Source organism: Arachis stenosperma, chromosome 3, assembly GCF_014773155.1.
Source record: "Arachis stenosperma cultivar V10309 chromosome 3, arast.V10309.gnm1.PFL2, whole genome shotgun sequence".
Lineage (NCBI taxonomy): Eukaryota > Viridiplantae > Streptophyta > Magnoliopsida > Fabales > Fabaceae > Arachis > Arachis stenosperma.
This window is the reverse complement of record NC_080379.1, coordinates 6069947-6124631: the sequence shown is the minus strand read 5'-3', so window position 1 is coordinate 6124631 and position 54685 is coordinate 6069947. Positions and strand designations below refer to the sequence as shown.

General features: G+C 35.4%; 4 protein-coding genes across 4 annotated transcripts; 3 read left to right on the top strand and 1 right to left on the bottom strand.

Moving 5' to 3' along the window:
* Window positions 1-2410: 2410 nt before the first annotated feature.
* On the bottom strand, window positions 2411-5339 carry LOC130968685 (protein NUCLEAR FUSION DEFECTIVE 4). The gene is made up of 3 exons (XM_057894083.1): window positions 4716-5339; window positions 3761-4617; window positions 2411-3269 (listed from the first exon to the last, which is right to left on the bottom strand). Exons 1-3 carry the CDS (start codon window positions 5055-5057, stop codon window positions 2792-2794), a joined length of 1677 nt encoding a protein of 558 aa, XP_057750066.1. The 5' UTR covers window positions 5058-5339; the 3' UTR covers window positions 2411-2791.
* Window positions 5340-25458: 20119 nt separating this feature from the next.
* Window positions 25459-28770, top strand: LOC130965995 (peptidyl-prolyl cis-trans isomerase CYP21-1). Its single transcript, XM_057890741.1, has 7 exons — window positions 25459-25779; window positions 27045-27126; window positions 27295-27342; window positions 27585-27608; window positions 27693-27875; window positions 28004-28079; window positions 28241-28770. Exons 1-7 carry the CDS (start codon window positions 25681-25683, stop codon window positions 28428-28430), a joined length of 702 nt encoding a protein of 233 aa, XP_057746724.1. The 5' UTR covers window positions 25459-25680; the 3' UTR covers window positions 28431-28770.
* Window positions 28771-29334: 564 nt separating this feature from the next.
* LOC130966147 (uncharacterized) lies at window positions 29335-32897 on the top strand. The gene is made up of 3 exons (XM_057890915.1): window positions 29335-30586; window positions 31358-31703; window positions 32115-32897. Exons 1-3 carry the CDS (start codon window positions 29607-29609, stop codon window positions 32376-32378), a joined length of 1590 nt encoding a protein of 529 aa, XP_057746898.1. The 5' UTR covers window positions 29335-29606; the 3' UTR covers window positions 32379-32897.
* A 17953-nt stretch (window positions 32898-50850) lies between these two features.
* On the top strand, window positions 50851-52126 carry LOC130966413 (actin-depolymerizing factor 5-like). The gene is made up of 3 exons (XM_057891212.1): window positions 50851-50964; window positions 51041-51300; window positions 51476-52126. Exons 1-3 carry the CDS (start codon window positions 50944-50946, stop codon window positions 51624-51626), a joined length of 432 nt encoding a protein of 143 aa, XP_057747195.1. The 5' UTR covers window positions 50851-50943; the 3' UTR covers window positions 51627-52126.
* Window positions 52127-54685: the final 2559 nt, after the last annotated feature.

Here is a 54685-nt window from a genome sequence, read left to right as displayed (position 1 = left end):
TACTCAAATAGAAGTTGCTGCTGAAGGGGGTCTAGGAGCTGAACAAGAACCTGCAACTAAGGTAGTAATAGTATTAAAAATATTAATCAAAATTAGAGCTTAAGTTAATAAATCTGGAGACAAACAAATCCATATAATGACACTTGTATTGTTGTTATTGATATCATAGGCTGTAAAGACTACAAAGAATACAAAGAAAGGGCATTTGAGAACTAAATGTGAGAGACGCATAGACAAACTCCCTATCAAGAGGACAACTTCATCCACTACTACTACTGCTGCGGCTGCTCCACATCCGACTGAGATTTCAAGAGAGACTATTCAGGGAGCTAGTGCAGCAACCTCTGAAAAACTGGCCTCTTTCTTGAAATTTGTTCCAACTCCAGGATTCAACCCACCAAGAAAAAATGTCTAACTAGCACAAAGTGTGGTGGCTTTTTGAGTTTATGTTGTTGTAGCTGAATGTTATGGTTAAACAATGCTGTCTTTTTGTAATGTAACCTTTGAAACTTGTATGCATGGTCTTTGAATGTTGTTATGGCCTATGATGTTTTGGGTTGTGATAGTATGTTATGCACAATGTGCTTTAGCACAAACAACACTTGTTTCATGTTCCGGAATTAGTTATGTTAAATTAATGAAATTTTTGGTTTAGTTCATGTTGTGATTTATCTCTTTCTGGTTTAGTTGAACACAATTTTAGCAGAATAAGTGTAGCATCAAGAGTTGAACTCATGTCAAATTAGTGTTTTATTTCATTTCATTCCATCTTCATCAAGACATTACATACCACTTAAGAAATTTAAAATTTCATAACATAATCATCATTTAGTTGAACTCATGTCAAATTAGTGTTTCATTTCATTTCATTCCATCTTCATCAAGATATTACATACCACTTAAGAAATTTAAAAATTTCATAACATAATCATCATTTGTTAAATATAAACCCCAACAAACTAAAACCTAAACGCACACCAATAGTAACTACAAAGCCAGCAGCACCATTGTCATCATCTTCACGGTCTTAACATCACTCTCCAAACTTGTCATCCTCCAACTTAACCCATGCAAAAATTCTAGTAGAATGGGTGCTGCAGAAACTTGTTCTTCACATCCATCAGCCCAGCGAAAAAAATTACAGTGAATTTCATATTGCAAAGTAAAAAATGCAGGTGAATCCAAACTCAAACTCAAACCATCTTAACATTTTCTTCACAGCCATAACCTTACCTCATAGTTCGGACAACCATAAAATGGTCTACCAGGATTTTTCGCCGTTGTTGAGTGCTTCATCACCGTTCGAAGCCCGCAATTACAAAAAACAGCGTTCTTACCTCCCCTATTTCGCATTCCTTTGTTGCCATAAGGTCTGCCTCCAGAGTTGTTCCTACTTGAGCTACTTTGGCTTTTTTCGCCACCACCCATCATCACTCACACAGATAAGAAATCAATTTGGGTTTTACGGCGAAGAAGAGAGGTCGAACAGAAGAGAAGGAGAGTCGGAGAAAAGAAGGAGAGTCGAAGAGCAGAAGAATGTAGCATACAGTTTGAAGAAGAGAAGAAAATTAGGATTTTATAATTAAAATGGACTAATTTGGGTAATATTAGGCAATTCCAGATACCAATTTGAAACAAATTCAACCTTGGCACACATCAGCATACAGCTGGAATATCCACATGGCAGTTAACGTTCCATATCAACAACGTTAAGACGGCAATTCTGGGAGGGATTAACGGAGGCGCACGTTTCTGAATTTTAGGGATTTATTTGGTCATTTAGAAAAATCAAGGACTAAATTGAATACCGATTTAAATTAAGGGACCATTTTGGGCATTTACTCAAAAAAAATATCTTTTATATTAGCTTTTCTGAATTCTCATGCATACTTTCTTTGTATCACTCCAAGAGAAAAAAAACAACTAAAAATCTATCACATGGGTATGAGTTACAGATTGGAGTCACACACAAGCACCTCTTATGATCGGTCATTGGGACCACGATATTAATGACTATTGCAGAGCAGTCCGGTGTGTCTCCACACTAGTAGATTAATAAATGACATTGATTCAGTTTTGGACAGACATCACACAATGGATGAAACTTGAATGTGACGTGAATCAGACAGATCCCTCATAAACCAAAACTTGAGCTCCTTACTATCTTTGCCTTCAAGCAAACTATGGTCTCGCGATGCCTTGTCTCAGATACCCTTCATTCAAGCCTCTCTGTCTATGCACTCTCTTCCTTCACATTTATCACCGCCAACATTATTTTTAATGATATTTTTCTCATTTCCTTCTAATAATAATTCTGACTGCTGCTGCCTCTTTGATTCAATTCCAAGACTGTCACAGAAATTTTGACAAAGAATAATGTATATTTCTAAGTCATCCTTTACTTTTTACCTTGTTCAGAAATTAAGAGGATAGCTAATATATCATTACTCATAAACGAACTTACAGTTACAATGATTACAAATGGCTAAGGAATATGACAACAACAACAACTGATATTACAGTATTACACCACACCAGTTCACATTTTACAGAACTAATAACAGCACAACATTTATCAACCAAACAAGCCGTACAATCTTTGAATGTTCTCTTAAAATCGAATCAAATGAATTATATCACTGATGCTATCAAGGGAATAGAATGCTTATGTGCTTCAGAATGGAGATGAACAAATAGCCCTCCTTATTTGAAACCAAAAACAATGAGTTAACTATGTGGAAATGGGATATCACAGAGAAAAATTCTCATCAATCCCCCACCACTGATATCATTAGCTACTTGATGTGACCGAGGAAGATTTCTTGGACTTTCTGCTCATGGAAATCTTCTTGTAAACATGCTTGGTTCTGAATGACATCCAAATGTCCAAGAAGAAGCCAATTACACATGCTGCAGTCATGACTACAAAGACTAGCCTGTAACAGTGGCCTCCCACACAGGTGTTGCCTCCTCCGGCAGTGGTGGTGGCTTCCATATCGTAGAGTATGCCGGCAAGCAGGCCTGAAAAGAGGAAAGATCCAAGGGGAAGGTTGAGGATGAGAATGTTGTAGATGAGACCATAGTATTTGAGCCCAAATAGCTCAGAGGCTGCTGGAACTGTAATAGCCATTCTCACTCCATAGCATATGCCAACTACAGTAGACCCAATATAGAGAGAACCAGGCATAGCCATTGCCAGAAGTATGTAACCCACAGCCATCAGAATCTGAGATGCTGCATTCCAAAGAGGTCTAGGAGTTGCAGCCTTCCTGTGAGAACCCAAAAGGAACAAAATAGTTAGTTCAGTAGAATCCATCTAACATCTTCAATCTCACTAGTGTAGTCCCTAGAATTAGGCTTGTTGCATCGTTGGTTAAAGTAGGTATTGGGATTTCAATTGTCAATTATAGCAGTTGAAAATATTTTTTCACCTAATTTTCCTACCTTCCAACAAAAGTTATGGTCTAGCCTTCTAAAACGGGATATTTAGAAACACAACAGTGGAATCCAATAAGATTTTAAACCCAAAAAGGGACGATCCCACATATCTTATCTTAGAACAATTCAATACTATAAATCAAATATACGCATCAGAAAGTGACTGAAAACAAAGTAATTAACTGTATATGATGGTTACTTATGATCAAAGTATCATCATAGATTTCCTGATATTTAAATAACGTAATGTGAGCATTGTTTAATGGAATTTGGAATTGACAAAACTGACCACGCAGATACATAGAATATTACGGGAAGATACCTGATGAAGTGCTCCGAAACCGAACCCGAAACGATTCTTCCAAAGAAGCCCCAAATGCTGGTCAAAGACACAAAGATAGAAACGTCGGTGTACCCGAGGGCCAAACCGATTTGACCCATATTATTCTGAACCGCCATTCCTGTTCCAACCCCACACAGAAACGACACAAACAGTATCCAAAAATCAACGCTCCTCAGCACCTCCGATATAGTGTGCTCCTCCCCGATAGCCGCCCTTCCCTTCTCTAGAATCACCACAGCCGTCTCCTCCTCTGCCGCCGCAGCCGCCACCGCCGCCGCTTCCTCCTCCCTGTTGCCGTTCTGAAGCAGAGGCTCGTTCACCCGCTGGCCGTTCTGACCCTCGATGTCCAGAACCGGTTTCAATAGCCTCTCTGAGAAGTAAGCGTGAATGGGAATGGCCAACGGCGCCGCCAGCAAAACGAGCAAAACTCCGGTGAACACGCGAGAGAACAAGGTACTAGGGTTGGGGATGAACCCGTAGGCCAAGAGGTAAACTGCGACGACGACCGCAACGGCGTTGAATATGCCGAAGTACTTGGACTCTTCTGTATCGGCGGCGGCGGTCGACTTCTCCGGCGGAACCTCACGGAGGAAGAAGATTCCGGAGACGCAAACTGCGAGGGGGATGAGAGCGAGCATGAGGAGGAAGGCAGCAGGGTCGTCGGAGAAGAGAGCGGAGCAAAGACTGGTGAAGATGGCGGTGCTGAGCCCTACAAAGCCCTTGAGAATGCCGGAGACGGGACCACGGTTTCTCCGGAAGTTGCGTATGCACGTGACGAGCACCGCAGTGTTCATCCACGTGGTGCTGTTCCCTCCCATGCAGAGAAAAACACACATCTACAGTAATGATTCAGTGAAAGTGTAAGATTAAATTACTACTTACTAGTTTGTTAGAGCGGTTACAACTTACAAATTCTGTTGTAACAAACTCGTACCTGCCAGTAAGGGAGGGGTTGGATTTTCTGGCTGACGACGAGCCACTGGACGCCGTATGCGATGAGGCCTTCGAGGGAGCCTATGAGGAGGATGGACCACGTGGGGAGGCGGTCGGAGGCCAGGCCGGCGACGAGGCCGAATGCCTTTCCGATGTCTTTGGCGACGGAGAGGGAGTTGAGCTCCACCTGAGTGAGGTGCATGAGGGACTTGAGTGCGTCGGAGTAGTTGGAGAAGGTGTAGTTGTTGCCGGAGATACACTGGATCCACACGGCAGCCACAAAGCCCAGCCACTTGCTGGCAGTGGAGACACGGGATCCCGCCGAGAAGGAGGAGCTTCCCATTCTATTCTAAAAAAATTGAAGCTTTCTGGTAAGATTTGCTTTCTTTCTTTTGGGGTTTGGGTTTGGGACGCATTCGTAGCGGCCACCGGTTATCTTATAGGTGGATATTAACAAATAAGAACACGTTTTGAGAGCTTGAGGTAGAAGATTCGGGGCAGCACTCAGTAAATAACGTTGACGGCAAGGGTGGATTAAAGAAGTGGTAAGTTGCGCAACTTGGGGGAGTATGACCTGGAGTAGACAGAGGATTTATGGTGGGGCCTGCCTTTGGAGGCCGTGGTACCATTTGGAAACACTTCAATTTCGATATTTTATTGTATTTGACCGTACATAACGGAAGCAGCTGCAGTCGGCGACCTCGTAGGGCCTAAAACCATTCTCCTCCACTCGATTCATACTCATACAGTATCGTATCTATGTGCAATTAAGGCTTGGATAATGCCACTATGATAATGACATTTTCTTTTAATTACAATATTAAAACGAAATCATCAAACAAATTACTCAAATCCAGTAATAAGTAACAGCACTTCCTCTTTCCTCCGCAAACTAAACTTAATAAAAAAAAGTAACAATTTCTAAAAAAAAAATTGAACAATAAAATACTATCATCATCCTATATATAAGCATTTTGAAGTGATGAGCCTGAAGTTATTATGTCTGTATTTTAAAAAAAATAAATTATAAATATGACAAAAAAATATTAGAAAAACAATAACTTTGATTTTGATCATTTTCAAATTTTTGAATAATTAATATTCCATACATTTAAGTAAAAAAAAAAACGATTAATGGTGGTTTAAAAGAAGATAAAAAAAAGGTAACTACACGCGTCCATCCATGGTACGTGGCCATAGATATATAGAGTGCGTTTCCATGTTTCCACAGAAAATTATTTCTGCTTGTGGTTATTAATTACGATAGACTTGTTATGTTCAAATCTCTTTCAAGCTCCAATTATTTGCACTTGCATTGTACTTGTACATCTCCATATCGGTCCATACGCACTTTAATTTCTACGTACTGTCCCGCATTTATTTATACACGTAAGAAGCCGTTGATCGTGAATAAATTAGCTTAGCTTGGGTATATTCTAAAATGAAACTTCAATCACTGTATACATATTCACTGAATCACTGTATTTTAATTTATTTATACATTAGCTTAGCTTCGGTATATTCTAAATTAGCTTGCATATATATCTTCAGTTTATACATATACAGGGAAATAATATTCTAAAATGAAACTACAGTAACTGTATACGCCAATACACGATCGGTAATGCTTGTTTGTAATAACGGGTTATCATGTATTTATGTGTGTACAAACTTCGAAACCATTTTTTGGATATAATTCAGTTCATATCCTCCTTTTTGGGGGGGATTTCTTTTTTCTTTTTAAAATGATGACAAACTAGGCAGATCTTTATCATCTTTGAAACGATCTTAGCTACTAGAACTTGATAGGACAGATGCCTTATGAATGTGAAATATGTATGAATTTTATTCATAATCAATGTCTATACACATTTGAATTACATTCTCATCATGGTCCTCAATTATAGTTTTCTTCTGCTTATACATTACTGTTGAAAATAAAGCTAAATTATGTTTTTGATAAAACAATTAGTTAACATACTCAGAGAGATATAATTTAATTCGTATATTTTGTGATTCAGAGCTACCAAACATGAATATTATGTTGAGCTATTATATTTGCGTGTGTTAATAAATATTTAAAATAAAAAATATTTTTTAATATATTTAAACATACTTAAATATTATTTTGTGTTAATGTGTCTAGCTTTATTATTTACATATATTATTCTTGAAAAGATTTATATGGTTAAAAAAGACATTAAAAATATTTATTAGTATTTATTTATTTATTTTACCTACTTATTATTATGCTATACATTTCACATTTCATAGATACATTTCAAAGAAAAACAATAGAAAAGGTTCCCCTTTCTCAAGTGACAAGTAGTCAAGTAGTGTGTATATCTATGATGTACACTGACACGGATATGGAACAGAATACACTGATATGCAAATTTTAGAATTTTATATGACATGTGGACATGTATATATATAAAATATAAAGTATTTTTTAAATAAATTATAATAATATTTTAATATTTTATTAATATTAAAATATAAATTAAAATTTGTAATTATTTTTAATATTTTATTTTAATTATATCAAGTATTTAAAATATTTTTTGTTTTAATAAATAATTATATATACTATATCTAAATTTATTTTAAGAATATATGTTAAGAATAAGATTGGACACGCTGACATATGATGGTATTTAGGTGTGTTCAGGCGTGTCCGGAGAAAATTTTTTTATTTTTTATTAAGACACGGTTGGAAACAACAGACACGTGTATCGGATGAATGTCGTGTTTGAAATGTGTCCGATATACGGGCACGGCAACTTAACTAAGGCTGAAGTGTCCGTGCTTCATAGGTGTCTATAGTCCAAGTAGTTAAAACTTAAAATTAAGTTTAAAGCTTTTTTTTTTACCAAAATGATGTGAAATATTTGAAATTTTAAACTACAAATTAGAGTTTAATTTGATGTATTAATTGTGTAAAACGTTCTACATAATCATAAAATTACATTCATTTTTTTGGATGACTATATATTCACGCATTTAATATAAAAAGTAATTACTTTTTACTAATATAGTATTTTACGTAATTAGATTAGCGTATAAAACTATTTTTTGTTATGCATCAAAATTAAATTCCTATAAATTATTAAAACACGGATGAGTTACAGCATGACAGAAATTGATAGTAGGTGGAGCAAAGTTCATGGTAAGTGAACTGGCAGATCATCATAGACATTAGAGAACAGAGGGTGAAATAAAAATAAAATAATAAAAAAATAAAAAGAAAGCTTAGCATGAATAGAGATGAGTTCCAATGTACAACAATGAGTCAGCACAATGTTGGCTACTCGGCTTCATTCGCTTTCAACAGTAACTATAGCTGGGAATGAGGCATCGTCTCCACCACAAGTACATCCTTCTAATAATAATGACATTAAATCATATTGACTTTAGAACTTAAAATTTTGATTGATGAAAAAATGACAAACACTTCTCTTGTTTCAGAGAAATGTTTAAATAATATTTATATAAATTAGTGATAATAATTTAGTTGATTCAAACAATAATATAAACTATATTTATTATTGCATTAAATTTTATTTATTTTTAATATTTTATTATATAATATAAAATATTATTAAAAATATTACAATAATAAATATTTATTATAATTTATAACAACAATAATAAAATTTTACAATAATAAATGCATGTTATTTTAATTTAAGATGGTGTATTATATATATGAGAGAAGAAAAGTGTTAAATGTTGTTGATTAATTAATGATGATAGAGGAGATCTTAAATTCAGTAGGATTACAAGTAACGTAAAGTGTTGCTGAAAAGTGTAGACAATAGAGTTTCGCTTTTCATGGCGAAAAGATTAAAAGGACAAAATTATGGGACCATATTACAAATTTTCATTTAGCAAGAGACGTGTGCAAATTTTTTGTTGTTGTGGTTGATATCTCTTAATTAACAATTTAGCATGCCTTGAGTTGATGGCTGTTCTTCCCTGAAAACACGAAAAAAAAATAACTACAAATTTTTTTAAAAAAAATATCAAACAATTTTTTTTTTTAAAGATATCATATTTTTTTTTAAAATAAACATAAATAAATTAATTTAAATTATATTTTTTAATTTTAATTTAAAAATAATATATCATATTTATTATTTTAAAAAAATTTATTAATTTTTTAAATTTTAAAATGTAAATTTTAAAAAATTTATTTATTATTTTATTCTAAAATAAATTGAGTCCCACCAAAACGAGTGCACGTTTCTCGGGAAAAAGATCCTCTTCAGTTTTTTTAACAATTGATAGAATCAAGTGTGATCTTATCACCTTTGATTCTATGAGTGGGATCAGAAATAAATAAGAAAGAGAACGCAATGAATGGTTAGATTGAACACTGAATACCATCTAATTTTTTTCTCACTGGAGAGGATCACTCCCCGTTTCTCGTCTGCTATCGTGAACGCCAAATAAAGGCCCCACCTGCATTGTCTTGCTCTATGCCTTATATATTCTTGTTGAATCACGTGTCGTCCTTTTCCAAATTTTAAATTTCATATAATTCAGGTATGATTTAGATGAATAGACATTTTAGTTTTTTTTAACGGGATGAAGTATGTTTTCTGTTTTTGGTATTTTTGGATTTTTTTAAAAATATTTTTAAAGTTTAATTTAATTTTATTTTATTTTTAACGTTTTTAATAAATATTAATTTTATCTACGTCATTAATCTTTTAACAGTTAACCGTCAATTCAACTTTTTTTTAATTTTATTCCTAATTCTTATCATCATTTTTCTCTTTTCATCGTTGTTATTATTATTATTATCTTTTTTTATAGTCCAAATTTTGAACTTTTTTTTTAATATTGTATTACTAGAAGAGAAATTCTTCATCATGAACTAAACTGTGTGTTAAACACAACTATGGTTATTTACTGTATTTTTTCAATTAAAATAATAATTTTTTAACAAAACGTCAGTGACGTTTTGTATTTTAATAATTAAAATAATATTTTTTATTACAAAATGTCAGTAACGTTTTGTTCTTTTATGATTAAAAATTTTTTTTATTACAAAACGTCAATGACATTTTATGTTACTACCACAACGGTGTAGAACACTAAAATAATCAAATATTTTTGTATTTCACATTAAAATTATTCATATATAAAAATTTTAGCCCCAAATTTCATCTAAATTCTTACAAAATAACTTACAAATATCATACAAATATTATATATCATTACAATCACGACTCCTATCCATTTTACATAATATAAGAATAAAGACGAGAAAAAAATTATAACTATATAAATAACTAGATGTGCATAAAAAAATTTTATAGACTACTTCATCCATCCTAAAAAGAAAAGTCTGTAAAGGTGAGAAAATAACCACACGATCTTATCAAAATAGTTTAGAATTGTTATAAGAAGATATATAAAAAAAAGTTGTTTTCATCCGTACTACCGTAGTAATCATTGCTCGTCTTATGAATTTTTTTGAAAACAGTTAATTATCCAAAATTTTAACTCATATTTTTCTTATAAAAATCTTAAAAGTTATCTAAAATGTATAAATGACCAACATTTTTCAAACATAGGTTCATTAAATTTATGCTAAACCAATTTAATTTTTCATATTTTACTAAATCTCAAACACAAATCAATCACGAATACTTCAAGTAAGCGTCCTTGTCTGAATGTCATACATATCCAGGAGGAACCAAGAAAGGGATTCTAATCTTCTATCGTCTCTCTGGAGGCGATCTTACATTTTCAGGAGGAATAAAAAAAGGAGATCATCTCCTTCCACTATATCACTAGAGTCACATATTCATTCAATATTAAAATATATTTAGTTTACATCTGGCCAAAAATCACTTTTATATCTCATTCAATAAAAAATTTTACCGTCGAGTGTGTAAACCATTTAAAAACTCATTTCATAGAATTTATCCACGCTCATTTCAAAGCTTACAAACCAGTTTTCAAACATCATATAAGTTTACAGGGGATTACAAATTTGTTGGGAAGGCAAACACTCAAAAACATAGTTCTTTCAAAAGAGCAGGACGTGTGTGCATGCAAAGATCAGAACCAATTCTCGACAGGTGCGTATGCACTACCCTGTGCATACGCATAACCTCCAACACACTCCTGTCTAATGCGCACGCACGCCTCTATGTGTGTGCATACCAACAAAATTCTAAAGTTCAGTTTTAAAGCCTAGTCTTCAATCGTTTCACAGTTTTAGTCAGAAATCATTTTTTACCCAAAAACTTAGCACTTTTAAATAGACTTCTTTTCAAATTCATCATTTTAAAAACAAATTAAATCCTCATTTCATCCTTTAAAACTTCACTTTTCGTACCTCACACCATTCAACACTTTTCCTTAAATCTTTTTTCTTTAAAACTAATATCACTTTTGTAATATTTTTCGAAAACTCCAAAACAACTTCACTTAAAACCATTTATCTTTTCTTAAAACTAATTTTCTCTTAACCAAAATTTTTGAACTAACTTCAAAACTATTTCAAGTTTAAACCTCTTTTAAAAGACTAAAAAATTATTTATTCTTAAATCAATCACTTAATTAAATCCAAACTTATAGAAATTTCGGCAACACTTCCCCTAAAACTCATACTTTACCACCCTTCAAGGGTTCTATCCAAACCACATTTCTCAACAATTTCAAAACCAAACCATTTTTCAATATAACATATAAATCATATTTTCAATACAAAATCATTTTTCTCAGTATAGATATACAAATTCTATTTTCAACATAAAATCACTTTTCAATATATACATCCAAATCAACTTTTATTAACTACCACATGCCAACTCAATCAATTAATAATTCAATCAAATAAACAGTCATATTCATTTAAAATAAACCAGTCAATCCATAAGACTCACATAATCATCAAATATATATTTTTCACATCAATGTCAACTTATGACAATTCCGTAATATAAAAAAAAAGTTTTAAGAAAAAATCCTTAACTTGAATAGTCGAAATCCATAAGTCATAAAACGCATCAAAATCCTTATTCTTTTGCCCCGCAACAGCAGCAATTACAACCATAGCTCCATATTATTCTCGCAGCAACAACAGCAATTTTAATCGCGACATGCAATAACTGGAACTCAACCTTACATTACTAAATTCTCATCATCTTTAACCAACTTATAACAGAACACTCTTACACTAGTGATGAGAGTTTTCAAGGCAAAAACGACTTACTGCGGCTAAAGAGAAATAAGACAACAGAGCGGTAGTAGCTCTAGTTATATTTTCTAGCAACCAAAACAGCGACGAGGAACTCCGACAGCGATAAAATAGCAACAACAACGGCATACCAACTCCTCCCACAGCTCTTTCACACATGCAGCAGTGACGGCTTCCTCCAATGACAATCCAAACAGTGACAACGGCGACGGAGACAACGGTAGCGGCAGCATCATTGTGACCACCCACCACCGTCGCATTTCCTCCATCTTTGCGGGATGTCTTCCTCTCTGCGCGTCACAATGGTGATGAAGGCACATCATGGGCTTCGGCAACGACGGCTTGGCGGCGAGACATCCCTCCAGCGACAGCGGCCCAGCTCCAGCGACGATGACGGTTCTCCATGGATGGCAGCAACAAGCACAACAGTGAGGGGCTCGTCCTTTGCAGCGTGGTTCTCTCTCTCAGCACCTCCTTCCGTCGATCTCTCTCTCTCTCTTTGCGGTTATGTTTTCCGACGGTGACACAACAATAACGGCGAGTCCAGTGTTGTCGGCGCGTCTCCTTCTCCCTCCTCTTTCTCTTCTTCTTTTTTCCTTCCTTATCTTCTTTATCTGTGTGGGTGTGTTTGTGTGTGTGGTGTGACCGTTGGTGAGAGGGTGAGCGGAGTGAGGGTGGTGGCTGTAAGTGAAGGAACTAGAATTAGTGTGTGTGATGAAGTTAGGATTAGAATTTGTGTATGAAATTGAAAATTTTGAGGTTTGGTAGAGCAAAAATTTTAATAAAAAATAAAAAGGTACAGTAATAATTTAAAATTAAATTAAATACAAAATAATTATCTTTAAAATACCATTTAATTATCAACGTGTAAATTATTTTCAAATAAATACTAATTCAATATAAAAATTGGAGATAATCAAATTAATTCTCTTTTATTCATAAAATAAGGTTTAAAGTTTAAATATTCAAAATAAAGCATATAAAATTTTTATTATTTTTTAATTACTAAAATTTTAAATTATAAATAAAAAATATCCAATTACTATAAAAATTATGCGTGCTAATTAATTTAAAGCTCAAAATCTCATGCTTAACTTTAATTACCTTTTTTTATAAATTTTTAAAAATATAAATCGTAAATAAATATCAATAAATTTCAATTAATTCATAATTTAATTTCTAAAATTCAGAATTTTATTGTACAAATAAAATTTCTTATCGACATCTTTACATATAATAAATATGTTTCTATAATTTCAGTTTTCATGTTTTAATGTTATTAATTAAATGAGTCTTTAATATATCAAGATATCAAGTTGAGAGATACTGTGAACAACTAAAAAAAATTATATATATGATTTATTATTTATTTATTAGTATATTCTCTAAAAGTAGTCAACTTATTAGGTATGTAATATTATTGATCTACTGCACAAGTTGCATGCAGAAAAGCATGGCTCATTAGGTGTAGGTTACTTTCAAAAGTGTCTTATGTGATTTAATTAGCATCCGAAAGTGGAAAATTTTAATTAGACAGGGAAAGTGATTTGAGTTTGACACTTTGATTCATTCATATCAACTAGTTAGAAAAAGGTAGTTAAATTTCATCATCAATAACGGTACATATATACAGTACATACATATACTCATTGACATAATTATATACTATACTATATATACTACTATACTATACTATATAATTATATATACTATACTATATACACTACATATACTCATTGACATAATTATATACTATACTATATGGCATATGCTTATATACCCTGTTTTCCTATTAAAAAAGGAAGTTAATCAGTCCAATAGTTCTATATATAAATAATAAAGCGGCGTATTTATGGACAAATTTCCCACTAGCACGTTCGTTATTTATGAATAAATAAATTTTGATCCGTCACTTTATAATTTAATTTTATTATTATTATTCTAAATTTATAATAGACCATTTTAATAACTATTATTTAATTTAATGATCAATAATCATAACATTAATTCTATATTTATAAAAAATACCTATTTTTATATTTTAAGAAGAGAGAACATGATAAATTTTATAACATTTTATATTCATAAAATTCATATATTTTTTAAGTATTTATTGACTTGAATATCAAAATATTTTTTGTAAGTATTTATCCATTATATTTTTTAGCATCCAAATTATACACTCTATAAAAAAAAGGCGACATATTACAACAGCACAAGAATATTTCAAAAGTTCATTCAAACAAAAACAAAATAAAAAATATTTAAAAAAAGGGAAAAACAGCTGCATGTGGTGGGATGAGTGGTGTAGTAGAAGACAAGAATGATGAGTTGGTGTGTACGGCATGTGATAATAAGAAGCATTGATATTGACCGGATTAGATTCCATTTGATAGCAGCCCTTATTAATTGCTTGTTTTTCTTATCGATAAGATGCTGCGCCTATTGATCAGTCCTCCCGCGCCATTTGATTTTTATACATCACTTTCATTATTCACTAATTAATTAACTAATCACTAATTGGAGTTGATGTGATGTGAGAGCCTTCCAAGTAGCTCTTGAGTTCAATAGCCACCATTCATTCACTGAAACTTGCATTGCAGAATTTTCTTGTGTTGGCCTGCTGGCCCTATTACAAGAATTTTCTCATGGATTAATCAACAAGGACTTTAACGATGAGAAAATTTGTGCCTGTCAGTGTTTATGAAAATTCTATGCACTTGTGTTAAAATTTTGAATTTTGTTTGCCATGATGAGTGTCGCATTCGTTGAGAAATTAACTAAAATTTAAAAGTATATGGTTTTTGTGTTAAAACAAATTAAAATTAAATAAACAGAATTTTTTGAATTTGTTTTAAACTTTATCTTGATTAAAATATTTAAACAATATTAACAAACAGTGTTTCATTAGTTAAACTTATTAAAATAATAAAGGTAAAATGGTATGGTGCAATTCTGGTGATATTATTACAAGTACATAGTATATATGTACCTAGATGCATTTAAGAACTATGTTCGGAATTCGGATGTGGCTAGTGAGTTGCGACAAAAATTGATAACTTATTATAGATCATGCAAGTTGCAACTCTTGGAGGGTTTAGTCTTAAGTGTGCTTTGATCAGTTAAAAGGTAAAACTCGAATAAAATGATTAGCAGACAAATTATGATAAATAATACTATATATTCAATTTTCTTTATAAATTAAATTTAATTAAGTTGATTTAATATAATAAAAATTATTTATAAATATTATTATTTTAAGTTTTATTATTTAATTTAGTTAGACTTGATTTATAAAAAAATTTGGATGGATCGGAATTACGATGATTTATATATGATTACTACTAAGTACTAACACATGTTTCTGGATGACCTGATGAATGAAATCCAATTAAACAAGAAAGTTAGCAAAGTAATTACGCCAACAACACCGCTAATATAAGAGGGAAAAAAAAAAGAATCTAAAGAGCCTTTTTACAGAATATTCTCTCTACCTATTTGGACACTGCACCCGAAAAGCAATAAAGCTTTTGCTAACTGAATATGCAGAATTATGAGTGTTCTTGAGTAAAGCAGTTTTATTTTGATCGGATGTATGAATGCATGAGAATCTAATTATAATTAGAATATGCATCTATAAAACTCAAATTTTTATAATCTGATGCATTGTCAACTAGGTAATAAATAGAGGATAGTGCATCTTTTGAGCATGTTTTGTTGAGATCGGTAAAGTCAATACACATGCGCTATTTATTATTTTGTTTTTTTACCATTATCACGTTTGCCAGCCAAGTGGTGAACTTAATTTTCCTGATGAAACCGGCATGAAGTAGCTTTCTGGTTTCCTCCAAAGAAGCTTGCCTTTTTTCGTCTCTCAAATTCCTTTTTTTTCTGAGCTATAGGCTTTATTGATGGGTCTAGCGCCAGCTTATGTGAGATAACTGAGGGATCAATCCTCAACATATTAGCAGATGCCCAAGCAAACAGGTTGGCATCTTGGGACAAAAATTTTTGGAGCGTGCTCTTCTCTTCGAGGCTGAAAGTTGTACCTACATAAGTAAATTTTTGTGAGTCAGTGTCAAAATATATTTTCTGTAAATCTTCTGTAGGTGTTGGCTTTTCAAGGAACCCGGCTCTAGGATCGAGATCGGATAAGGCTGGTGATTCGCCGATATTGCGGATGTTGTTCACTTGTGTTGCTGTAGGTCAGTTGGTATGCTTGAGGCTGATATTATAACATTGGCGAGCTTCTCTATAGTCGCTGTGAATGGTGGCGACAACGTCATCCTGCACGTGAAACTTTACACAGAGATGAATTGTAGATATTATGGCGCCGAATTTGTTCAAGAAAGAACGGCCAAGTATCAGATTATATGGGCTAAAACAGTCAACCATTAAATATTGTACATCATAGGTTTAAGATAAGGGATGCTCACCCAGTGTGGTTTTTAACCACACAGACCCTAGCACAGGGACGCGTTCACATGAAAAACCGACCAGATCTCCAGTAGAAGGTTGGAGGATCCTGTCGCTGAGCTTCATCTTTTGGAAGGTGGAATAGAAGAGGACGTTCGCACTACTTTTCAGATCCAATAGTATTTTGCGTACCAGAAGATCGCCTAACTGAATAGCAATTATCACCGGGTCGTCCAAGTTTGGAGTGTTCGTACTAAGATCGGATGCCTGGAACGTCATCTGCGGAAGATGTGGTGGTGCTAGATCTTAGGCAGAACCACCTTCAATTGAGAACATGGCTCGGTATGAGCGCTTACGTGCCGAACTTGTGGGTCATCCACCTGCAAAACCACCGAAAATACTGTTAATTACCCCTCGCGGTTGGTCGGGGTGACTTGAGGTTGCTTTGTCTTTGTCTCGGGAGTGTTGTCCCGCCGAGATGTTGTCAGCTGAATAAGGGGGACGTCTCTGTATATGGTCACCGATGTATTTGTCCAGGTGGCCATGTCGAGCTAAACGCTCTAGCAGATCCTTAGTAATGATACATTCATCGTTGGTATGTCCGTGCTTTTGATGGAAGCTACAATATTTTGATTTGTAATCTACATTTTTTGCGTCTTGATAAGTTTCGGCCTTTCGAGGTGGTTTGATCAGTTTGGAGTTAAGGATTTTCTTGATGATGTCGTCCCTCTTTGTATTAAACTGGGTATAGCTCTCATAGCGTGGGGTTAATTTGAAGTTTTTCTTATTTTCCCGAAGCTTATCAATCTCCTTGTACTGGGTCTTGTCTGATTTCCAAGCTTGCCGTAACTCTTCAATGTCAATCTGCCCTTTCACTTTCTCCCGAAACTCAGTCAGTGTTTTTGGTTTGGCGACATCAATAGATTCCTAGAACTTGCCTGGCCGAAGACCACTCTTAATGGCATGCAAATGTACTTCGGAATGAAGACCTAGTATAGTCACGACCACCTTTGTGAAGCGGGTCATGTAGTCTTTGAAGCTTTCGTTCGATCCCTGTTTTATGGTGTTCAAATAATCAGAGTCATGCAAATAAATAGCAGAGCCATCGAAATGATCCTCGAATAGTGTTGCTAATTCCTGAAAATGAGAAATTGAATCTGCAGGCAAAGAACAAAACCAATCAAGTGCAGAACCATCTAAATAAGAAGGAAAGCAACGACATAAAACTTTATCAGAAGCACCGTTTACGATCGTTATGGATCTGAATTTTTTTATGTATGTCTTTGGATCTCCCAACCCATCATAGGGTGTTAGGGTTGTTGGCAGAGTGAACCTCCTAGGCAGCTCAAAGTTCATTACGTTGGCTGTGAAGGGTCCAACAGAGTTGTCAGGCTTGTCATTTTCGTTTCTGGCTGGGCTTCCTTATTGTGCCGAGTTTCGTCATTCGGCCGAGTTCCATCGATTCATGGTTGCCCATTTTCATCGTTTTGAGGGATTTCGGAGATGTGTGTTGGATCGGACTGGTGTTTTTCATCCTCCAGGTGTTCACGGTGATTATTATTATTATTCTCAACCGGAGCATTAACTAGCTCGACAATTTGGTTAGCCATTCTTTGATTTTTCTCAGTCATACATTGATTGGCCTCCGCCATACGTTGGTTTGCTTGCTGAAGTTCCGTTATCATCTGAAGAAGTTCGGATGGGGTAGGAGGTGGTGCGTCGGCCATGGATTAATGCGTGAAATTTTGAAACCGATGAGTAGGAAGGGTTTTTCATACTCGGCTCCACGATGGGCGCCAAGTAAGTATCTAGACTTGACCTCGGTTCTTAGAAGTCGCCGCCAAGCAAATATCTCCAACGCTGAGTTATAAAGTTGAAAGATCCGAATTTTTCGTCCAAAGGTATTCCACGTTGCAAACAATATGAGCACATAAGAGTGTATCTGCAAAAGACACTTCGATACTTAAATTAGTATTGTGTATTTCTTATGTATCTTGAAGATATAATATTTTACCTTTTATAACCGAACATCAACTGTTATACGTTTTATCGTTGTTTTCATTAAGTGATATTATTTGAATAAACAGCCAATTTGTAATGTTCGGAACGATTTATAACGGTTCAACCGAATTATAGCTCATAAAGCCAATTTATACTTATGGTAACCGCCGTATCAATGAGCAAGCTGGTAATGCGGTAATGCCTCTATACTTATCTATAAAATTTTGCAATGATATTTACCGAAGATGAAAAATAGAAAATGCTGTCTTTCACTTTTTTTCTTTTTTAATTTTTAAGAGTGCTTTGTATATATTTGGAGCTTATGACGCCATAAATAATTACGCTTTTTTTTTTTCCAAACAAAAGGGGAGTGTATTTGGAGTATATTCTCGTGTACAAAAGATACATAAATAAATAAAGATATTACAATCATTATTGCCTAAATAATTGTTAATTAAATGAAATGATCTATATAGCATTTCTAATTTCTTTTTTCTTTTCTTTTTTTTTTCTTATGGTTTGTTTCGGCTTATGTAAATATAGTAGCAGCTTCTTTCATCTTGCCAATGGGCAGCCCATTTATAAAGCGGATTTTCTAATGCTAATCATTTGGATGCCTATAGATGCTATGGTCAGATTTATCATAATACTCTCTGAGTTGAGGTATTTATTAAAATAGTAGTGCTAACTGCTAACCAAACAATAATTCATCCATTAAAATATATATATATATATATATATATATATTTTAAATAATACTCTCATTTAAAGGAATGCGTTATCACATTCTAAAATAACCTAATATATTTTTTATTATAATAATTGATTCAATTAATTACACTATATATTAAATTCTAGATTTTATGGATTACATTCAAAATTTAGAGAATTTAAATTCAGTAATATATTTTTTTGGTAAATGTTATGATGTCTAAAAAGTAATGTCTTACTTATCAAAAGAAATTAAAAATTAATATTTAATTTAAAAGATATAAAAATAAATAAATTTTAAATCAAAATTTGCTACAAAAAATAAATTAGACAAAATTTAAACACCAACTCATAAGTACTATAAAATTAACCTTTTTTTTATCATATCAATAATTATCCAATTTTTTAAAATAAAAATCACAATTTTCAAACCACAACTCATAAAAAAAATCCCAAATTTCTAAATCAAACATTACGAAATTTGAGAGTATGCACTCAGTGTAAATTTATCTACATTAAGTAAAAAATGAGATTGATTACGTTCCCAAAAACTATGATAGTATCAATAATATAGATGACTCTCGGTAAAAAAAATTATAGCATAGAATAGAGAGGCTGAATGAATTAGGTGCTATACGGTGCAGGTCAAACAATTGAAAACGAACAATAAAATAGGTCAAACGAACCATATTAATTTAGAAGAAGGAAGACATGCATGAATGATAATGAGGATGAGGGTTGACGGAAAACAAAAGAAAAGAGAAGGAAAAAAAAATTTGAATTTGTTCTTTTAATTTCATTGTATTTTATTATTAATTTAAATTTTGATGTGCATAAAATAAATAACATATAATTCTTCATTGTTTTTATTTGGATTTTGATGAATTATACCTTTTTCCATGTTTTTATACGTTTCTTTTTATCTATAACTCTTATAAATTCAATTATGAAAATGTTTTATTTTAGTTTAATTTATGTATGATATTGTATTATTTGATTATTAAAATGGACGTTGTATGTATAAAATTATAGATTAAATATATATGAAATTATGGATATTATAGATGTTATATACATAAAATTAGAGATATTATATATACTTAAATACATGTGTAATTATTATAGATGTTATATAAATTAAATTATATATATATATATATATATATATATATATATATATTTTAAATACATGTGTGATTATAGATGTTATATATACTTAAATTGGGTGATGGACAACTTATGTAAGTTCAGAAGTTGTTAAAATCTTTCATTGAAAAAGTGAATGAGTAGTTCTCTTCAAAGATACATTAAAATTCAATTATTTTTGCTAAAAAGAACACTTAATATATACATATAAATTATTACTAATTAAATTTCTCATTAAAACAGTCAAATTATTTTTCTAAGATAACATTAAATATATAACCAATATTATCATTAATTTGTGAATAAAAAATCGAGAAAGTATAGAAAAACGTTTTTTTTAACAACGTAAATAATAAATTAAAAAAAAAAGTTAATTTTAATTTTAAAATTTAAATTTTGAATTAATTAAATATCATTTATATTTTAAATTTGACTTTCAATAACCACAAATTTTTCTCCCATACTTGCACCACGTCCCACCCTTGCTTCCCACAACCCCCCGCCATCTCTCGGGAACTACCGCGTTTTGGCTTCGTCTTGCGTCCGCAACTGCCACACGCATCCGCGCTTCGTCGCGTCTCTTCAACCGCCACACGCAGTCCAGCCTCGTCGCTGCAGGCAGTCTAACCTCGTCGCGCCTCCATCGCGCTGCTGCAAATAGCCCAGCTTTGTGGTGAAGTGCCTTTTCTTCCGAGAACGCCGTTTTTTCCGCATCCCGTGCAGTCGCAACCATGCGTTTTTTACGAACCCGTGTTCCCGTTGTCACTATGATTCACAATGAAAGTTATATACGCATGCGAATGTTTATTTTTCTTGTAAATGGAAAGTTTATTTTTAATGCAAATGAGATGTTTGTTCTTCATGTAAATGAGATGTTTGTTCTTCATAAGAAATAGCTCACTTGCATTTGGGGTTGGTGACGGCGTGAGACAGTAGCGCTGGGGAGCTTCCTCACTGGCGAGGAGGCTGCACGCTGGGGTGCGATGAAAATAGGATGTGGGTTTGAAGAGGGTGTAATTAGGATAAAGTAAAATTAGATAAAAGTAGTGAATTCAGAATGAAAACGAAATTAGATAGTTAGTGGACTTGAAACGCGTGCAATCTGTTATTCACATTGTTACAACTTTTTATTATGAGTGAAGTACCAACTCGGCCCCTGTCCATTTTCAAGAATGACAACGCGACCCTCAAAATAAAATCGATCCACTTCGGTCCCTGTCCCCTGATTCCATCATACAACGCGGCCCCTGTGCGTATTTTTCCGTCGAGTTATTCATTAAATTTTCTTGATTCATAAATGAAATATCTTCACTTTATTTCATAGAGAATAATAAATTTAGATAAACTATATTTACATATCTTACACCAAATTATACTTTTGTAAATCTATATTAGTCATGTTCATCTCATAAAAAATATCAAAAATAAATTATTATATTGTTTGGCACATGTTCAAATTATTTTACATATGATCTGATCTAAAAATACTTTGGATAACAATATTTATTAAAAATATTATTAGGTAATATAAAATTATAAATTTTTTTAAAATATTTTAAATTTTGATAATAACATATTTTTAATATATTTGTTTTATTTAATATATATTTATAATTATGTTTTAAAAATTTTCTATAATTAATTTGATATCTTATGTCTGTATATGTAGAAAAAATTTTGTTTCTGCACCATACCAATAATGCCGTAAAGTTATATATTCATGATATTATATAGTTTTCTATTGATAATAAAAATATAAGAGCACAAAATGAATAACAAAAATTGATTAAAAAAGAAAGAAAGAAAATAATAGAAAACAAAAAATAAAAAAAAATCACGAATAAGGCAATTCTTATTACAGGAAGTATAAACATAGATATAAAAGTATAGGTAATAATACAAAATTAACTATAGAAAAGCCTATTTTATTATTTGGATGATGTTGATTTGGGTTGTCTTGGTGATGTGCCTTTTTTTTTTTTCTAAATGAGGAAGTTTGCAATGATCTTACGACACCAGTTACTATGGAAGAAGTCAGAACAACTTTTTTTTCACATGAACTCTTTTAAAGTTTTGGATCCTGATAAATTTTAAGCTTTTTTCTTCGAAGAATATTGAGAGATCATTGGTCTTGATGTTTAAAAGATGATTAAGTAGACTTTTTCTGGTATTGCTCTTGATTCGAGAATGATGGAGACTTTACTGGTTTTTATTCCAAAAGTTGAATCACTGATATTGATGAAAGATTTCAGGCCAATTAATCTCTGCAATGTGGTTTACAAGATCATCACGAAGGTCCTTGTTAATAGGTTTCGTTCTCATCTTGCAAAGATTGTTGGCCCACTTTAAGGAGGATTTATTCTGGGACGAGGATCTCCTGACAACATCATTATTGCTCAAGAGGTCTTCTACTTTATGAAGAAGACTAAATCAAAGAAATGCACATTGGCCTTTAAGATTGATCTGGAGAAAGTTTATGACAGAGTTGATTGGAGGTTTTTAGCCCATTCCCTTAAGAGCTTTGGTTTTTTCAGTCCTACAATTAATTTGATTATGAATTATGTCACTGTTTTCTCCTTATCTATTATTTGGAATGGAAATCATCTGAATGGCTTTACTCATAGCCGGGGTCTTAAACAAGGATACCCTATATCACCCTATCTTTTTGTGTTGTGTATGGAGAGATTGTCATGCTTTATTAGTCATCAGGTTGATTTAGGCTTGTGGGAGTCAGTTGCTGTTTCTAGAGTGAGACCAAGAATATCCTACTTAATATTTTGTGGATGACTTGCTTTTATTCTGTAAAGCTACAAATAAACAAGTGCAAAATATGATGTTAGTTTTAGAGACTTTTTACAAAGCATATGGGATGAAGATTAATGTGGAGATGTCTAAAGCACTTTACTCCAAGAATGTCTCTGCAACAATGAAAGAGATTTTCACTGGAGTGTCTTCTATCAGATTTGTCAAGGACTTGGGCAAGTATCGATCTTGAGGTTACCCTTAGCCATTCTAGGGACCCATTCAACTTTTAATGATGTCCTGGATAAGATTCATAGTAGACTATCAAGTTAGAAATGGAGTTTACTCAATCGGGCTGGTTGACTCTACTTGGTTAATTCTGTTACAACCGCTATTCCCACGTACCAGATGCAGGTCTCTATTTTTCTCAAAGGAATCATTAGTAAATTGGAGTTTATGATGAGAATTTTTTTTTGGAAAGGACAAGTTGAAGGAAGAGGATTGAATTTTGTTAGTAGGAAGGTACTAGTTACTCCAAAAAAATATGGAGGTTTGGGGATTAGATATCCTCATTGTGTGAATATTGCTCTTCTTGAAAAGTTAGTTTTGACTTTTTTCCAACAGTCAAACAAGTTATAGGTCCAATTGTTGGATGCCAAATACCGATAATCTTGATATGACTGTTTTTGGTTGTCCTAAGAATAAGGGTTTTTCCATTTGGAGGAGTATTTGCAAAGCTTGAGAAGTGTTGAATGATGGGTTTGCTTGGTATATTGTGAATTTAAACCAGAATTTTTAGTTTTCTAGTTGGAAAAGAGAATGGCAGTTATCTAATGAGATGAATTATGTTCACATTTCTTATTCAAATCTTCGGATACAGGATATCTGGTTAGTTGGTAGGTGATATTTGGATACTCTTTCTTCTCCTTTATCTCAAAATCTGAAAGGTATTATTCTTTCTTACAATCCAGATGTGCAAGTAGGTCCGGAAGTAGGTTGGTATTGATTTGGGTCTACTATCAAAGTCTATGACTCACGCAATAGTTATTTGTGGTTGAGTAAGCAACTATTTGGTTGGGAGGAGTAGGAGAATTGTCTTTGGCTTTGATGCCAGCTTATTCTGAAAAAGCACAAATTTTTGGTTTGGCTGTGTCTTAAGGAGGCTCTTCCTACTGCGAGTTTTCGCTTCATAAGAGGGATGTCATCATCGGATAGGTGCCCAAGATGTCTTTCTAGGCAAGAATCGATTTTACATTGTGTTTGGGATTGTCCAAAAACTCAGTTTGTATGGCATAGGTTGAATATTTCTTATCTTCCTTTGGATTTGAAGAACTGGTTCTTGTATCCTAGAAGAGAGCATCCGTTCAGATTTTTTCTGGGACTTTGGTGGATATAGCAAGTACGGAATAATGACATCTTTAATCCTTACGAGACCTCCATAAAAAGTGATTTATCTGGTATTAACTTCAGAAATGGAGCTTAGGAATATTTTTGAATTACAACGTATGTCTCTTCCCTCTATTCTAAATAGTTTTTGGAATCTCACATCCATTAATATTTTTAAGATTAATTGGAATGTTAGTTATCCTGGTTCGTTAGTTTTACTTGCGATTAGAGATTGTAATGGAAGATGGCAAAATGGGTGTTTAGAAATGATTGGAGTTCAAGGGGAATTGTTTGCTCTTTGGAGATGATATCTCTTAATCTAAGATGTGGGTCAATGAGATGTTATTTGTGAGACAGATTGTATGAAAGCATTTAATCTTATTACTAATCACCAAGATAGTTTTGGGTTTATTGATCCGTTGGTGCTTAAAATAAAGGATATCATGCCTTAGAATTAGCGTGTTGACTTTCGTTTGATTATGAGAAATGCAAACACGATAACATATAAAGATGACAATGAGGTTACAACTTCATCATGTGGAGCTTCCTTCTTCTTAGGAGGAGTTTAAGAGTAGTTTTAAACGGAACTGTTCCTATATTTAAGCAGTTCGTTTGTCTTTCTTATTTTTTTCTTTTGTTTAGTTTATTTACGTCACAAAAAATACAAAATTAACTATAACTCAAAATTTAAAAACTAAAAAGTATGTTTTAATTTTGACTTTTATTTAAAAAATAATTTTTTAATTTATTAAATTTATTAAAGAGTTAATGTATTTAATGGAAACAAAGGAAGAGTATAACCTAAATTATTTGAGTTCTACTTTTTATAACAATCAATTTAATAGTAAACTATATATTTAACAAATACTAATGCAATCTAGATAGAGTAAGAAATAGATAAATTTCTCATAAAAATAATTTATTATTCGATGTAATAAATAAAATGACATATTTTGTTATTTAAATAGTTGTAGTCCATTTACTTACTTTAAAAAACACAGTTAATCTGCTTAGTAAATTATTATTTTGAATACAATTATTCATATCAATTATAATAAAATAATGAATTAATATTTGTCTTGTTAATAAGTACCAATTAAAATTAAAAAATGAATCTTGATATACAGGTTGCGTTCCCCTCTGCCCTCTCTTCTGGAAAATTGAACCCCCTTGAACCACCTTGAACCTTCGGCTTCAGCAATTTTGCACAGAAAAATTTCCCCAATTTTTGGGGATTCAGCGATCCGGATATTGCATCATTAAGCTATATGCCATGGACGGTCGCAAAGTTTCAATTTTTCTTTAATTGGATGTGTCTGAGCGAAGAGGGGCATCGAAGGAAGCAATGGGCAGAGTAATCTCTTTCCTCGTTCAGCCGCGATTCGTCCTTTTATACCTTGTTCTTTCAATCTTCATCATTTTCGCGCTCTATGGCTCTAAACAAGTATGCCCTTTAACCCCCTTTTTTTACTTTATGCCATATTTGCATTGTGGATCTGATTTGGGTAGTGGACCGGTTTTGCCGCAAGATGTTTGCTTTGTGATTGTTTATGTTGCTATCATTTTGATGGGGTTGGTTTTGAATCTTGTCTTAACTCTCTGACAGAATGGAACATGATTTGAGCATTCTGTTTCTTTTGTTCTTGCTTACATTGTCTTGATCAATGTGCTTCCTAATTCCATCATGGATGAACTCTTCCTATAGCTAGATTTTGTGTTGTATTAGAATGACCCTGCAATGTCTTCCCTTTTCTTTATTGTTGAGTTGTGCTTGGGAGGAGTGCATGTATTTTATTTCTTGAATTATGAATCCAGATAGGTTGGACAGTTCAATAAGGGATAGGTTAACTCTGCACAACTAATCTTTTTGACTCAGTTTAAGAGAGAAAAAGAAGATAATGATATCTTCAAAAGGAGGGTAGATACACATAATGTATTAGCTTTGTGATCCCTTTCTTACTTTGCGATGGTATATCTTTGGGATCCAGATTGAGGTATCATTTGGTGCTTATAGGAGGCTATGCATTCAGTAAAAATATGGTGTAAGTGATGAAGATAATGTTACTAGGTCTGGAGGGTGTGTGGACTACTTGATGTACATAAAATAGCAAGACAGTGATATAATGTGAAGACAAGTTGATATGGAAAAAATTTCAGCCTCAGGGCAATAATTTCAGCTAGAGTTTTCTGTAACCTTTTATTCATGTTTTGAGTCTAAGTTTTTGGTCGAAGTCAACATGTCATTGTTATATTACATATACCATTGAAACCTTCTTTTTCCCCAGCTTATTGTGGGCATTCCCTGTTTCCAGTGTTTGTAGATGCTAGATTTTAGAATAAGGTGTTCAGTATATGTATACTCTAAATCCTTTCTAGTTGGCTCATTGGTTAAGTACACCGTTGAAAAGACAAATTAGGTTTTTCCCCCACTATATTATGTGTTCCATTGTATTAAGAGCATTATGTGTAACTCTTTTAAGTTTTTGCACAAACTATTCTGCATCATATGATTGAAAATTGATGAGTAGATCTATTTGTAAGCTTTTTTTCCACGCATGTTTTCATCTCTATTGTCTTTAGACATAGTTTATGATGGAACTTTTAGTCCAGGTACCTGACTCGGAAAAGGCTATATTTTGTTTTATTTTATTTTCATCTGTATTGCTTATTGGTTCATTCAGTGATAAAGTTATGCCTTTTCTGATGTAGGACGAGGTGATGATATTAGAAGAGGATCCTGAAATTACACACAGGGTTTTTTTGGATATTGATATTGATAAACAGCGCTTAGGTAGTTAAGAAATCTTTTAGAATTTTCACTAATTGCTTTTATTCGAACCAATTTGACTTGCTTCATATTTTTGTTAGAATGTAGCAAGACAGAAATAACAAGTTATTTTCAGCTAGTATATATTCCCTTCATTGTTTACTACTAACAATTACAGAACTACTTCTGTAGGTAGGATCGTGATTGGATTATATGGCCATGTTGTACCAAAAACTGTTGGTAAGTTGTTGATCTTCTATTTGAATTATTAGTGATTAATCTGCAAAATGGAAGTCGAGGGTGAGCCTCCTTAATGGGATCATCCATATTCAGGGTATCTAAACTTAGTTTTAATTCAAACTTAAATCTTCCTGTTGAAGCTACCTTAGTTGGATTTGTATGCCTTATACATCCAGTCATTTTTATAGTCTTCATAATTCTATTCTAATTTTTTTTAATCGTTGGAAATTTCATGCTTGCAGAAAATTTCAGAGCTTTGTGCACAGGTATTTATAATATCTTCTTTCGTTGCTTATTAATTAGCCCCAATTATGTGAATTTACTGATGTGGATGGTTCCCAACTGTGTAGGGGAGAAAGGAAAGAGTTCTAGTGGCGTAAAACTTCACTACAAAGGAACACCACTTCATCGGATAATATCTGGTTTTGTGATTCAGGGTGGAGACATTGTTCATCGTGATGGCAAAGGATCTGAATCGATTTATGGTGGCACCTTTCCTGATGAGAATTTCAAGATAAAAAACTCTCATGCTGGTGTGTAACATTATTTACTTGGATGCTAGTATTTCACTTTATCAATCTTCCTGAAACAGCCGTGATGTTTTTTTGTTTCTTTAGTCTATGTTTGTTTCCGTTAAAATTTATTTATTCAATTGTTGCAGGTGTTGTTGCTATGGCAAATTCAGGACCTGATTCAAATGGCTCCCAGTTTTTTATTACCACAGTGAAGGCCTATTGGTAAGTTATATCTTGATGATGCTTGGTATGGATAATTTCATATTGTATGTCAATCTTGCATGTAGAGGAATACCGAGTTCAAATTTGTTCTTTGAAAGGTCAAATACATGTTCATTGTGCCATCACAACTAGATATGGCGATTTACATGCGAACTTTGCAGGTTGGATGGTGAGCATGTTGTCTTTGGAAAGGTTATTCAAGGCATGGATAATGTGTTTGCGATCGAAGGGGGAGCTGGAACGTATAGCGGAAAACCCAGAAAGAAGGTGGTGATTGCAGATTGTGGAGAGATACCCAAGAGCCAGTGGGATGAGGAAATTTCAACTTCCAAATCAGTGACAACAACATAAGCATATTTTTTTTTATCATACATTGCACGCCTCAAACTAATGGGATGAGTAAGGTTAAACTCTAGTATCCGTTAAGCCAAAGCCTTTAAGAAATTAGTTCTGATAAAATTTTAGTTCAATTTTTAGCATGACCATTTTAGTAGCTTGTTTGATATTTATAGTCTGTTTCAAGTCCTTTTCTGTGTATTGTATTTTTCCCAAAAGTCATTTTGTGTATTTGTATTTAACACCTTATATAAACAAAGCTGTTAGGGTTGGCTGTAGAGAAAGGGAAAGAAATTAACAGAAATATTTACTTGTTCTATGCACAAATATATTGTCATTATTTTGTTGTCTCAAAGCTATTTTGTTCGGTAGTCTTTCTTACATTGTCTGATCTAGAATTCTCAGAAAAAAGGGAGTCAAAAGTAAAAACTGGTGTAACAAAACGCCAATGATATTTTTAAATTAATAATGAAAAAATTGACTTCAATTTATTTTTTAATAATTTACATTTTACCAACTTGATCCAATAGCTCATTCATCTAAATCCTATAATGAACAGTACATTTTAAAAGAAAAAATGACAATTCCTGTATTGAAGAGATGAAAGAAGGTGATGAATGAATAAATATGTTGAAGTCGGGAGAGAATCAAATTGAAGAGAAGTTGCTCTAATAATGAAAACAAAGTGGTGGTTTATTGTGGCAATAAATAATATTAAATCTTATCCTAATTTCTTAATAATTGTCGGTTTGGATATATCCAGACTGAAACAACGTGAGGCTGAGGCATAAAGTGCAAAGCCAGATTAGCTTGAGTTTTCATAGCACATGGATTTTGCAGTTCTTAACCAAACCTTGCTATAACCTTAAATCAATATAATAATAATAATAATAGGCGAATAAGAGAATATCCTGAAAGGGCAGAACAAAAATGGAGAAAACAAAAAGGGCAGAACAATCAAGCTTCAATCAAGCCTTTAAATTCAAGTATTCTATAAAATTGAATAAAAATATGGAAAATTTTCCACAAAAAGTAAATCTACCTCAACACATGTACAAATCTTGAGACTTCCAGACATGTTTTAGATTTGTGTGTTGGGAATTGGGATTGAAAGACAAACAAAAACATGGGAAAACACAGCTGAGTGAGTCAGTTGTCTTGTGAATTGAATTGTAGAGAGTATCTTGTTCAATGGGTAGCAACAACGAGGACCCAAGCTCTTCCCCATCGCACCCTCTTCTTGAACCTCACTCACCTGACTCACAAGAATCCTTCATTCACATATCATACAACCATGGCCCTCGTTCCTTCAAGGACCTTCCTTTCTTCATCCTCTTTCTCCTCTTCTCTCTTTCCACTTTCGCCTTCGGCATCTTCTCCATCTTCCACAGAAACCCCAACTACCCTGCTTCCCTCTCTTCCTTCTCCTTCAACCCAACCACCCAAACCTGCACCACCTCCACCTCCACCACCTACTTCCTCCTCTCCCTCAATTCTACATACTATTCCTCCAATTTTGTTGAGGACTTGACATGGACTCTTGTTATCACCTTCATTCTCAGCATACCCATTTGCTGGCTACTCCTCCTTTTTCTCAAGCATTACACCAAACACCTTGTCTACGCTACTCTCCCCTTCTTCATCGTCATCCCCATCTTCCTCAACGTTTACTGGTTCGTTGTCTGCACTGTCAGCTCCACTTGTAGCGATGTTTTCCCCATGGTATACCGCATTCTCGTTCTCGTCTTCCTCTTCCTCGTGATTGGGGTAATCGTGTGGATCCTCGTTGCGAATTGGCACCGTGTTGAGCTCACAATCAGCATAATCGGTGTGGCATCAAACGCGCTTTCTTGGAACCTGGGTTTGTTCGGGGTGCTACCCTGTTTGACCATTGGCCTTCTGCTCTACTATGTTCCCATGGTGGTGTTCATGGTTTTTGCCACGTTTAACGGCAAAGTTGTGCCGAAAGGTTTGGAAGGTGATGAAATTGGATGTGTTTGGAAGCAGGATAGTTGGGTGCCGGCTTATTTTGCGCTGGCAATACTCACTATGCTGTGGTCTGCAACGGCGATGGTTGAGGCGCAGGTTTATGTGATCAGTGGGACTATTGCTCACTGGTATTTCTCAAAGGATGATCAAGTTCCAAGAAAGAGTATTACAAATTCTATAAGGTGAAAACAAACATCATTGTTGTGCTCATGTTTCTTTGCATTTGCTTGCTTACTTTACCTGCTTGTGATGTTTGATTAATAAGTTGAGGAATTTAGGCGCATTTTTGTTTATTTAGTTGGCATGATCATTGATGCTGTGTGGTGATTGATAGAAGTAAATGATCATAGTATTCTTTCATGGTAAAAGCAGATAACTTGATTCCCCTGTCCTGCCTGTAAAATGCATAAGTAGTATGTGCTGAATCTTTGATGAGAGTAGTTGATTAACCAGAATTGAGCATTTTGATTATAATATAACGAAAATTATTCTTGGTACTGAAGAAATCATATGATCAATTCGATGAACAGTGTGGCTTCAATATCTCAGTATTGTCTTTCTGTTGTTATTGGTATTGCCTATTTTGGTACTAAATAGCAAGACGTCGGATATAATAATGTTTCCCCATCAAGTTGTACATCCAATGTTAAAATGCTTAGTTTGAGAATCTTTGGTTAATTCTGTTGTCGTTTGTAAATTCTGGTTAATATCAGTTGTTTAAATGGATTGGTTGCGAAATGTAAATAATTTGTTGTCTTTTGATGTGTCCTACTACTTGCAAATTTTTTGTGATTCCCAAAGCAGCATACTCTTTGATTAGGATACAGGAAGAGAAAAAGGAAAATATGCGTTCAATTGAGTTGAACTGAATAGTTGATTTACGTTTAGAAAGGCATAGTTAGATGGTTGCTTTACAGTTAGAAAGACATTGACTATGAGAATTTGGTTGGCAGAAATGCTTTTGGTCCTTCTGTTGGCACCGTATGTTTGTCAGGATTGCTTATGTGTGTTGTCCGAATGGTTCGTTCTGCGGTTGATAGTGCTAGACAAGAGGATGCTCCGGGGATAGTTAACCTGATATTGCGATGCTGTGTGAATGCCTTCCTGGCAGCAGTGGATTTTCTTAATAAGTTTACCATCAACTTTGCCGCAATAACTGGTGAGGCTTACTGCACATCTGCAAGGATGACATATGAACTTCTAAGACGTAATCTTCTGTCTGCTGTTTTTGTGGAGACCATCTCATCTCGCATCCTGGCCGGAATTATCTTTGTCCTGTCGGCAATATACACAATTGTGGTGCGTTTTGTTGATATTTCTCTTTATATGCTTGTTTCAATTAGAGGCTTGCTACTATGCATAACTAGATATAAATTTCAACAATCCTCTTGAAGCATGAGATACTTGAAGAGCTTTCTTATGCTTGTAGCCTGTGGATGTTGATAACAACTAACAGCATATCCTTCCATTAACATTGTCCATGTTCAATTGACAGCCATAAATTATGGTCTTTCGCTTTTGCAGTTTGTTGTTCCTTTTTGTTTTTTGTTTTTTGGGGATGAGATGAACAATGTAGGATAATTTAACTTAGTGACCATCTTGTGAAACTCTTTGACTTATAATATCTTAAAAATGATATGTTGGGGTCCAACAATTACTAGTTTGTTTTCCTGCTTTCATTGTTTTCTATCTCTCTTTTTGTATAAGCAGGTATGTGTTATATTAAAGACCACAACAAGTCTTGGGTCCGATTCATATCTAGTAGCAGCGCTAGCTTGGTTGCTGCTGATCATAGTGCTGGGGTTCTTTGTGCATGTACTAGACATTGTAATCGACTCAATTTATGTCTGCTATGCCATAGATCGTGATAGCGGAGAAGTCTGCAAACAAGATGTCCATGAGGTTTATGTTCACTTGCCCATTAGCAGGAGTAGCAGACAATCTAATGTTGTAACAAGAATTCTAGGTGTGTAAATAGTTCTTCTTAGGAGTCAAATGTTTTGAGACATTTGAATTGCTACTTTGAGGGCATTCTTAAGTTAGAGCTGTGTGTGAGCCTATTGTGCATACTTCTGAGTGTTTCTTTTAGAAATGTAGTTTAATAATTTATAGTTGTAGAGAGCAAGGGAAATTAAGTTGATTTGAATGCTGACTTTAAGTTTACCATGTAACCTGAACTATGTACTATACTTCTTCTGTAAGGGTGAAGACTGAAGAGCACAAGTGAAGCTCATAAATCAAACAATTTTGTTCAACGACTAAGCATAATTTGTGCTACTTTGTAGTTTGTAGTGCTTTCGTTTATTTGCTTCTTATCCAAGACATGTCAAAGAAAAAGAATGGTTAGCTTAATTTTAGTCTAGCAATCTCATGTGGCAGCAAATATGTTGAATCATGAATGGGAAAGGATGACTCTGCTTATTTTCTTGTTTTCTCATTATTGTCAACTTGTCTTCTGCATTACTTCATTCTAAGAATGAACCAGTAACTAGATACACAATCAAGATACTGATACTGATGTACAATATAGATACTCCTTTCTTATTTTTCTTATTTCAGAAAGCTGTCAACGCTTGACAATTTCTGACTCGTTCATATATCTCCCAAGTTATATTATTCGAAACCTATGTAATCTTTTTGTAGAAAAACAATGTAATATGTTATTATAGAAGGTGAAAAAGCTCTGATACCAGAACGAAAGAAAAAGAAAATGAACAGATGAAAATGAAAATATAAAATATGAGACTCTGTATTTTATAGGTATACAAAGCATAAATCATTGTTGGGTTCAGATAGTTCCCTAACATTTTTCTCCATATATATATATATATATATATATATATATATAGTTTTCTTGGTACTACAACGCGGCTACTGTCCTAGGATAATTCCTCTACAGTCAACAGCAATAATAAGCCTCAATGTGGCAGGAAGTAAATCAATAAAAGGTTGGTTTTCCCCAATATTTGAAGATGAAAATTTTTTAGATGTTAAATTGGGACCTTTAAAATTGGTTCGGCCCACTGTAGTTCAAATATGGGCCAGTGTTGGGCCAATATGTTTTTAGATCATATTCCCACCTCAAGAAATTGTTGCACTTTAGATCCAAAAGTAGAAAGGAAAAAGAAATATGTTGCAGCCTTGCAGGTATGTGTGTGTCTATATATACATACATACACACACACTCACCCAACTAACTTTGCTAGTCCAAAAAAAAAATATAAAGGATAAAGAGAAGCTTCTGGTTGCTTGGCAGGTTTGTAAAGGTATAATGTGACCAACTGATCATACAATCATAGTTTTTGAATGCATACTATTGTTTGAATTTTGAACATCAAATTGAGAGTATAAATTGATAAACAAAGACAAGTTGAGTCCCATTAGGAACTAACAGTGAATGCATTCTGACATTTCAAGGGCCAATAGCTTTCTTAATGGGGTGGTCCATAACCATATATATCTCTTTTAATTTGCACCACTTATTGCATAAGCAACCAATGTGGTTCTCAACAAAGGTATCCGAAATTGAAGTAACTAGTCCGGTACTCATAGAGATCAATGCTCTTCAGCTCTTCTTCCTAGCTATCATATGATTTGTTGTGTCTCCTCACGTGGATCTAATCTACAACATAGATAATTCTAGAACAAGTAGCCTTAGCCTATATATAAAATTACATTTATCTCAAATAAGAATGAAATGTCATCATATAAATTTAAGATCAAAACAAGAAGAAAAAGTCAGCGTATAATTGTATCATTATCTTTAATTTTCTTATGTCAAATCCCGAGGATCAATAGGCACCACAAAAGTGAGTGAATCCATGCATATTAATATAGTAGTAGCTAGTCTCAAAGTAAGTAGGTATTGTTCATCATCATCATCATAATGCATGCACAACAATGTTGAAAATCTTCCATTTTGTAGCAAAGGGACAAATGAACGATGCCATGAACCATCACACATACATGCCTCCCAATCCACCAACATAGCCTCTCATGCTGGCTTTTAGTGTTTATTGTAACCTCCAATTCATCACCATGATCCAACATAATGCCAAGCACAAACAACTAAATTAGATTCATTATATATGAGTCATTGCATGTGATAATTTCCACCGAATTCTATATCAACTGGTTGCGGGGTTAACTCTTTGTGCTTCGTTTTATTAGACAAATTCGTCGAAATTCTATGAAATCTCGATCCAGGGAATATAATAATAATAAAAGAAACAAGCATATAATGATGAGCAGGTTGGAAAAACGATCTGATTGGTGATTGGAGAGACGTACATGAACTAATTTGTTAATCACAAAAACTTTCTTTTTTTCTTTTACCACCACTACCTTCTATGCTTTACTTTCACGCAAAGACTATTTTCAGAAACTCAAAAAAGAGAATGTGTGGTTTGTGATCCGAGATGGGACCACGGCATAGTCAATGTATAGTGCAATGTGTTATATTTAGTATTGCTTCTTAAATGTCGGTATGCTCCTAAGCTTATGGTTAATTTTAATTGAGAAAAATTATTTCAAAAGGCAATGAGGTTTTCAAGGAAAAAAAAAGTATATCTTTTCAATTTTTTATTTTATTTTTGTAAAATTGGTTAGTTTTTTTTAATATTTTTTTATATTAACAGAATAAATTTATATGACATGTTAAACGGTTAATTTATCTATTAAGAGTCGACTAAGATTGACAATTTTTTTTTTGAAATTTCATTGTTTTTTAGAAATAATTGTTAAGGCCATTTAGTTTTTTATAAATTTTTATATTATTTTTTTAAATATATTGGTTAAATTTATTATGTAAAAATATTAGTAATTTTAAATTATTTTTATTTATAAAAATTAGATAAAAAATATATTAGTGATTAACCTATTATATAAGCTTGTTTTAAAGAAAATTTATTAATGAAATGACTAATTAGTTTTATAAAATTAAATATCAAGAATTAATTTTTTTTTTGTTAAAAATTTTATGATTTTTTGACAAAACTTATTAGGACTGGATGGATATTTACCCATTTTAATTCTAGTAATTTTAGATTGATAGATTTTATTGGAAAAAGTATAGAAAAACAATACTTTTTTTGAATAAGTTAAAAAAATTAATTTAATTTTAAAATTTAAATTTTGACTTAATTAAATTTATTCATATCTAATGGGCTTAAAATATAATTTATTGTTCATATTATCCACAATGGTCTACTTAGGGAAATTGATTTTATTTACTGCTGTCTCTTTCATTGCTCTGCTTTGCTTGTGAAATTAAGCTAACCGTCGTGCAATCTAGATATTGTAGACGCACAACAACATCATCACACTTTTTATTGTATAGGAAGAATCAACTATTATACCACCACTTTAATTTGGTTAATTAATTGAGTCATGTAATATCATTAATCTCACCAGGAAATGAATGTCAGTCTCCAATGTGTGCCCCTATCTAACACTGCCAGCTGCTTTCAGCACCATAATATATATATATATAAGTTTGAGTCAAACGAACGAAATTCAATTATAAGATCTTATATTATTACAGTAGTAAATTAATATAGAGGAAAATCCAAAGTTATTTGTACAAATATAATTATGCCGTACAAATTTGTTCATTATATATAGGATTTGATTAAATTAAAAAAAAAAGATAATAGTATAGTCATTTTAAATAATATATTTGTTGATTAAAATTATAATTGGAAATTTAGGAATAATAAATTATTCATTTAAAAAATAAGAGTGACAAATTAAAAAGAACAAAAAGAGTATAATTGTGTAGAAATAATATATATTGTCATTAAAAAATTATGATATTTTCAAAAATGTAGTATTTAAAAAAATTCAAAAGAAATTAAACTTAGGACAACTTCTAAATATTATGGAACTTCATATAAAAGACTTAATATAGGACAAAGTTTTCGCAAAAAAAAAAAAATATACTAGAAGAATGTGGGTGTCCAATGTTAACACTCAAATATTTTTCAAATTCTTCGTCAACTGAATTTGAGAAATTCTCATAGCACCTCTCTTCGACTATTGGATATATTCTTAGAGCAAAGAACTTTTGACTTCTCAAGATTAATCTTTATATCCGAAACTTTATAAAAAAGATTCATAATTCTCATGGCATTCTGAACTTGAGATCTAGTCGCCTTACAAAATAGGAGCAAGTCATAAGCGAACATAAGGTGTAACAATTGCGGCCTACCTTGAGAGACAGTCACAACCTTCCAGTTTCCAAAACTGACTTGGACTTTAATGAAGATAGCTAGTTTTTTCATGCAAATAACGAAGAGATAGAACGACATAGGATCCCTTTGTTTAAGTCTCTTCCTAGGCTGAAACCAATTTCGCACAATTTCACAAGATGGATAAGTTGGATGCTTGAACGCAATTCATAATCAAATTAATAGTACACTGGGGGAAGCCAAAAATACCCAAAGGCTCTACAATAAAAGTCCAATTCACTCGATCATATGTCTTTTCCAAATCAATTTTGAAAGCAATGGCTCTTTTTTCAACTTAATCTTCTTGAGAAAATGTAGCATCTTCTGAGCACCCCTACCATGAATAAAACCCCTTGAGTAGGGTTTACTATTTTATCAAGAAAGGGTCACAACCTGTTAACCAAGACCTTCGTGATGATCTTATAGATGACATTGCAGAGGCTAATAGGTAAAAAATCCTTGAAAGTATTAGAAGTTTCGCAATTGGGAATAAGAACTATAAGAACTTCAACCAAGGACAGACTTAAAGGGCCACCAAGAAAGGCACGTTGCACATCTTATCAAACATCCCGACCAACAACCTCCCAATACTCTTTGAAAAAAAAAAAACGCTTGAAACCCATCGGAACTAAGAGCTTTCAAGGGACTCATGCTATCAACCGCTTGCTTAACTTTCAAGAAGGATACCAATTGAGTAAGAGAAACACAAGCATCTTGACTAAGTTTAGGAGACAGAACCACTTTCAAACACAAAAGATCAACTTGCTCAGTAGAACAAAAAGCTTTTTGTAGAATTTCAGAGCCTTGGATTTTAGAACATTCTAATCCGTAGCCCAAGAACCATCACCAATAAGAAGAACGTGAACTTTATTGGCCTTCCACCAAATGATAGTCTGTAAGTGAAAAAATTTAGTGTTATGATTCTCATATCGCACTCACAGCTCCTTGGACTTCTAGAACTAGAATAATTCTTCTTGAATCAAAATAGTATTCAGCATCACCTTTAAATCCTCCTCTTTCTCCCTCATTTAGCATCATCACTAAATTCCAGCTGTTTTTAACAGCCTCTAATTAAAATTCAAGATTTCTCTTGTTAGCAAAAATGTTTCCAAAGACTTTAGAATTGAACTTTGACGAAGCACTCTGAATTGAATTCAAACTCCTTTGAATACACCTTACAGCAGAAATTCTGTTCCATATTTTTTATTAATGGTTTATACTCCATATGAAATGCCCATGCCACCTGAAATCTGAAAGGTCTGACACCCCTCTTCATCGAGGCTCCGAGGCACCGAACTAAAAAAGGGCAATGATCTGAGTGAAGGTGACACAGAATCTCAGGATAAGTCTCCAAAAAAAGTAACTTTCAGTCACCATTGCTACATACTCTATTAAGCCTTTTAGCAATCTCTGTAAACCCCTTAGTTCTTTGAAACCAAGGAAACATCCATCCGAAAGTAGCTAAATAAAAAAGTTTGCAAAAATTTAGAGCATCTAACAAAGAAGTACTGCGAGAAGAATAAAAATTACCACTCATAACCTAATCCGAACATACAATCTCATTAAAATACCCTTTTGGCATCAGTATTGGTTCCAACACTGGGCCTTAAAGGAGTAGAAGAAGACTTATCCTCAAGCCCAAGTGAAGAAAGACTTGGTTTTTCTCCAGCAATGCTCCTAGTCTTAGTGCCATTTTGTAATGGCCCTGTGGAAGATTGGGACATCTTGCTATTTCCTTTTCTATTCACTTTGACCCACCCCTCATCACCTGCATGGAATCTGGTCCTTCCATAACCGGTGCCTCCTTTCCGGAAACAGAACCAAATTCGAAAGTTGGAGCTTTATCATTTTTCAATGAGGATTTGTTACCAGCGATGGTTCCGATGGCTTGCTCATTGGAGACACCCGCAATCCCTCCACCATGTTATCGACACAAGCAGATTCTGTGTGCTTCCCCTTATCACAGTCCTTGTCAATATGCCCGTAGCAGCTACATTTCGAGCATATCAGATGAAGATGCTCATATTTCACATCATAAATTTCATCGTCCACTCCAATCTTTGTAATCACAGGTTGATCCAAATTTATTTGAACACAATCCCTCGCATACTTGCTCCTTTTCGCTGACTTTGTAGCTAAGTCCACACGGATTGATGTTCTAATGGTAGCCGTTATCCGACGCATCTTCCTCATCATAATACCATATCCGAATCCACACCAATGTCGATCCGAAGAAATTCTCAAAGGGCTTGAAGAAGGTGCTCCATGGTTTGACGGTGACATAGCTATCCGTAAATCATCCATGGCCCCACTAACAGAACCTGATCAAGATCTTTTAAAAGATCAAACTTCACCAAGAAGTAGCCAGACTCAACATCTAAAATTTCATAGCCACCCTTGGTTATCCAAACACTTTTAAAGTGATGGCGATATAGCTAAACCGCTTCCCAAGAACCATAAGGTTCGGTTCACGCTGCACGAACCTCTAGCATAAATCGGACCCAAGGGATACCAGACTCCCCGTTCCTTGCTGTAATAGTCACCATCTTATTACCCACCAAAGATTTCGTGACCCTCAAAGCCCTGAAACAGTAGAACCAATAACTTTGTCCCTAAATAAGGTCTTCGAAGATATCTCACCATTCAATCCTACATTCCCCGTACCAATACCCTTACCCCCCTCCACAACACCAGAAATACCCAACCCCCACTCTCTCCTTTATTCCTTGAATAATACTAGGGAACTAATAAGGGATCAGCCAACTCCTGCCAACCCTTATTGGGTTGGACTCCAAAGCCCACCACAAAAAAAAAAAAAATCATCCCCCACCACCCCATTTACCCTAATTATATTTCATTTGCCCTAATTTACCCTAATAACATTACCACTGTTGTTCCTCACCTCTCTATCTCTGTCCCGTCGCTCAAATTCCAGCAAACTGCGGCGCATCGCAGACCTCTTCCTCACGCCGTCAATGTTGTCCTCAACAACGCCGCTACGTGTCGTCATCTTCGCCTCCTAAATAGACGACATCACCACTACATTCGAGGATGCCGTCGTGGTCAACAACGCTTCTCATCCCTTCCATTCGCTGGTTCGGACTCGGGTCAACCTCGTCGGCATGGACTCATCGTCTTTCTAAGCTTGCGACGTCGTGAACACCCACCTCCAAGTTGCACCTTCTTTGTGCCGCTACCGTGCTCCTTGCAAGCAACGCCGCCGTTCGTCTCGAACCCTCCCCTACGTCGTGCATTTTGGACATCAACAACCACGAGAAGGATCTCCGGTAGTCACTGGCGGCCTCACGCCTAACCACGCCCTCCATCAATCCTAAGTCGGGCCTTCTAACACCTCTTCTTGCCATTTCTTTTGACTTTTTGCTTGAATTTTTCAACGGCTTGAACTGGGTTTTCGGATGTTCCTTTACTGAGAAAATGGATGTTTCTTCGCATAGGATTTCACATGTTTCTTCCTATGTTAATGTTTTTCCTAGAATCGCTCATCGATGACTATCTGTTAGTTAACTGGTGTTTTCTTCTAAAATCTCCGAATGTTCTTTCGACAGAGTTTGGGATGTTTCTTTCAATATTTGTTAGATAAATTGTTTGTGACTTGTGTTAGTGAACTAAGAGCAACTTATTCAATGAAATCAATGAATAAATGGAAGAGATTAAATTGCGGAGCTATGGCTATCTTTTTTAGTTTTGACATTGGGTGCTTCAAAAAATAATTACAAAAAAACTTCTTTTTTATACTCTCAAATAACATCAATTCCGTCACAGAAACATCCAATCAATTGGAAAAAATAACATCCACTTAGTATACAAAAGAAACATTTACATAAGACTAACCAAATACAACCTACTTGAAGAAAAAAAAAACGTAATCATTAACGAGATGGAACTCTCAGAATGTAAAAGAAGATGGCACGATAACGGAACCATAAATCACGTTAATTACGTTTTTCGTGCGCGATAAATACTAAATCCTAATTTTTTAAAATAATCATTAATAACAATTATTTAAATTATAATTTACTAAAATAAATTAAAATTAATATAATTAATTTAGTTGTTTAAGTTGGCTGATTAAGAAGTTGGTTTCTATACTTTTCCTTATTCCTTCTTTCAATATCGCTAGATATCTCATTGTATCCCATCCTCAGGAAACCCCACTACCACTCCCTCCGCGCTCATCTCCCTCTTCCATATGTAAATAGTATGAATAGTGTGAACGTTTTTATCTTATAACATATTTTATTTGTTGACGAGATATTTAACAAAAATATGTTATTTATATCGATTCTGATTCGTCCGAACACTGGGAGGCCGAGTTTAAGCACTTCCGAGCAAGTCGTCAGCCGTGAGGAAGAGCTTTACGTCGGCCAAGATCAAACACCGCGGCGGAAATACCTGCAAAAGATACTCCGACGCTCAAGTTAGTAATAACCTCAGAAAAGAGAGATAGTGATTAAGTGAGTTTAGAGTAAAGGGTAAGAGACTGAGGGTGATAGAACCTGATCTCAGCCGAGACTATTAGTCCGGATTTATAGAGATTGTTTTACCGTTTTCATATGGATTAGTCCTAGTTTATAGGTTGGTTATGATATTCTGTTTAGGTGCTGTAAATCAGCTGAGCACGTTTCTTATTTTCAGCTGGGTGATGCTGCATTGGTCCTGATCATATGCCGAGCTTTTCGGACGGCTGATACGGGACCGAGCTTTATGATGCACGTGCCGAGCTTACTGTGCAACCGAGGATAAGGGTGACGTATCATAGCCCCCAAGCTTGCCTTGGTGTGGACAGGACTAAGGCGAGCTTTCGGACCAAGAATATCGCAATCCTCGGTTCTCGAGTTTTGTTTGTCGCCTATAGTCCTTGTAGCCCCCAAGCTCGGCTTAGTTCTGCTGGGAATGCAGAACGTTTGTAAATGGCTTCGAATTTTGCGCCATTGATATGATTGATGTGAAAACCGCTCCGCTTCTCTAGGCACCCCTGTCCATTGGATTTTGCAGTGGATTTAATGCCTCCCTCTTTTTTGCCACTTTGAATTAAATGTATAGGGTGAGTAACCGTTTCTTATGTTACTTGTACATTCTCTTTCTTTTCCAACTGCTGTATTGTGGGATTAAGGTCCTTTTCTTCTCCGTGTCTGAAAAATGAGCAAGCAAGGTCAGTGTTGATTCTTTTCTTCTTTTGTCTTCATCTTCTTGCCTTTTTTTCTTTCCTTGTTTCTGATGGAGAAATGTAATGTGGGTAGCTTGTATGACTGGGTTGACGTTAGAGTAAGGGAACATAAGTCCCAATTTGATGATGAAGAATCTGTGAAGCTATTGGGGTCGGATTTTTGGGTTAGGCCTGGTAGTAATATTAGGGTTGAGTTGTTACCTTGTGGTAAGGAGGATCGTGTTTGTGACCGACTAGATGATTGGTCTTATTTTTATATGTATAGTTGCCTTTTTACTGAATTGGGGGTGAAGCTTCCTTTCACTGAGTTTGAGTGTGGGGTTCTCTACTGGCTGAATTGTGCCCCGACGCAACTTCACCCTAACTCTTGGGGTTTAGTTCGGGCGTTTGAAGTATTGATGGAGCTGTTAGATCGTCCGCCATCTCTTAGGCTGTTTTTTTCTTTATTTCAGGCGAAAGGGGTGAATAGGGATTTGTGGGTGAATCTTAGTAGTTATCCTCGTCGGGCAGTGTTTGGTCTGTACAAATCCTCATTTAAGGATTTCAAATCGATGTTTGTTAAAGTTAGGAGTGTGCCTGAGGAGTTTCCTTTTTACCTGAACGAGCATTTGGTTGAAAGGTTTCCTTTGTTTTGGTGTGCCGAGCCTTACCAGGCCCTGGATGTAGATGATAGGTTACTGGAAGATGACATTGTTATGGATTTCTTGTTTATAAGTCTTTGGGTCCGAAGGGTTTGTTGTCAGTTGCCGAGATGTTGAAGTGGGATACCAATAGGCAAGCTGTTTACGATCATATAGGTAATTGTGTTTTGTTGTGTTTGCTTTTGTGTCTCTGTCTTTCTTTGTTTTATCTGAGTTGGTTGTTTGCAATGTTGCAGCTGAGAAGGCTCCTGCGATTACCACTGCCGGGTTGAAGTCTTATTTCAATCAGCGTAGGAAAAGCGAGAGAGAAGTTTCATCTAACGTGGGGAAAGGGCCTGCTGCTGTGGTGGCCCAATATGGTCCTGGGCCGAGGTCGAAGCGAAAGAGGGGACAAGGCAAAGGTAGCCTTGCTGAAGTGCTGGATGGTAAGGGAGAGTCATCACTAATACTACAAATGGTGGAGTCTGCTTATGAATCGCAGAAGAAGCTTCATGGGTATGATGAGGACGAGCATGGCAGATCTTTGTGGGCGAGGCTATATCCTTTTGGTGTCATGGCTGACGAGCTCTGCTGTTTTCCCGATGATATGAAGAGGATTGATGATGTTGGTCGAGCAGGTGTCAGTCGGTTTCTGCAGGTATAGGTTACTTTGTTGTTCTTTTTGAATTCTGGCTGGTGCTTATTTATTTACTTTCTTATTTTGTAGGTGATTGGCGCTCGCATTGTTGCTATTGGTCGATCTCAGGAACTTGCTTTAGAGCGGGAGGAAAAAGAGACTACTCGTGTTGAAGAGTTATCTGGAATTATCCAGAAAAAGGATGAAAAAATTGTTGAGCTGTCTTCCTCTATTGAGAAGAGAGAGCTTGAATTTGCTGAGGAGCGGAAACTGCACGAGGCTTCTTTGAAGAACACGAAGTCTGAGGTCGATCAGTTGTCTGCTCGGATCAAAGAGTTAGAGAGCGGGGTTTATGAGGCCTTTGCCCAAGGTTTCGATCGCGCTGTTTCTCAAGTCAAGGTGTTGTATCCCGAGGCTGATCCTTCAAAACTCGATGTTATGAAGGTTGTTGTTGATGGTGAACTTGTAGAAGATGAAGGTGCTGCTGGAAGTGAGAGTGAGGGATCCAGCATAGGCGATAAAATAGAGTAGTTTTTTAGCATTTGTCTTGTTAATGTTTGTTGGGTATTTTCGGAGCTTGTTGCTATTTTGTCTTTGAACTTTTTTCCTGAATGTTTAACAGTGATGTTCTGTGTTCTGAGTGTATAGCTCGGTTTGAAACAAATAGCTTTGATTAATGTGATATATATTTTGGTTAAACCATATTGGTGTGCCGTAATGAGAAAAACGACTGCTTTGTGTTTATTGATGGTGGTTGAAGCCATTCCTTGTTTGGTTGATCTATTGATTTAGAATAGTAGCAGCTTTAATGTATTGTTTTGATTATCCCTTAGGCTTCGCTCGAGATAACCTGTTTGTTGTATTTTGCACGTGCTTCTCCGAGTATTATTATCGGAATGTGCGCGTTGTTCTCCGAGTATTGAGCTCGGATTAAATTTAAATGTTCATTCGTTAGAATGCGTGGTAGGGACCAATGTAGAAAATGTTGGTGCGTACTTGTCCGAGTATTATGCTCGGCATGCGCATGTTGAATTCCGAGTATGAAGCTCGGATTAGTATGTTTGTTAGAAGAAATTTTGACTTGTTTTTGTGGTGGAGGTTTTCCGAGGAATGAGCTCGGATTGTGATGTTAGGGTTCCGAGGAGTATGCTCGGATTATTTGGAGTGTTTAATAACTGAAATGTATGTTAACTGTCAAAATGAGAATCGTTTTGATTGCTCATTAAGTTGTATGAGTACAATGATTCGTTGCGTCCGGCCTCGTTAAAACCCTCTCCGAGTAAAACCCATGTGTTCTGGGAGAAAACCTTCGGATGGGAAAAAGAGTACCATCATTCGCAAATTACAGATTATATCATGACTGATATTTCCTTAAGGAGGCGATGTTCCATGTTCCTGGAAGTTGATCTCTTTGAAGGGTTTCGAGCTTGTAAGCCCCCTTTCCGAGACTTTGGAGAACTCGGAAAGGCCCTTCCCAGTTTGCCACCAGCTTGCCATGTGCCGGAGGTTTCCGGGCTTCTTCTGTGCATCTGAGTACGAGGTCTCCATTGTTGAAAGTCCTGTGAACTACTTTTCTGTTGTGTCTTTGCTCTAGATATTGTTTTCTGGCTCGTTGCTTTATGGCGAAAATATCTCTTTCTTCTTCTACAAGGTCCAACTCGGCTGTCCGAGCTTGTAGGTTATTTGTTTCATCATAGAGCTCGGTCCTTAATGTTGGGACGCTGACCTCTACTGGGATAAGTGCCTCTGCGCCATATACCAGTTTGAAAGGAGTCTCTCCTGTGGTAGATTGAATGGTGGTATTGTAACTCCATAGAATTTCTGGAATGAGGTCGGCCCATTCTCCCTTAGCGTCGCCGAGCTTTTTCTTTAACCCCTGCAAGATAATTCTGTTAGCCGATTCAACTTGTCCGTTAGTTTGCGGGTGCTCTACTGAGCTGAAATGATGTTTGATGTTGAAGTTTGTTAGAAAGGTGGCGAGCTTATGATCTGTAAATTGTCTCCCGTTATCCGAGATTATCTCTCTTGGGATACCGTATCTGCATATGATATTTTTCCATAGAAAAGATCGCACTTTTTCTGCCGTTATGTGTGCTAGTGGTTGTGCCTCTATCCACTTAGAAAAATAATCTATTGAAACCAAAAGGAACTTTACCTGGCCTGGCGCTTTCGGGAAAGGTCCGAGGATATCTAATCCCCACCTGTCGAAAGGCCAGCTTACCTCTATGGTATGGAGTTCTTCGGCTGGGGTCTCCGAGAGGGTGGCATGCTTTTGACAATTATCACATGCCTTAACTTTGGAGATGCAGTCCCGTTTTATCGTCGGCCAATAATATCCTGTTCGCAAGATCTTTGCTGCTAATGCTCGGCCGCCGATATGGTTGCCGCAGACTCCTTCATGCGTTTCGGCCATAACATCCTCGGCTTCCTTATTGCTGATGCACTTGAGCAATGGTTGTGAATGTCCTCGTCTGTATAGAGTGTCTCCGAGCACTGTATAAAAGCTTGCTCTTCGTCGGAAGAGCGGCAAGTTCGGCTCGTCATTTGGTATAGTGCCTGTGTTGATGTAATTGAGAAAAGGTGTTCGCCAATCTGGGACCTGTGTAATACTCAGGATTGTATCCTGCTCAAAACTCGGTTTGTCAAGTGTTAGCTGGGACAGTGCCGATGTGTTTTCGGCTTGCCGAGTTGTGGCTAATTTAGATAACACATCGGCCCTGGTGTTTTGTTCTCGGTTTACATGAATAATATCAAATTCTTTAAATTTTGAAATTAGATCCTTTGTTATGAGCCAATATTTCTCTAACAAAGGATCTTTTACCTGGAATTCACCTTTTATTTGATGTACCACTAGTGAAGAGTCGCAGTAGGCTGTTATTCGAGGTATTTGTAGTTGTAGGGCGAGCTTTAGTCCAGCAAGTAGGGCTTCGTATTCCGCCTGATTGTTGCTTGCGTTGAAGCGGAACTGTAGTGATTGCTCGGCCACCACTTTGCTTCCCTCTTTGAGTAATATCCCAGCTTCACTGCCTTCTTTGTTGGACGCTCCATCTACATGTATGGTCCAACTGACTTCTGTATTATGTGTGTCATTGGTCATTTCTGATATAAAGTCGGCTAGCACCTGTGACTTCAGTGTTTTCCTTGATTCGTACTGAATGTCGAACTCGGAGAGCTCGACCGACCATTTTATTAGTCTGCCGGCGAGCTCGGGTCTGGTTAGTATCTGCCTTAATGGTTGGTCTGTTCGTACTATGATTGTGTGGCTCTAAAAATAGTGTCGCAATCTTCTTGCTGTTGTGATTAGTGCTAGCGCCAGTTGTTCTATCCTTGGGTACCGTGTTTCTGTTGGTTGTAGCACCCTACTGATGAAGTATACTGGGCTTTGGCTTCTTCCTGTTTCTGTTACTAAAACCGAGCTTATAGCATGGTTAGATACTGATAGGTATAAGTACAGCGGCTTACCTGTCTCTGGTCTTTGGAGGATTGGTGGTGATGTGAGGTGTTGTTTAAGTTCGGTAAAAGCGTTCTCACATTCGTCTGTCCAGTTGAACTTCTTGCCTTTAGAGAATGTCTGGAAAAAGTGATAAGATCGGTTTGCCACTGCAGGTAGGAAGCGTGACAGGGCAGCTATTCGTCCTGCAAGTTGTTGGACTTCCTTTACCGTTTTTGGGCTTGTCATGTTCAGTACGGCCTTGCATTTTTCTGGGTTGGCCTCGATGCCTCGAGATGTTAACATGAACCCAAGGAACTTCCCTCCTTGTACTCCGAACGCACATTTGTCTGGGTTGAGTCTCATGTTATATGTTCGGAGTTGCCTGAAGATTTCTACTAGGTCGTCACAATGCGACCCCTGCAAAGGTGTTTTTGCTACCATGTCATCTACATAGACCTCCATATTGCGGCCTATCTGTCGTTGGAATACCTTGTCCATTAGCCTTTGATACGTCGCACCTGCATTCTTTAGGCCAAAGGGCATTACCTTGTAACAAAAGTTTCCATGTTCTGTTATAAAAGCCGTTTTGCTTTGGTCTTCTGGGTGCATCAGAATCTGGTTATAGCCAGAGTATGCATCCATAAAACTCAAAGCTTTGAAACCAGAGGCATTATCAACTAATTTATCAATGCAAGGCAATGGGTATGCATCTTTAGAACAGGCTTTATTTAAGTTTGTAAAGTCGACGCACATGCGCCATTTACCTGAACTCTTCCTTACCATTACCACGTTGGACAACCATGTGGTGAAGCGAATCTCTCTGATAAAACCTGCATTGAGGAGCTTTTGGGTTTCTTCAAGTGCTGCTTGTCTTTTCTCCTCTCCGAGGTTCCTTTTCTTCTGTGCGACTGGTCGGATTGTTTTGTCGATTGCTAGCTTGTGGCAGATGACTTCGGGGTTTATTCCGGGCATGTCATCTGGTGTCCATGCGAAGAGGTCGGCGTTCTTACGCAGTGTTTGAATGAGTCTTGCTCGTTCTGCCCCTTCTAACGCTTCTCCAACATATGTGCATTGCTTCTCGTTTGCTGTTAGTGTTACTTGTTGAAGGTTGTCCATTGGCCGAGGTCTTTCGCCGAGGTCTTCCCTAGGGTCTAGGTCGGCTAGTGTTGTCGAGCTGGCGGACGTGTGAATTGCTTGAACTTGGGGCCGAGCTTCCTGCTTTGTTTGGACTGGTTTTAAACTAGCGTTGTAGCATTGCCGAGCTTCTCGATGATCGGCGTGTACTGTAGCGATCTTGTTTTCCTGCACTGGGAACTTGACACACAAGTGTAATGTGGACACCATTGCCCTGAATATATTCAAGGCAAGTCTCCCGAGTATAATATTGTAAGGGCTGTAACAGTTTACTATTAAGTATTGAATATCCATTGACTTTGACATAGGGATTTCTCCCATTGTGGTCTTTAGCCATATGTGTCCCATGATAGGGACTCTCTCTCCGGAGAACCCAATTAGCTCTCCAGAGGAAGGTCGTATTAATTTTTCAGATAATTTCATTTTTGTGAAGGTAGAGTAAAATAAAACATCAGCACTACTACCTGGATCTAATAATGTCTTTCTTACCAACAGTTCTCCGACTTGGATTGAAATCACCACGGGGTCGTCGAGGTTAGGGCTTGCCGATTTGAAATCTGCTTGGGTGAAGGATATTGGGGCATCTGGTTCTTTGTCCATCCTCGGTTGTATGGTTCCTTCGATTGCCAACATTGCTCTGTAGCTCCTTTTCCTGGCCGAGCTTGTTTCTCCTCCGCCTGCGAGTCCCCCTGATATATGGTTGATGACTCCTCTTGGCGGATCAGGCGTCGACTTCTTTTCTTTGTCGTCGGCCCTTGCTTGCTTATGCTCTATTCTGTCCAAATTTCCTCCTCTGCCCTTTCGGGTCTCGATATATTTGTCCAAGAGTCCTTGGCGTGCTAGCCTTTCCAGGAGATCTTTCGCGACAATGCAGTCATCCGTAGTGTGGCCGAATTTTCGGTGGAAAGCGCAATGCTTTGTCTTATCCACGAACCTTTGGTCCTGGTAGTTTCCTGCTCGGGCTGGTGGTTTTATGATTTTGGCGTTGAGGATTTCTCTGATAATGTTTTCTCTTCTGGTATTGAATCTGGTGTATGTGTTGTACTTTGAAGCAGGATTGGAGGGTTTCTTACTGTCCCTATTGACTGGCGATCTGAAAGTTCTTTCTTCGTCTCTTCGATTTGGTTGTTTGTCAGATTTTTGGGCTTCTCGAAGTTCTTCGATTTCCATTTGACCTGCCGCCCTTTCTCGGAACTCCTCCAGGGTCCTCGGCTTTGTTATGGCGATGGTCTCCCGGAATTTACCAGGTCTGAGTCCGGCTTTGAGGGCGTGCAGGTGAACAGCTGGGTCCAAGTCTTGGATCTCCATGGTGGCGTCAGCGAACCTGGTCAGGTAGTCTTTCAGGCTCTCATGCTGGCCTTGCTTGATGGTGCCGAGATAGTCCGATCCGTGCACGTAGATTCTTGACGCGGCAAAGTAATCGATGAATGATCTGGCAAGATCTTCAAAAGAGGAAATTGATCCCTCAGGGAGTTTGGAGAACCAGAGCAATGCAGCACCGTCGAGGTAGGTTGGGAATGCTCGGCAAAGGACGGGCTCGTTCTTAGGGCCGTTGAAAAACATCATTGACTGGAACTTCTTTATGTGGGCTCGGGGGTCGCCGAACCCTTTGTACGGTTCCAGTGCGGTCGGGAGAGTAAAGTTTTTCGGCATCTGATAATTTGTGATCTCCTCGGAGAAGGGGTTGTCGAGGGTGAGCTTCTCCTTTGGCGGGGCGATGTTCAAGGGATCTGTAGCACCTTGAGCCGAGTTTTTGGAGCTTTCTCCATTGTTCTGCGTAGACAACTCGGCTATTCTTCGTACTTCCGCCTGCAGCTCGGCGATTCGAGCTAGGAGGTCATCCTGTGAGAGTTGTGGGCTTTCCTTGTCAGCCATGTTCGAGGATCGGGAATCCTGCAAAATAGGGTAGAAGACTAAACAAAGAAAAAAGTGGGGTTAGATGTACTCCGGGCCCCACGGTGGGCGCCAAGTGATTCGTCCGAACACTGGGAGGCCGAGTTTAAGCACTTCCGAGCAAGTCGTCAGCCGTGAGGAAGAGCTTTACGTCGGCCAAGATCAAACACCGCGGCGGGAATACCTGCAAAAGATACTCCGACGCTCAAGTTAGTAATAATCTCAGAAAAGAGAGATAGTGATTAAGTGAGTTTAGAGTAAAGGGTAAGAGACTGAGGGTGATAGAACCTGATCTCAGCCGAGACTATTAGTCCGGATTTATAGAGATTGTTTTACCGTTTTCATATGGATTAGTCCTAGTTTATAGGTTGGTTATGATATTCTGTTTAGGTGCTGTAAATCAGCTGAGCACGTTTCTTATTTTCAGCTGGGTGATGCTGCATTGGTCCTGATCATATGCCGAGCTTTTCGGACGGCTGATACGGGACCGAGCTTTATGATGCACGTGCCGAGCTTACTGTGCAACCGAGGATAAGGGTGACGTATCAGATTCTATGTATGTATTTTTTATTTTTTTTTGCAACCAGTGTAAATAAAATAAGTAATAAAATATAAATATAAATATAAATATATATATATATATATATATATATATATATATATATATGAAATTTTAAATGATAACAATATAAAAAGCTTTAAATTTAATTTATGAATCAAGAACTAAAAGTTGAGAGTAAGAAACATGTGAGACCACCTATCCTTTTCCTAAATTAAATGCTTAATGTTACACATAATACTCTGTTTTCAAATAGGACGTTGGAATTCCGATTCCCGAGCACTGTGAAAGAAATGCCTTCCTCTTCGTACTTCTGATCAAGATTTCATATGCACTCAAATAGATTCATTTTCCCACCCTTTTAATAAACAGAAACGATCCTTTTCTCTATTTTTATTGCATGCATAACATTCTTTTAAGCATCAACAAATAAAAATGTATATAGTATATATACAAGAAAAACAAAAACTCTAGGGAAAAGTTTTTTTTTTTTTTGCATAACCAATATAGAACTAAAGGCTGAAAAGTTATTTTTACTTGAGGTATATTTTATCAAATAATTAATATGAAAAGAGAAATTTTCACTTAGCATTATTATTTGTTGTTGGTTGTACATGTTAACATTATTTAGTAGTCCTTCTCAATAAGTCCAAGCTTATAAAACAAGGGGCAGAATCGAGGATATAACTGTAAATTCAAAGAAATAACAGTGGCATTATCGACCACTTTCTCATTATATATATGCCTATATTCCACCTCACCCACTCAGACAAACTTAGAAAAAAGCAAACACTTTGATATACTTAAATTCCTTGGTCCTCCTCCTCCGATCCTCTCAACTCATCAAAATGGCGATGGCATTCAAGATGGTAACTCCTCCACTTCTTCTCTTCTCACTCATCTGCAATATTTCTTCAAGTTTTTTAATTTGTTTGGTTTATATAGGCGACAACAGGGATGTGGGTGACGGATGAGTGCAAGAACTCATTCATGGAGATGAAGTGGAAGAAGGTTCACAGATACATAGTGTTCAAGATCGATGAAGGCTCAAGGCTTGTCAAAGTCGACAAGGTCGGTGCTCCCGGCGAGGGCTATGCCGATCTTGCCGCTTCCTTGCCTAAAGACGACTGCAGATATGCCGTCTTCGACTTCGATTTTGTCACGGTTGATAACTGCCGCAAAAGCAAGATATTCTTCATTGCATGGTATGTGTTTATCAGAATGACGAATTTTAGAAGACCATCAAAATTTATTATTTTTAGTCATATTTAACTGATGGTTAAAAATAATAAATTGTGACAGTCTTCTAACATTTTTCTATCAAAAATTTGAATAATTATTAGACTCAATCTGATCTGACCTCACTTGAAATTCGTGCAGGTCGCCAACGGCATCAAGGATAAGAGCTAAGATTCTATATGCAACATCGAAGGATGGTCTGAGAAGAGCATTGGATGGAATCAGCTATGAGCTTCAGGCCACGGATCCAGCTGAGATGGGATTCGATGTAATTCAAGACAGGGCTAAATAAAATAAAGTATGCCCTTTTTTTCTTTTCTTTTTTATCTTTTTTCAGTCTGAAAATATGGGACTACTTTATGTTATGTCCCAAAGCTAATCAATTAATCCACCAATCTCACTCTCTTTTATTAAATCAAGCGGGTAAATTAAATTACAATTACTCCAAGCTAAGCCAATGACTGTGTGCCATGTGCCACCCCCTCCCTTCTTAGCTAGCTTTGAATCTGGGACCATTGTGAATAATAATGTGAGTGGGGGTGGCATCTAATTAATCTTCCATCTTTAGTGTCATGATATAATAATTGAGTTATTTATGTGTAAAATATGAGTGTCGGGTGTATGATGAGGACATCAAAACTTTGGCTGTAATCTCTTTTAATCATGAAACACAATTGTTCAATGGAAGGAATGCATTATTAGCATATAACTTTTGACAAGCAAAGTTTATGCCTTGCCACATATGTAATTAATGCTTTTGCATTCTTATATATATTCATCCTTATCCCTTAATTGTCACTTTGCTACTTTGGGTTTCTTAGTGTTTAGTCCACATTCCACAATGGTTGCTGCCTCTACTCATAGAGTGGGAGTAATATTTTTATGTATGACATATAATACGAATTTTAAATTAATTAATACTAATTAAGCATCCGTCGGAAACCCTTAATAAGTCAAATGTAGGTGTTAGATTAGATACATCTATGTATTAAATTTATTAATAAATGAATTGTTTTCTAGATTGAGCTTTTTTTCTACTTTTGACTTTAACCCCCCCCCCCCCCCTTTTTTCCCTTTTTTATTTTTGGGTAGCGAGAGGCAGAGGAAAAGAGGGGGGATTGTCTTTTTTATCTTTTGAACAGCCAACAAAATTGAAAGTATGTAATGCCGTGCGCAAATTTGTATCATTTGATTACCAATGTGGTTGTGTATATATATGTACCATCATAGTGAAATTTCTTGGAAATAATTATCGGAAGCTACTATGGTTTCATTCTTACTTTGTCTTTCTCAACATGCCAGGCATCTTATCTTATAAACTCAAATACAATTATGCTAAACATTCCATGAAAATGTTCGCACCACTAGTTAGTCATTAAATGATTAAATTTACGAAATTCAATTGGACCGAACTAACTTCAATTATTTGTTGTTATGTTGCCTAATAATTTCAATTACTGGTTGATAAAAACTCTGAAGAGTTATGGGTTGAAAATCTTCGATGATGATGCCATTATGCTTGAGTATGGCATATGATGACGACTTTTGAGAAGATATGAATGCATCATTTTTCATTTTCTATGAATGCGATGATAAATTAAGAATCTCTTGCAATGTTTAACCACAAGCCGTAGCGGTGTAGCCATTATTAATCTTCTCTCTAAAATTCATTTTCACTTTAATTTGTACACGCAACGAATGAAGATTCAATTATCCTAATTAAAAACACGATTGAGACACGTATTTATGTATAAGTAAAGTTGTGTCCAAAATATCCATTAAAAGCATCGCATTCTGGAAACAAATTAGTTACTCGAGTACGTAGTCTTCATGAAACATATATAGTAATTACGTACATGATATGACATGACATATTCCCAAACAAGTATTATTGGTTGGGATATAAATGTATGTATATGAAAAAATTTTCAGATAATTTTTACTGTTGATTTTAATTTACATATTATATATAATCTTTTATAATAAAAAATTAACGATTAAAATTTAAAATATTAATATTTCAAGAACACCTGAAATTCTTTCATATATATAGGTTTATAAGTAATTTTCATTTTAATTTTTTTAATGGTGTGTCGTTTTCGTGTTGCTGTGGACACATCGACTTGTGACCATATGAAATGAAAGCTTATCACCTATTCATATTTATCTTTTTAATTATTATTTGTTACAACCCCACCTCAACAACTCTCTTTTTTAAATTTTTGCTGATTATTCTTCTTAATAATGGTATCATCAGTGCTTGCCCCTTGATTGGAATCATTTGCCATAACAACCGAATCAAGTGACTAATAATCTAATAACCCAGTACCCACACATATATAGCTGACTTTTAATTACCAAAAAAATAAAGTAAAAAAAAAAACGACCTCTCGGAGTGTTGTTTATAACTTTAGGGTATACCGGCACGAAAATTTAACATGGCGATACATAGCTTTGTTATATTAACTATTCTTAATAGCGAAATGTGTGAAAAAAAAATTATTCCGATGGAATGCTCAATAAGGAATAATAATGAAGAGTGATACAGTAGTAAGTTAGTAACTCGTAAATGGTCAATGATTAATACTCAATCTGTTGTTTATTCATTATTATGTTTTGTAACAACCAAAAAAAATGTTTCACATTCTAATTTGCTCAATCAATGGCACGCAGGGGAAAATAACACATTAAAGAAACCTTTATCCCAGACTCAACTTTAGGCCATCCAAGTTATCAATAAAGAAGAATGCACCCAAGTCTCTGATATAACATAACAAAAATAACATATAAATAAATAATGATATTACATCATCAACAAAAATTTTTATTTTTGGTTAGTATTTAATCAGTAATAATTTATATTCATATTTATAGGAATTTTACACACAAAAAACATATAATTTAGTTTATATCTATATTTGTACTCGGTAACCTGATTAGTTCGATCACCGATTTCGATTCTGACAACTATAATTGGATCAACACTTGTCCGACCTCATAGAATCGTGAGCGACGCTATTATACAATGCAAGTTCTACTTTCTCGAATCAGTAACTAATTTCTGCAATCTCTCCAACTCATCTAAAAATGAGATCTCAATAATTTTTCTACCAAAAAAGAACGGATATCCACCATTAAAGGTGAAACTACTCTATCAACTTTACATTTATTACTATAAATACGTTGATATCTTCAGGTATACTTCGAACCCAATCTACTAAAAACCTGTCTAAAACCTATGTTAACTTAAGGGGAGTGCTAAGTAAACAATGACTATTTTGAATAACATGAACAATGCAACCACCAATTAAATAAAAATACACTACACCCTATGTTAACCCTAAAACCTAT

Bases quoted from the DNA above. Each gene is read 5' to 3' on its own strand.
- LOC130968685 (XM_057894083.1), bottom strand. From the start codon at position 5,057: ATGGGAAGCTCCTCCTTCTCGGCGGGATCCCGTGTCTCCACTGCCAGC. The intron at 4,618-4,715 runs GTACGAGTTTGT...TCATTACTGTAG, and splicing joins AACCCCTCCCTTACTGGCAG to ATGTGTGTTTTTCTCTGCAT. The intron at 3,270-3,760 runs GTATCTTCCCGT...GGGTTCTCACAG, and splicing joins GTTTCGGAGCACTTCATCAG to GAAGGCTGCAACTCCTAGAC.
- LOC130965995 (XM_057890741.1), top strand. From the start codon at position 25,681: ATGGGCAGAGTAATCTCTTTCCTCGTTCAGCCGCGATTCGTCCTTTTA. The intron at 27,127-27,294 runs GTAGTTAAGAAA...CTACTTCTGTAG, and splicing joins TATTGATAAACAGCGCTTAG to GTAGGATCGTGATTGGATTA. The intron at 27,343-27,584 runs GTAAGTTGTTGA...TCATGCTTGCAG, and splicing joins TGTTGTACCAAAAACTGTTG to AAAATTTCAGAGCTTTGTGC.
- LOC130966147 (XM_057890915.1), top strand. From the start codon at position 29,607: ATGGGTAGCAACAACGAGGACCCAAGCTCTTCCCCATCGCACCCTCTT. The intron at 30,587-31,357 runs GTGAAAACAAAC...TTTGGTTGGCAG, and splicing joins AGTATTACAAATTCTATAAG to AAATGCTTTTGGTCCTTCTG. The intron at 31,704-32,114 runs GTGCGTTTTGTT...TTGTATAAGCAG, and splicing joins CGGCAATATACACAATTGTG to GTATGTGTTATATTAAAGAC.
- LOC130966413 (XM_057891212.1), top strand. From the start codon at position 50,944: ATGGCGATGGCATTCAAGATG. The intron at 50,965-51,040 runs GTAACTCCTCCA...TGGTTTATATAG, and splicing joins TGGCGATGGCATTCAAGATG to GCGACAACAGGGATGTGGGT. The intron at 51,301-51,475 runs GTATGTGTTTAT...AAATTCGTGCAG, and splicing joins AAGATATTCTTCATTGCATG to GTCGCCAACGGCATCAAGGA.